This window comes from Pseudophryne corroboree, chromosome 8 (genome assembly GCF_028390025.1).
Source record: "Pseudophryne corroboree isolate aPseCor3 chromosome 8, aPseCor3.hap2, whole genome shotgun sequence".
NCBI classification, from domain to species: Eukaryota; Metazoa; Chordata; class Amphibia; order Anura; family Myobatrachidae; genus Pseudophryne; species Pseudophryne corroboree.
The window spans coordinates 414,991,156-415,063,244 of NC_086451.1; the positions used below are offsets into that span (position 1 = coordinate 414,991,156).

The window sequence follows — 72,089 nt, forward strand, 5'->3', positions numbered from 1 at the left end:
AAAACTACACACCCCATGGGCTTCAACGAGGGATATGAGATCGCCCCATTTCTATGAGAGAAGCACTCCCTTCTATAATCCTCCGATCACAGATAAGCTACTTCTTTTTCCAAGCACAATTCACTTCTCTATGTAAATATCACTATATATAAAACTCTGTATATAATATATGTATTATCCTAATAAAAACCTTTAATAGTATGTGCCTGACTAATTTTATTATATGGTACAGTCATACCGCACTGGCATCACGCCCAATCCCGCCCGATCTTGGAAGCTAAGCAGTGTTGGGCCCAACCAGTACCAAGTGGGTAACCACTTGCGAAGATTGGGTACTGTAAGAGAACGAGCCTTGTCAGGCTCTTAATAATAATACCACATGTATATGTGCATAAATCACCACAGCACTGGGATCTATCATTTTTCCGAGTATCAGTCATACAGGGATACACTTTCTCTATACTTAATCACTAATAACTTATATATGACTGATTATCACTACTATGACTTCACTGGCTATCCCTTATTTATACTATCCCACATAATTTAATAAATAAGCACTCATAATTTTTAATTCATATTTTTCCTTAAAATGTACATCTTTATTCACCATCACCTCCTTTTAAATAATCATTCTTACTCTCCATGCTCTAAGGTTGGATACCAAAATGGGTCCAACTTATCCTGATATAAGCCATAATATGAGATAAAAATATTATTGTATGGATTATTTCCAGGAATATATCCATATCATTATATAGATAGAAATACCCCGTTTTTGTAACAAATTCCGTATAGATTATTACCAGTTCTCCCAGAAGTAAACAAGTATTAAATTTTAATCAAAGAGACACTAATATATGCATTTCTTTATTTTTATATGTGTGAGCTGTTTCCGCAATTGAACTCAGCACTATCATATGTCCTGATACCAAAGACTCCAAAAAGATGGCCGCCGCAATGACTGACAGTCTGCCTCAACCCATACTTTATCCAGACGAAAATCTCGGACGAGATATAATGGAACTCAGCACTGCAATCAGTCATAGATACCTAAAGACTTCTATAAAATGGCCGCTACGATGATTGACAACCCACCGCCGCCTATACAAGCCACAGACGTCAGCAACACCCGAGACAGGAAGTGACGCGACGACTAAAGCATCAACACACGGATCCGCTGACCGGAAGCGTGGCGCAATCGCGCATGCGCAATAAGAAGATTCGGCTAAAGGAAGTGGGGCGGAAGTGACGTCGGACCCGTCCCCGGACTTTCTTTAACTATAACTTATATTCTACAGCTCGTTTTTTCAATCCGTTTAGTGCACTGAGGTTATTACTCTGCTCTCTATCAAAGGCTTATGCTAATGTTAAAAAACTTACACCGCACAGTATTATTAGTTCCCCACAGGAAGTGATGTCACAATCATCCATTTCTAATTACATGTGCTATAAATAGGAGTGTCTGTTCAGTGGTCCCATACCCCTTGATGAAGTCTGAGTGACGAAACGCGTTGGGTGTACCTCAATTGACTCTCCACTTAAAAGATAAGCAGCACTCTTTTATCCGATATTTAATTAATTATTTATTGTCTTTTATTACATGCAATTTATGTAGTTTTTTAGCTGTCCTTTTATTTTATTTTTTATATTTGTATTAGATTCCCGGCTTTTAAACCCACCTTGATACAAATTATTATCATTATTTTTTTTATATTGTATAAATAAATGTTCTACTATTTTTCACGTATCCACTAAGTCTCCTCATATTTATATCTTATTGTACTAGACACTGTTGGTCGCTGAAACCCTTATCCCCCCCTTTTACATATATATATATATATATATACATACACACACACACACACACACACATGTATATATATATATATATATATGGGGTCTGCCAGCCCCTAGGAGTGCACCATGGCAAGATAAGGTTGGTGCTAACAATGGAGTGCCGGATAACAGGAGTACATATATATATATATATATATATATATATATGTGTGTTACACACACACGGAAACCCCCCCTCCCAAATCCTGCATTTGCCCCTGACAGTTACCATCATTGTATATAGTCTACCCAGTATGTATTCAAACCATACTTGCCTACTCTCCCAGAATGGGCGGGAGGCTCCCTAAAATCGGGTAGGCGCTCCTGGCCACCCAGAAAACTTTGCAAGTCTCCCAACCAGCAGCCAAGCATTCCCCCTCTCCCTCCCGAGCAGCACACATATCCCCCGCAGCATCATGGTAGCCCCGCCTCCAGCTCCACTATGCTGGTAATCTCAGCATAGTGTAGCAGGGCGGGGCCACGATGACGTGACGCAGTCACGCCCTGCTCTCCATCCCCAATAGAGCATCATATTGTCCCACCACGCCCCCCTATGCCGTGCCACGCCTCGTGCTGCACCGACCTGGCTGGAGGCAGCCAGAATGTCGGCAAGTATGATTCATACTCTGCCACATAGTCCTGTGTTACCAACTAATAAGTACCTATATGAGGGGCTGAATTGCCTTTGTATAACGTTAACATCTACCAATTCCCCTAATAATTAGTATTAACAATCAGTCATAATTTTTGTCTAATGCATTTTTTTTTATCCCTTTCAAAACAGTATTCATACGTACTGTACATAGATAATGGTTTTACACTATATTCACCACTAGATGGCGCCATGTAGGCTTTAATATGCCTTATTGATGCTGTTGATGTTGTTTCATTCCTTGTCATTGGGAAGCGCTTATTAGGAGTCATCAGGGGTTAAACTGGGGGGGGGGGGGAAAGAACGAGGTTCCATCACCTGTAATGGTAGGGGGAACTAGTTCTACCATCTCTATTGTCCTCCACAGTAATTCCAACAGAAAAACCTGCCCCATAATCTACATCAATACATGATACAGGCGGCGTTTGTGTTACTGATGAGCTGCAGCCACCTCCTCCTTACTCAGATCCTGGTGGCTCCATGGTCCCTCCCCATCTACAGCCAACCCCTCCTGGTACTCACACACGCTGTGTTTGTTGGTAAGCATTCATCCCCTCATCAGGTCCAAGTGGCTTCATTTTCTAGCACGGCATATGTTATGTCATGTTGTCACTGCTGCTTGAGTAAAGAGGAGCAGGCTCTGTGCATCTTGAAGACAGATGAAAGGGGGCTGGAGGGACAAGAGAGTGGGGAAGCTGTGTATAAGGGGCACTACTGTGGGCAATATGTATATAAACTGCACTACTGTGGTCATTTGTAAGGGGCTCTACTATTATGGGAATTGTGTATAAGGGGCACTACTGTGGGCATTGTATATAAGGAGCACTACTGTGTGGCATAACATGTATAGAGGGTACCATGGTGTACTGCAAAGTGAAAAAAAGGGCACTACTAAGTGACATATCCTGAATAAGGGGCATTACTATGTGGTGTAATGTTAATAAGATTGTGCCCCTGTGTGCTGTAATCTGAATTGGAGGTACTATTATGTGACCCCCAGCTGTGCAAGTATGCGGGTACGGAGTACCCTTAAGAATTTGGCAGCGGGTACGCAGTACCACCTGCCACACACTTTGCCATTACCACAATTATAATGTGCCACAAAGCAACAAGACCATGGTGCTTGGCAGCATAATGGCTCCTCCCACTTTGTCAGGGTTACTGGGAGTGCAACAGTGGCTGTATTTTCCTGTTATAATGGAGGCATTACTATATATTTTTTTAGCCTTGCCTCCAGATTCCCCCAAAAAAGAGGCTGTCGTGTGGCCACGCCGCTAGTGTCATGTAGCCACTCTCACTAGTATGTGGCCACGCCCCCTCACAACACATGGCCACGCCCATTTTCGTAACACTAAGAAAATATTTCTACTTGCAGCACTGGTGACCACGCTACCTCTTTGTGAGATCAATGTCCCTTTATAAAGTATGGTATTTAGGGTACTAATTTACAGTTTGCAGGGGGGTGCACAAAACACTAGCACTGGCCCTGGCTCTGTTTAATGTGTGTGTGGGGGAGGCGTGGGGGATCGGTGTCCGGGTAAATGAGTTCCATCACCTCTCCAGGACCACTTTAAGCCCTGGGAGTCATCATTCTGCTGCGGTTCAATATTTTTACAGCAGACTGCACTGAGCTATTTGTTTCTTATGATTACATTTGCTATGGTGATGAGAGAACTCTGGGTGTATGCACATGACGACACTTGGTTAAGTATGGTTAAGTATGGTAACATTGTATAGAGGTACATAAGGTGAGTTTGTTTTACGTTTATAAGCCCTGATGAAAGAGCTGTAATAAATTCTGAAATATATATATATGATATATATACACTGCTCAAAAAAATAAAGGGAACACTAAAATAACACATCCTAGAGCTGAATGAATGAAATATTCTTATTAAATACTTTGTTCTTTACATAGTTGAATGTGCCGACAACAAAACCACACAAAAATTATCAATGGAAATCAAATTTATTAACCCATGGAGGTCTGGATTTGGAGTCACCCTCAAAATGAAAGTGGAAAAACACACTACAGGCTGATCCAACTTTGATGTAATGTCCTTAAAACAAGTCAAAATGAGGCTCAGTAGTGTGTGTGGCCTCCACTAGGATGTGTTATTTTAGTGTTCCCTTTATTTTTTTGAGCAGTGTGTGTGTATATAATATATATATATATATATATGGAAAAAAAAAAAAAAAAAAAAAAAAAATATATATATATATATATATATATATATATATATATACATACATACATACATACATACATACATACACACACACACACACTAGTGTTTGCCCATGGCTTCGCTCACGTGGATTATTGCTCAACGGATTTGGGTGGGGTGTGTTCAAACTGAAATCTAAATTGCAGTGTAAAAATAAAGCAGCCAGTATTTACCCTGCACAGAAACATAACCCATCCAAAATCTAACTCTCTCTGCTCGTTACATATACCCCACCTGCAGTGCACATGGTTTAGCCCATTAGTGTACTTTTTTTGGTTTGCTAACAAACTTGAATAGCCCCCTATTTGACTAAGCCAGGCATGTCAAACTCGTGGCCCTCCAGCTGTTGTGGCATGCCTGGACTAAGCTATACAATAGCGAAAACGCAATCCAAATTCATCCCGTAGTTTTTACGTAATGCCGGAACGAACAGACAGACAAACAAAAATTCAGACAAAAACAATTTTGGTCTACATAGTTCATACACAGTCCCAAGGAGTACATTAAAAAAAAAAAAATTCTATGTACAGACGCAACCATTACAGTATAGATATACAGTACACACACAGTATAAGTATATGTGTAAAAAATACAAATAAAAAGTATAACTTGCTAACCATATTCTCTTGGCAGGGCCATTTCTATTGAGGGACTGTGACTGAGTGCAGGGGGAGCAGCAGGGCCCTGAAGTCAGTCCCGTAGTAGCTGCATCCACTGCACCAATGGTAGTTCATACTTGCCTAATCTCCTTCCCGGCCTCCCAGAAGATTTTTGTTGTCCCCTCTGCCCGGCCGCCCACTTAGTGAGTAAAGTGGGCAGTCCAGACAGTCGATGACGCGATTCTTGTTGAATCCCGTCATCATAGCACGCCCCCTGCAGTATAACATCGGCATTACAGAATGTGGGCGTGGCTTAAATGACGTGACCCAGCAACCACGCCCCTTTCCCACCTCCGCCCCATTCCGCCTCTGTCCCACCCCCTCAGCTCATCATTGCCCTGCTCCGCCCCCCTGCTGAGCTGACCCGGCTGCTCTCTCCGGGAGAGAGCAGCCAGAAAGTCGGTAAGTACAGTATGTGGTAGTTACGCCACTGCATAGGGGCCTATTTACTATGGTCCCCAATGATTAAGTATTCAACTCACTGAGCTGCAGCTGTGTTTCTTAATTACAGTAGCAATTCAGCATTACTTCGGCATTAGGACAGTTGCTCTAAAAAAGCATCCGGCTTACTGCGCATGGGTGACCTGAGGTCCTCTCTCGGGTACCCTATAGTGTTACTGTGCGAATGGTCTGCAGACTGCATATGTGCGGCACACATTGCTGGGGAGGCTTCCAAAATGGAGGGACAGCGGCAGATATCATCCTCTTGGTTTGGGGAGGGGGGATAGTCCATAGATATTATTTGATAAACAGGCCCTTTATATTAGGGGTGGATCTAGACTTTTCTTTTAGAGGGGCAGTTTAAGAATTAATACTGACTCCTCCCCCTCTACTCATTACTCCACCCACATTTCTGCCATCACTAAATTCGCAGTTTTTACAAATTTCCCGTGCACTTTTCTCATTTCCAAGTAAGAGCCCTATTTATCAAAGCTGTAACGATCGAGATATCACTCATATCTCCTTGATACAAAACTTCCACAATAATTTCCACAGTCCCAATACTTAAGAATGGGGCTGTAGAAATTGTGTAATTCATCAAGATCCAAGAGGGACATAGGGCTAGATGATTTGTATGAGTGAGGTACAGGCAAGCGACATACAGGTAGGGGCAGTATGGTGCACAAGCTACAGGGATACATGGATGATGGATGGTTCGCCTGCTGATAAAGAAATATAAGAAAGTTGAGGACAGAGAGAAGAGGCGAGACAGGGAGGGGGGGGGGGGCAGTGGCATCACAAGCCGGGGGTGACACCAATCTTTTGGCTCCTCCGCAATGACAGGAGCCAGGTGCTGAATGTGAAATTCTGCTGCAGCACCCGGTTCCTGTCATAGAAGAGGAGTTGACAGCGCTGCAGACAGTCTCCGGGGGCAGCCCAGTACAGCCCTGCATCTCCGGAGATGCTGGGCACACCCCCGGAGTGAAGACCCGCGAGGCCACGCCCCCTCTCTTTTGCAGCCACGTCCCCTTTTTGCAGCGACTGTGCCTCCGGCGCACTGGCATATTGAAGGTGCGCACCGGGTGTCACTACACCCGGTGAGGCCACTGGGGGGAGCAGACGTGACAACACAAGAGAGAGAAAACTGCAGTAAAAACTCAGAAAATCCCATTTCTTTTTAACCTTGTGTACTTGTGTGTCAACTTATTGGGTAAAGGAGGGTTTACCACACATATACTAGAGTCTTCAAGAGTATTCCCGAGCTGATCGTGGCTTGATGACGCAATAGCATCTTTGTGGCTCCCATTCCTCTGTATAATGCTGCAAATCGTGAAACTCCCAAATTTCAGGTGGCTCTTCCAGACTCCCAGAAGAGTAGCCAAGTCTCCCACAAGCCTCTCAATACTAACCACTGCTGGGTGGCTTTATTATGCTATTTGCATTGAATCCTGTTGTGACAGGACGGTTCCGTACGAAAGCACTCGCCGCTTTCGCGTCCCGTCGGCTGCGCACAGAATGGAAGGTCAGGTCACACGAGGCCTGACCACATAGGGGATTCCCGCTTACCGTCAGTAACCGCCTGTTACTGACTCCACCCACTGCGCTGTGGGCGGGTTTATGCTGCCACCACCAAACTCCTAACCTGCCGTGGTGTTTGGAACCACGGTTCTGCTCTGTATGTGCCGACGCACTGCCTTGCCACACCTGTGTGGTGTTGACGAATCCCCACTAGCCACTTGCTAGGCCTCTACCGGTAGCTGGCGGAAGGCGGAACTTGGAGACGTTAGGTGCTTCCCTGGACAGCCGGAGGACGGGGCTATGTTTGGCATAACCCTGTAGGTCACAAGATGAAGCAATCTTCTTGAGGCAGATGATGTTTATTTGCTCAATAATAGCCTTTAAAAAGACTCATCCCTATTGCTAGGGGCAACAGCATACAACAAGATGTTCCAGCAGAATAAAGATGGTACAATCCAATTTTCATGGGGCAACTGCCCTCCTTTTATCTTACTCCAATACACATTACCACAGGGGGTAAGCCCGCCCTGTGGTGTACAACCAATCAATGTTTACCCATGAGCTGTGCATGCCTTGGTCACATGCACAGCTAACATTGTTCCCTATGGACAGTGGGGAGTGGTCGTTCTCCTTTGCCTGTCCCATCCTGGAGGATCAGGATACGCCCCGATGCCGTTCAGTCTAGGCTGGGGGAAGTTTTCCCGCCTAAACTGACTTCCAGAAACCTGCCCGGGACCTAGCCCACTGCCTGCAGCCTGGATTTGGGCTCCAGAGCTGGGCAGCCTAGCTCCCCGGTCCAGGTTTCCTGGCCACTACGGGTGATCTCCATGGAGCTCCAGAAAACCACTCAGCTTGTTTCAAAGCTGAGCTTCTTCTCTCTCTCCCAATGCCCCTTTCATGAGTGAGGCTGGAAGAGAAAGTATTCCGTTTTTGGGGAAAAGGTCTGGGAGAATCCATCAGCCTGCACAGCAATGGATTCCCCCCTCCTGGGACACACAACCAAGTAAGTGCAATTTACCTTTAAATACATTTCAGTTAAATACATGTGTTTCCCTTTAAATATACTCTGAGCCTGTGCCCTGCACAGGCTCCACATTCCCAGGCACTGCAGTGCCTCGTAACCAGTCCAATATCTCTTACATTTAAATACATTGTGTTGTTGTTTTTAAATACTGTGCCCAGCGCTCAGCGCTGGGCTCCCCTAGCCCTGCAGCCTGGCTGCTAGGGCTCTCTCTCTCTCAGCGCTGGAGGTATGGGGCTGGCTTCCCCCATCCTCCAGCCTGCCTGCCTGCCTCTGGGGTCCAGGGAGCTGGCTCTCCCTGTCCCCCCAGAGCGGCATTCACTTTGTAGCCTCGCCGCACGGAGCGGCGCACCCCCCTGATCTAAAGCCCGGCGGCCCGGGACACTTGTCCCGGCCGCTGTGGCTCTGTGCCTGTTGCAGCGATGAGGTGCCGGGAGCGTAGCTCCCGGACCCCAGCACTCACCAACCTAATCATCCCCCTGCCGCCAGGGAGCCGGCTAGCCCGGTCCCCTGTATGCGGCGCTGAATCTGTGGCCTCGCCACAGCATCCGGCGGAGAGCCGGGCTGCGACGCACCCCCCCTGCCGCCTGGCAGCCCGGGACATTCCTCCCGGCTGCCGCGGCTGGCCGCCTCCAGTGTGCTGAGGCGCCGGGAGCAGAGCTCCCGTCCCCCAGCACAGGCAACCCCAGAGCGCGCTGCAGCAGGAGCTGAGCTCCCAGCCGCAGCGGCTCACCCTTCTCCCCCGGCGCACACACAGCTCAGTGCACCGGGGGGCTGTGCTCACCGCTGCCGTTGCCGGGAGCAGAGCTCCCGGACCCTGGCGGTCAGCGGCGCACTCCGATCGCTGCAGCGGGAGCTGATCTCCCGGCTGCAGCGGTTCACCTCTCCCCCGGCACGCACACACTGTTCAGCGCGCCGGGGGCTGCCCTCACTGCCGTGGTCGCCGGAGAGGTCCGGGACCGCGGCACACCATTAAAATACATTTTTAAACATTAATAAAAACACGGCGCCTAGCGCCCACAGTATTTTGAATATGGCGCCAAGCGCCCATTGTCCTGATAATGCCGCCGGGCACTAGAGGTTAACCTCTTCAGTGCCGCGGCGGCCATTGTCCACGTGGGCTGGGGGTCTCTCCGGCCACACCTGTCATCATGGCCCTGGGCCCTGCTTTACAATGACTGGAATCACGGCTTTGTAAAGCAGTGTGCAGGGCTACATACCTCCCAACATCACCTTCTTCAGGAGCAGAGCATTCTGTCCCTCCTGGAGAGGGTCCTGTTGGGAGGTATGGGCTATGATGATGTCATTGCTGTAACCACCTGGCACCCGCAGCTCCCACCTACCGGAGGGCCAGCCCGCATGTTGCCAAATATGTATAAGTTTAGTTAGGACTATAGGCCCCCATACATCAGCAATCAACTGGGGCAATTTGGCGTTTTGGAGATGATTGTGTAAAAAAAAAAAAATCTGCAGTGTATGGCGTTCACAGATCGTAGATTCCAAACAAAAATCGTTTGGGATTGTTAAATCAGGTTTTTCAACATGTTTAATGTCACGGATCAATTGGGGCTGTAGATTCCTAGTGTATGATAACAATCAGCAGATTTGCAGACTGTTTCTAGTAAACTGACGAGCCTTTATAGGTTTGCAGATCATTTTCAGCAAATACAGATCTGCCAATAACGGAAATATATCCGTTTATCTGTAATGTATGTATGTATGGGCGCAGGTTGGTGGATTGGGGAATCTTAAAATTGGGAGAAACAAATCACAGACTGCAAAAAATTTTTGGGGTGATTGCTCATGATGATGGGTCTTAAACTGTGCTAATTCCACATATACAGTATTTTCAGATGAATCTCGGAGTTCAGTTTGTAAAGATGCCTGTTAATGTATAAAATGATTCATCACTGCATACAGCAGTACCTCCCAAACAGGCCAACATTCTGATGGTAAAGTAAATGGCGTTTTTTTTTTTACAAAATTTGGAGTGACCTAATTTGAAATAGGGGTGGCATTTGTGCCCCAGGGTGTGATCTGTGTGGATCAGCGGGTGTGGTCTAATTTGTTCAGAGTTTCCAAATAGGAATGATGTGAGGTTTTCTCCTTGTGTACGGAACAGACGAAGTGAAATAGAATATACCCTTCTGTATTCCTGTCATGCTGGACAACTAATTCCCTCTCTTATCTCATCTCATCATTTTGTCAATCACCGTCCATGTACTCTCACTGTGCGTGTCATAGACAGTTTAGTGGGAGATTATATATAAATATATGGTGTGTTTGGCAGCCAGGCATTATAATGACCAACTGTAAGCCCAGATCCCTACTGTCAGTGACAGTCAGAAGGTAATCTAATGGGATGTGGAATAACAAATACTACATTTTAAGCACTGAGGGACTATGCAGAGTAATATACATAGTTTTAACCCTTGCAACCGAAGAGACGGAAATGGGATGGGAAAGGGTTTATTGAGGGTGTGTGGTCAGAGCCGGCCCTAACCAATTTGATGCCCTAGGCAAGATTTTGGCTGGTGCCCCCTAGCACCGCCGCTAGTTCTGCAGGAGATGCCTGGCATGAGTCAGCTGGCAGCTCTGCTAACGTCGGGTGCCTTTTGTTTATTTATTTGCATTACTATGTGGCTAGGGTGCACAAGCAGCTTCTGCTGATTAAAATTATATGCAGCATGCCTATATTCTCTGTGCGACTGCAGCTCTATCTGCATACGAAATGCTACATTACAGTGATTTCCAGGAATACACTGCAACGTACCATTTTGTATGCAGATACAGCCGCAGTCACACACAGAATATAGGCATGCTGCATATCATTTTAATCAGCAGAAGCTGCTGGTGCCCCCAAGCATACCAAATGCCCTAGGCATTTGCCTAGTTTGCCTATGCCTAAGGCTGGCTCTGTGTGTGTGGTCATGCCTATACAGGCCCTGCAGTCCAGCAAATACTTTCCAACTTGGCCGTTCAGTAGTATATTATCTGCACCTGCTGTAGCACAAGCCAGGGGGACGGAAATTAGCCACATACATTATGCAGCCTATGTAAAACACTAGTGTGCAGAAATGGGTTTATATATTTAATTTGCCTCAGGAGAATGTTTCATTTACTTCCATTTTACTTTCCTCAGCAACAGTCCCTGTGTGTAATGGAGAGATGCTACTGTACTGTAAATACTGCCGCCTAGGTAACAGGACATCAGGCAACACAAAAAAAACAAAAACAAAAAAAAGCAATTATGAAGAAAATGAGTGAATAATAGCAAAGATGGCTGGTATCCTCATATTGGAGAGAACTTCGTAATATAGTGCTGTTTATGCCGGGTGCAGGAAAGTATCAATGACAATAAAAAAAAAAATTTTTTAGAAGTATTACCAAAAGCCATAAAATAAAGTGTATTAAATTTATTACAGTACCAAATAAAATATTTTTTTTTCCCTAATAACAATAAAACAAATAACTAGAAACCTATTCCTGAAGAACTGCACAAAAATGTAACAAGGAAGGTTTATCGGTGAAGGGGCTAATTATCTCCGGTCACCAAGGGGTTAAGCTAAATCTCCAGGATAAGATAGCAGTCAGCAGCAGCTAGGCTGTGGGTTATTATGTGGTGACACACACTGGGAGGAGGCCCAGTCACATGCAGCTGCCAGCCCACCCTTCAGGGCAGCAGGACCCTCACTGGTCCAGAGAAAGATCACCCATTGCACAGAGCTGATGGGGAACTGGTTTTGCTGGTTCCAAAACGCAGACACTTATTGCACAACCTACAAGATCCTGCACACACATATATAATCTATAATAATCACACAGCTGATCCTTGCACACTGGATAAATAACACCCACAGCTCCTGTCCTGCTGCTCTCCCATGAATTACACACACAGCCGGCTTCCTGTTATTTTCTGTGACAGCACAGCTGCCCCTCACTGCAAGTCACACTACACCATGCAACATTACACTGCATCCTCCCACTGCTAAACACAGAGTGTAGCTAAATAAACAGCCTGGCTCCACCTCCCTCTAAGCAATACAGCACACCCTTATTCATGCTATCTCTGCCACACTCACGCTATAGTATTTACTACTGTACAATCTACCTGTGCACAAGCAGGCTGCACACAAGGATGTTGGACAGAGGCACTCACCTGTGCTGAACGCAGGCTCTGCACTCCCCTTTGCTGAACTGATGCTCTGCAATCACCTGTGCTGACCTTAGCCTCCACGCTCATCTCACCTGTGCTTCAAGGCTTCACTTATCTGTTGTCATGGCTTCCGAAGAGGTTCGCTACTGCTCCAGATTTCCATATCTGTGCTTGAAATTTACACTCATCGCATACAGCACCATATTCTGGGTAAGATGCCCCTCAGGGGACCTGGGTGGGGTTGTTTGGTGCGGGTGGGTCTGTATGGGGGTGGTGTTTACATTTTGGAAGCAATTTCCATTGATGTTAGTGGATTCAGATGATCACAGGATCCTTTAAAGTAGGGATGGACATCGGAAGCCTGCTGTTGAATGATGGCTGGGCTTCCGCCATCGAACCTTTGGATCTGATTGATTGGTAACTAACCATTGCATCAAAAGAATGAGTTGGAGAAAAAATTGTGACGGTTCGCATATTTGCAACACAATGTTTGTGCATGCACAGTAACTTCCCACTGCTCTTAAACCGCAGAAATCAGCTGTATTTGAGGTAAGTCACTTACACACCATTTGATGGTGGCTACCATTGAATGGTGAAACACTGCCATCACAAGAAAAACATCAGTGGTGTTAAACCATTGAACATCGATGCCCGTCCCTAGTTTAAAGATCTGCTGGTTCCTGCACTTATCTTACAGGCTCCTGAGTGCCACATTATTTTGTCCATTCCTGTGCTTGTAAGTGTAATTCAGGTAGGTCTCATTATGGGGTAAGTGTCTGGCTACTGTTTATTCTAGAGTTTGCTGTGTCATGGGGAAGGCCACTAATTTCTATGATTATACATGTCATACATACTACAGGATAAAGTCAAACAAGAAAATTTGGTGAAACCAGATAGACCAGTTCAGGGGGATCCCATAGGCGGCTGTTTAACCCCTAGAGGAAAGGTGTGTTTCACCTTGTTAGAAATTGTGAACTTGAAATCTGATATTTGTGTAAATTGCACTGTTAAATTTGTGAGAATATTTATGACAGTCCTTCCTATTTCCGCCAACTGACTACTCTTTAATGAATGAGAAACCTTTCCTGACACTCCCCGTTTCTACCGTGAACCAGAATATTGCTTTTTGACCTTCCCTTATCACTGTCAGCCCCAGCAAGGTGTGCCTTTTTATCAGCAACCACTTAATTACACATAACGCACAGACACACCTGCAGGAAAATGGTCTAGAACTTGTGCCATGTTTTCCAGCACACAATGGTAGATTTTGTATACTGCTATTGTTACCAGGGCGGTTATTACTATAAAGCACTAGACCACAGTTTTCCAAACTCTGCCATTACAGTCCAGGTTTTAAGGATATCCATGCTTAAATCAAAATGACTAAGGTACTAATTGTCACCTTTGCTCAAGTATGAATATTCTTAAAACCTGGACTGTAATGGTGGAGTTTGGGTACGTCTGCACCAGACCTTGTCTCCCAATTCTAGTCCTCAGGGCACCCTAACTGTACATGTTTTCCAGGTCTCCTCCCAGAATTGCAAATTAATAAATATAAAAACCTGCAGATCTCCTAAATCTGCAGATCTCCTGGAGCATGAAGATCTGGAAAATATGCACTGTTCGGTAGGCTGACCGGGTGTAGTACGGTATGCCGGCGCTCGGGCTCCCGGCGACCAGCATATCGGTGCCGGGAGCCCGACCACCGGCATACCGACAGCGTGGCGAGCGCAAAGGAGCCCCTTGCGGGCTCGCTGCGCTCGCCATGCTGCGGGCACGGTGGCGCGCTACGCGCGCCACACTATTTTATTCTCCCTCCAGGGGGTCGTGGACCCCCACGAGGGAGAATAGATGTCGGGATTCCGGCGCCGGTATACTGTGCGCCGGGATCCCAACATTCGGCATACTGAAGACCACCCGGCTGACCATACTATCCCTTTAAACTGGGACACTCATGAATTACACAGGTTCTGTGGCTGGCTGTATGTCACCTGGTTTTAATCAGCCCCAGAACCTGTGTAATTTATGAGTGTCCCAGTTTAAAGGGATATTATGGTCAGCCTAATAGGGTCCCTGAGGACTATTATTATTGTTATCCTTTATTTATATGGTGCCACAAGGGTTCCGCAGCGCCCAATTACAGAGTACATAAATAATCAAACAGGAAAACAGCAACTTACAGTTGATGACAGTATAGGACAAGTACAGGGTAAATAAACATAGTTACATCAGCAGATGACACTGGAATAAGTATCAGGTGGCAGAAGACTGCTGGAGTTGATGCAGTTGAAGATTGTTAAAGTAAGACTAGAGTTAGAAACACTAAAAGTCAGACTTTACATGACCTCTGGCTGTTCTGTGGAACAACAAGTCCCCGTATAACCTTATAGTCTGAGATGCCAGGGCGTGCTTAGGCATAGTTGCCTACCCTCCCTCATTCTCTTTGGGGCTCATTTACTTTTGGATGTAAGTCATTTTCATGACGCCTCTCAGATGTAGTGGTACACGTCCGCGCTGATGGGTGTTACTTTCAGAATCTCCCTGAAATGCTTTTTAAAAAGTAGGCAAGTATGTGCTTTGGTGTACGGTTCCACAACAGCTCTACAGCCGTAGGTTGCCTTAGTGCAGGCATGTCCAAACTGCGGCCCTCCAGCTGTCAGTGTATCTCCTATAGTACATCTCAATAATGGCACTCGCCAAGCAGATATGTGATCATATACAGGCACTAGGGGTGCGTTACTCCTTATATAATACAAGTATACCTAAGAACAAATGTCTTAATGACACCACCACTTGCCAATTATAAGCAAGACATCACAACTAATTTTTTCAAACCCTTATGTATTATGCAAATTATATTGCATGTGTGTAAGATCAGTATATCCTCAAGATGTAACACGTCCGGTTACGTGTTTGGGCAAGACCAGATAAATATCTCATGTTTTTGCTTCAAAGGGGCTGGGTGGGGGGCAGGGGTTTAGTCGGGTGTAGGCTTGTACAGGCCTAGGTGACATTCTTTCACATAATGTTACAGACAACAGATATAGCTGCATTACAGTCACACAGTATTTCTTTCTGTCTTATAGGTTCTGTATGACTGTATAGTTGATTCACATTTATTTACATATTATTTGTATGCATGCATATTCTGCAGCCCTTTACAGTGAATATTTGGCCATTCACAACAGTCCCTGACCCAGTGGAGCTTATAATCTATATTCCACGCTAGGGTTGATTTTGTTGTGAGCCTATTAATCCACCAGTATATTTTTGGATTGTGGGAAGAAACCATGACACTCCAAGGGAACCAACGCAAGCACAGGAAGAACATACAAACTCCACACAGGGCACATACCTACTCTCCCAGAAGTTGCAGGAGACTCCTGATTTTTCGGGTAATCCCCCCACACCACCGGAAGGGTGGCCAGATATCTCGCATCACACCTGCTTCCTAGTGAAGCGGGCTGGTTGTGAGAGAAAACACTGAGAATCGAGGCTCCGTTTTCTGGCGGTGGGGCTCAATGACATGAATTTGCATAATTTAGCCCCACCTTTTCCTCTGGGGCCCGAGAATCGCGGCCATTTGCTGCTACAGGGGTGTGGCCTAACAATGTGACAGCCAGGCCCCAACACTCAAAGCTGTCTGAGAGTCTCCATCTACGTTACCCAGGGACCCAGCAAAAAGCCTTTATGGCTGCAATGAAGCCTCCCAGGCTTGTTGAGTGCCCGCCGGGTGAAAGTGTAATGCAGGTGTGCGCATGCACGTTTCTCAGTACTCGCCGGAAAGGTACCAAAATATGCCTCAGGTAACAAGGACTGTTCTAAAATGAAGACATAAATGGTCATAATATTACCTAACACGCACTGGAAAAAGGGTGGTCAGTATTGGAAAATTGGGACATTTCCAAGGGGAGTTTATTTAAACCTGGGATCGGCCGTAGAATATTTACAGTAAATAAAACATTTATGGCAATGCCGTCCGTAATTATTTTATTGTTTGCCAAATAGAACTGACTGCCCATATGCTGTTGGTTCCTCTGCACAGTGTGAGCCATCAAGCAGCACTGTAGCTGGGCTCTGTACCTCCCTGTGTTGACTCATTCTTGAACATGTGACTTCATGACAACACACTGAGGGGTTGCGGCTGCTGGCACCAAGAAGTAGAGCACTGGCCAGAGTGTCCTTAGGTTGGCTCTACATTCTACAGGACCCCGTTGCTGCTGCACGGTACCTGCATTTTGGTTTGCGGGATGCATCCTTTGGATGCTCCGAGCATCTCTGCAGCAAAACTACTGACTGCAGGGTGCCGTTTCCTGCAACCTGGGCGATGGGAACACTCTTACACCCATAGTTATAGCCGTATCTGCGAGATAAATTATGCCAACACTTATACCCTCAGAGTGGCGGGCAAAGCTGTAATCTGACCCGTACAGGTCCAGTCCAGCCTTACTGCCAGATATGAAACGAGCCTTTGTTTAAACAGGAAATTTAAAATGACTGTGTTATTCAGAGCAAAACAATTCCAAATACATTCCTCTCTATTCCTCAGTGATGTCATTTTCTGTTTATGAATTTAAATAATTTTCAGGAACACTTTGGTCAGACGTATGTCTTTGCAGACGTAAGTGCACTGCAGCTTCCTTCATGACGTGGTCACTGTGATCAAAGGCATAAGCTGCTTTTTCCACTTTTAGGTGCTGATGCGGAGTTGCACAATAGCAAGTAACAGTCCAGGTTTAAGTGATTTCCAGGCTTCAGCACAGATGGTTAAATAAAAATAACCTAGGTACTAATTAAGTCACCTGTGCCCAAGTATGGCTAGCCTTAAATCCTGTAGTGTGTCTGAAGGACAGTGTTAGGAACCCCTGCCCTACAGGAATAGTAACATGCAGTATGTAGATGTCTGCAGGGCTGGTGGAAAGATACTCTGTATCAGCAGACCTGAAACATGGCGTGTGCGACTGGTGGAAGGAGCAAAGTCCCATGGAGGCAGGCACGGTCTTTGCCACGATGTTGCCCTTTTTTCGGCTTGCCGCTACCTAGAATGGGGAAAGTTTAACACAGATCTTCCTTCTCCCCCCAGAACTGTAATGATATAACATGACGTGTGTGGGAGGTGCTGGCCCAAGGTGCCCCTTGTATCTGGCTCTAAGTGTCATGGAGGTGAGGGGAATGTGCAGGAGCAAGCTACTGCTGATGCTGCTCTGTAGTTCAGTGGCAAAATGGAAGTGTGCTGCTGTATTGTGACACTGACACGGAAGAGCAGCAGCATCGTACACAGGCTTGGAGTGTACATGGCTATGGCCGTAGTTCTAGAACATGGCGGTATACTTGTAGCTGTGGTAAATTACTGCAGCTAATGGGGGCTATCCAGTGAACCCCATAAACTGGCAAATATCAGAGATTATGCTTCACGTACCTCAGGCACGCAAAGCAGACCCCCCCCCCCCCCCTCCCCTTCCCTCACCGATAAGTAGAACCATTTTGAAAAAATGTTTGACAGATAACAGATGGGATCAAGAACTTATACCGGATCCTATGTGTTATCATCCAATAACGGGTCGTTTGGTACTATCAGGCTAAAAAGCCTGTTTTCACTGTGCGGTATATTACCACATGTAATAGGATACCGGTCTTAGGGCAAGATGTACTAAAGGGGAAATGTGGTTTTTGGGCTTTGGCCGCTTTTTTCATATGTACTAAGCCGGGCAATGCTGGTCTTCGTGTTGCTCTGAGAGGGATCCAATCTGATTCTTCCCAGCACCCCCTGCGGCTGCTGCGTTGGACTCCCGGAGCTGAAACCCAGAAGTGGAGTGACCGGCAGCTCTCATCAGATGAGCTGTCCTTTGCGATAGTAATTTCACGTTAGTATATATGTGATTAGTATGAATGTGATGTGTGGCGGTATATACCACCATTGGTTAGTGCATCCCACCTTAAATGGTAAAAGTGGACATGGCTCTGCAGTGGCGCCGAGAGAGGTGGGGAGAGGGTACTAATTACCCGGGCCCAGGTCAGATGTGGGGTGAGGGTACTAATTACCCGTGCCCAGGTCTGATATCTCCCTCCCTTACCTGGCATCAGTCACTGCAGCTTTTCTCCTCAGTCCAGCTCTCGCTGCTGTGTGCTGGGCTGCAGTGTGCCAAGGGAGGCGCTTCAAATTATTATTATATATATATATTTTTTTTTTATTGAAGTCACTCATTAGAATATCAAAAATATACAATTGATCAAACATGTCAACAGTCCATAACCAAAACAGGTTGAGGAGTCGGCAGGAGGGATTAATGCATCAAATAAGTGTATAAGCTAGTCTCATGGTAACACAGCACAATGAATAAGACAAATAAAACCATGTACACAAGTCAATAAATACAAGATTCAAAAGGGAAAATTAGAGAACAAGACAAAGTGAATAACTGCAACATATCTATAGTGACTGTAGTAACAAATTTACAGACTATAGAGGGTACAACCAACATTTGTATTCCTAAAGATTTCGGATAATCTTCCAAATAAATTTCGTGTTTCATACCACATTGTGGATCGAAAACATTTCCAAATTTGTACTCTAACATGGGTCGGATGAGCTGATTTCCCAAGTATGAAAGAAACGCTAGATGACCGCTTTTATTTATTTTAAATGCATAAAGTAAAATTTGCGCTCTTGCTTTTGCGTAACTGGAGCGTCATCGGTTGATTACGAATCACTGAATATGTACATGGGATAAATTCTCTGGGAACTTTTACACCAAGATGTGGACAGGATTAAATGTACTTCTAGTTCTGTAAAGCATAGAGTCACGTTTTGGTCATATAACAAAATATATGCAACGCCTTAAAATTCTCGGTCTACACTTCACTTGTTCTTCCTACGGAGAGCGAGTGAATGGAATACTGTTGACAACTTATTAGTGTATGATATCGGATATGATGGAGGGTACTTGAATCGATGCCCAGAGTACGACCAGTCACGGGAATCCCCTTTCCAAATGTATTTAGCGTAAATAGCACACGGACACCACCAAATAGATCAGTAGGGATAAAGGGGGTCATTCCGAGTTGATCGCTCGCTAGCAGTTTTTAGCAGCCGTGCAAACGCATTGTCGCCGTCCACCGGGGAGTGTATTTTCGCTTTGCAGAAGTGCGAACACCTGTGCAGCAGAGCACCTGCAAAAACATTTTGTGCAAAACAAGACCAGCCCTGGACTTACTCTTCGTGTGCGTTGATTCTAACGTTGGTGGGATGGCTTTTGACATTACACACCCGCCCAGCGTTCTCCCAGCCACACCTGCATTTTCCCCGGCACGCCTGCGTTTTTCCAAACGCTCCCTGAAAACGGTCAGTTGACACCCAGAAACGCCCCCTTCCTGTTAATCTTCTTGCTTAGTGCCATGCGACTTAAAGCTTCGCTAGGACCTGTGCAAAACCGTCTTTGTACCCGTACGTCGCGCATGCGCATTGCAGTGCATATGCATGCGCAGAAATGCCGATTTTTAGCCTGACCGCTGCGAACAACGGCAGCTAGCGAATAAACTCGGAATGACCCCCAAAGTCCGCAAAGTGCACATTACCTAAGATTGTTGCAGAAGTTTCTTGATGCAATGTGCAGCCAGTAACAGATCAGTCGGAAAAATTCAAATTAAAGCAGTTTCGGGAGAGTAGACAAGTATACTTTAAAAAGCGAAAAAGGATGGTCAATCTGACCTCTCTTCTTTATCCTAGGATATAATATGTTGGATAAATTATTTCCATAAACTGGTTCACGTCCAGGGAAACCCATAGTTAGGCCCCAGCATTGGTATTTGCTGCCATTACAGATTAACCTGTTTTCTACGTAAAGTAAAAAAAACTAAAACCTGCATACTATCTCAGATATTTGTGGCTTTAAATCCTACACTGTAAGTGTGCTCTTGTTTTTGAATGATTTGTTTCTTCAAGTTGCTATTAATTTTTTATAATTTAGTCAATTTTTCATAGTGTTATGTGGCAGTCAGTCATGTGTCAAATGCTGTTAGTGAGCAGAGAGGCTTGGAACTCCACTTTGATCTGTTTTCATTCTCCTTCTACCCCCTTTGCTACCAAGTGTCAATCAGCTGTGAGCATGCGTCTGGCAGCCATACTTGTTTTCCTTCCAGAGAGATTTTTAAAAAGGAGATACTGATTTATAGGAAAATAGTCCTTTTTTTGTTTTTCACAGTCCAATGCGTACTTAAAATAGTAAGTTATTGCTACTGAAAACAAACTTAAACTTTTCTATGTAGGATTGCTTCATGATTAGCTACTGGCCACCAAGAAGAGTGAGCAAGTCTTCCAGAGCTGGCCACCACTTGCCCATAGCCACCCAATTACCGAGTGAAAGTGGGCAGTACGGGTGGCCGATGACTGATTCAGCTCTAGGAGTGGATGAGTGCTAGTTGGCTATGACTGAATCCTGATAAAACAAAAGTCTTTTGATAGAAGATCAGCATCATAGGACAAGACTGCAGCATAGCCAACCAATTGAACTTACACTTGAGAGATCAGAATTGCATTACACAACATATGGGGGATCTTGCTATTGTCCTGAATTGTTGCTTGGCTCTTAAACATCAGGTATCAGCCACAATCACATCCTTAGTCTTTCACCTGATTTTTATTTTTTCTGTGTTATGCGGGCCATACATCAGTGCCGCGATTTCCTGAAAGGCAAATCAAAACAGTCGGCCGTCAAAGATTGGGGAAAAGCAGCATGCTAAAATTCCCAGACTTCCTGATCATTTTTGGTCGGAATCGGAGAGTCATTTAAATCCAACATGTTTGATTTCTCTGATTCCCCCCCCCCCCCCCCCCCAAGCCAGCCATCAACGGAATGGGGAATTGCGGTAATCAGGCGCTGATGTATGGGCCCTATTGGGGTTCAGTATGGTATGCCGACGGACGGGCTCCCGGCGACCAGCATACCGGCGCCGGGAGCCCGACCGCCGGCTTAACGACAGTGTGGCGAGCGCAAATGAGCCCCTTGCGGCCTCGCTGCGCTCGCCACGCTATTTCATTCTCCCTCCAGGGGGGTCGTGGACCCCCACGAGGGAGAATAAGTGTTAGTATGCCGGCTTTCGGTATGCCGGCTGTCGGGATTCCGGCGCCGGTATACTGTGCGCCAGGATCCCGTCAGTCTGCATACTGAAGACCACCCGCCCTATTGCTATGAGAGCTTCAGCCTTAGGAGACCCAACATGTGAATGTCGGTCCTTAACCATTTCTTTCATCTTCCTAATGGGCATATTTATCACAATCTGCATTTTAATAAGAATGTGATAAATATTTTTTGCCTAAATTTGCAAAGTGAAAAAATATTCACGCAAATTTACTAATTTCTCTAGCCAGGAGACTGGGTCCGATAAGAGACATTCTGGTGAAGAGCTGGAAGTAGTGTGATAGCATAAAAAGCTGTGACACTGCTCCTGGTTTGGGTCCTGGTGCACATTGTGCCTTCGTCACCGGGGAACGGAGGCTACCTCTTCTTATACATCGGCTAATTGGTAGCCTTTCTGATGTTGTCCCTCCGTAGTACATTTGGAGTTACTTAATATTAGTGGGTTTCCCCCCCAAAATGGCCATTTTTTGGGGAATATCCCACAAATATTTTTTGATCATTTGGCCCCTAAGTATTTTATAAGGGTCAGTATTGAGGTTCTACTTAAGGGACGAAGGAGTAAATTTACATTGCAGACCTTGCTGGGTGCAGTTGTTGAGGCAAATGGAAACTTAAAGGAAGTTCCTTTGCAGGACACCCAAGGATAACCGACAATTAAAGATTAATGCCTTTAAAATAGTAGGCATCACTACCTTATTTCAAATTCAATGTTATATTAGTAACCTTAATGACAAATCAGCAAAAAACAAGCTAAAGTGAAGAGAATTAATACAAAATGTGAAAACAAATTAAATAAAAGAAAAAAACTAAATAAATCATAGGTTACTGTAAAAGGTCAGATTGGCACTTAAAACTTGTTAATCAAACACTATAGTACATAATTACAGATACAAATATTCTTGCTGGAGGCTGATCACTTCCTATACCACAAGTAATATTTCTGTGACTACGGAACAGCATGTGGAGCTATAATGGTATGGAGCATTTAGTGTACAGAACAAGGGGATGGCAGTCATTAGGTCGACATGAGTGAGGCCGGCCATGTTTGGTCAACATCCGTGTACTGGGTCGACATGGAAAAAGGTCGACATGTGTTTTTCACAAATTATAATTTTTTTTTTTCTTTTAATTTTTTGACCTTGTTCATACTTAACGATCCACGTGGACTACAACCGGGAACGGTAACCTTTGCTCACCTTGCCTGAAGCATGGTGAGCAAAGCGAGCCGTGCAAGGGGACACGGGTCACTAATTGGGGTTCCCCCATCACTTTTATAAGAAAACGACACTAAAAAAAAAGGTAAAAAAAACTCATGTCGACCTTTTTCCATATCGACCTAATGACCAGGTCAACCCAATGTATGTCGGCCTAATGAACCACACCCAGAATAAGGTGTCTGCAGTGTCAATACTCGTGTTCTTTCCAGCACCTTGCACCTAATCAGTGATGAGTGCATATTTAAATTTTGAAGGGCAAAATTTTAGACGTACTGTATCACTACGGGATACGTTCAATTTGCCGGCTGTCGGGATCCATTAAATATATATATGTCATTAAATATATAAAGAAATCACACAAGGAGTTTGCAATGGTGTGTATATAACAGGTACAAACTCGTCAATAGAATGCATGCAACTGGCTAAAACATGGGCACCTTCTCTAGATCCTGGAAGGAACACTGGGCCTCATTCTCACGTGTTTGTAAAGCAAAAAGTAGCAAGTAACTGTGCACCTAGCCAAACCATGCTGCACTGCAGGTGGGGCAGATGTAACATGTGCAGAGAGAGTTAGACATGGGAGGGGGCATGTCTAAATAGCAGTGTAAGAATAAAGCTGCCACAGCATCTGTGGGCTACATGCAGAAGCAGCCAGTATTTACCCTGCATGCAAAGAAGGCAAATGTATTTGCACTCCTGCAACATGGTTTGCATACCTCCCAACTGTCCCGATTTTGGCTGGACAGTCCTGTTTTTCGGGGACTGTCCCTCTGTCCCACCTGTGTGTGGGTAGGGGGAGTTGGGAGACCCTCTCTCACTCGCTGCTCTGCTTAGCAGCAGTGAATAGACGCTGTGCGCATGCATGCACACAGCGTCTGTTCACTGGGAGAGGGACAGGGGGCATGCCAGCTGCTCAGAGCGCTGGGCATGCCCCCACAGTGGAGATTGTGGGGGTGTGGCCCGCAATCCCAGCACCCTCCACTAGGCCACGTACCCTAATTTCGGCTGCGCCCCTCCGGCACACGTATGTGTCCCTCCTCCCAACTTTCGTATCTTTTGAGTAGGGACATGCTGTGGTGGAGACGTGGCAGTGGCTGGAAATGGGGTGGAGCTTCAGGTGGAGGGGCTTAACCACCGTTTCTGTCATTGAGGGGCGTGTCCAGCGCTTCCTGAGTGGCTGAACAGCCCCCAGCTCCCTTCCTCGCACTGATAGATTTGCAGAGCAATGTTCACTGGCTCTCCCGACTGTCGCCTCCTCTCCCCCTCCAACCGCCCGCCCGCGGGTGGGGCAGTGTCCAATTAGCAGGACTGTCCTACTAAATTCTGGACAGTTGTGAGGTACGGGTTTGTCCTGGTGCACAGTCACTTTAGTCTCACCTCGGAATCAGGCCCACAGTTGACGCAGTTTAACTTTTTAATGGTTCATGCATTTTTAGAATGAGGTCTTTGTTATATTGCTGAATATTGATCAGATACAGAAATAAATGTTTAAATTAAATTGATGATCCCATTATTCTGCCAGTCATTTTGTCTTTCTTTTTTGTTTTGTTTTTCCTTATTACATTTATTTATTTTTGTGGTTAGAATTGATCTCCTGGCCATCTCTTATTGGGCTGTGTCTGTTTGTTTAGTGGGTTGAGCAGCATTTCCCAGGCTGACCAGCCCTGCTCCGGTTACTAGCCTGGATCTTGTTTGCAGGACTGAAATGCCATAGGGCCTAAGGGGTTTTATTTTTCTAGAATAGAACTTTCTTTGCCGGAAACCTTGTTTTAAGTGTGACTCCATAACTTCCTCACTACACAATTCTTTGGAACTGCAATTCAGTCATCAGTTAATCACATTAGCTACTTGAGTTGTAGAGGGTTTGCGGTCGCAGAGGCTTAGTGTGGCACAGTGAAGTGGGACACACAGAGCAGATTTCTCACAACCCCAGGACTTGGCACGTATGGATATGTGCACATTATATTGTAGGTCTAGTACTGATATTGTGTCCTTATCTCCACCCATTCTCCATTACTCCTTTCCCTCCACACCCCCAGCTTTTCCTAATTCTACTACCCCTCCTGGTAATCATGTATGTATACATATGTCTAGCGTGGGTATCCATGTATAGGAAAGCTCTCTGGCACCATACAAACCGATAGCTGATGCTTTCTAACTATATCGAGCTTAAGCCCAGATGGCGCAATTACAACCTGTAATGACAATCATTGAAATATGACTTATGTATTGTATTATTTAGCTTTGATGCCATATGCTTATATTTTGATGTAATGTATTTTTCACACTTATAGCTATGAATAAGATCGCAGAAACCATTGTGATTTAAAACAAGCACTTTATTATTATTAATTATTTATATGGTGCCTCAAGGGTTCTGCAGCGCCTAACAAAGTACATCAACAAATGAGCAAAACGAGAAAACAGTACAAGACAATGTAGGACATGTACATGGTATATAAACATTGCTGCATCAGGGACAGGACCCTGAAATATCAGGGCGGCAGAAACCGAGGGTTAGGTGACGTACGGCAGGGGTGGCCAAACAGTTGATCGCAATCAACTGGTCGACAGCGGACATGCAACCTGCCGCCCATCCACAGAGGTGAGCAGAGCGCAGCACGCACCTCTCCTGCTTGCCGCCCTGACCCTCAGTCTGGTCTCCGGCGGTGACAGCTGAGTGTATATCTCAAATCAGGCGCCAGTTCGTTAGCCAATCAGAGTTCGCGGACCGGCGCCTGATTTGAGATATACACGCTGCCGTCACCGCCGGGGGACCAGACTGAGGGGCAGGGCGGCAGGCAGGAGAAGCGCGCGCTGTGCTCTCCTCACCACAGCAGCAAAACGGTGAGCAGCACTGTGGGGGCATATGTGGCACTGTGGGGGGCATATGTGTTTGAAGTTTTTACCTGTGGGGGCCAATGAGTGATTTCATGCGAGACAGACATTACACCCTGTGCAGCAAGGCTACGGCCCTTTTGTTATACCACACCCCTTTTTGGGCACACTCGATTATCCCACCTAGGTAGATCACAAAAGCTTTTCAGCTTTCAAACTAGATCACCGACTCAAAAAGTCTGGTCACCCGTTGTACGGAGTAGAAAATAGTCTAACGGTGCATACACATGCTGAGATATTGACTAGCTCAGATTTTGACTATGCGATTTCCCTTGAACTCCCCCAGAGCCCAGAAGCACCAATTTTGACTTTCGATTTTGATTAAGTGCTAATTTTGACTATACTTTGTACTAGATCAGAGGTGGGCAATTATTTCAGCTGGGGGGCCGCTTAACACTTCCAGCGAATATTCGAGGGCCACACACACAATACTCAAAAAGAGATCCCTTTTTACACATTACGGCAGACAGCGTCCCCTTTTTACACATTACGGCAGACAGCGCCCCCGTTTTTACACATTATGGCAGACAGCGCCCCCGTTTTTACACATTACGGCAGACAGCGCCCCCGTTTTTACACATTACGGCAGACAGCGCCCCCGTTTTTATACATTACGGCAGACAGCGCCCCCGTTTTTATACATTACGGCAGACAGCGCCCCCGTTTTTATACATTACGGCAGACAGCGTCCCGTTTTTACACATTACGGCAGACAGCGTCCCGTTTTTACACATTACGGCAGACAGCGTCCCCGTTTTTATACATTACGGCAGACAGCGCCCCCGTTTTTATACATTACGGCAGACAGCGCCCCCGTTTTTATACATTACGGCAGACAGCGTCCCGTTTTTACACATTACGGCAGACAGCGTCCCGTTTTTACACATTACGGCAGACAGCGTCCCGTTTTTACACATTACGGCAGACAGCGTCCCGTTTTTACACATTACGGCAGACAGTGTCCCCTTTTTACACATTACGGCAGACCGCTCCCCCTTTTTACACATTACGGCAGACAGTCCCTACCCCCTGTCCCCCCCTCCCCTAAACCCATATTGCAGTTTTTAACTCCCCTCCCTCCCCACCCCTAAACCTACATGGCAGCTTAAGCAGTGATCCAGGGGCTGGCTGGACAGGGGGTTTACCTGTTTGTCACAGTGGCAGACGATCCCCGCTGTCCGATGATCTGCGCTGCTGCCGGCCGGAGTCACTGCTGATGTGGCCTCTCCTGCTCCCGCTCGCTGCCCGCCGCTTCCTCTCCTCACTGGCTGCCGCTTCTCGGCCGCCGCTCCTGCTCACTGCAGTGCCCGCCCCCGTGCCTCCCAGCGCATGATAACAGAGGAAATCCCGGTCAGCTGACCCTGTGACGTGACCGGGATTTCCTCAGCGGCGCCGCGTCTGAGAGCAGTGCAATGACAAGCGGCATGTCGGGCCGCTTGTCATTGCACTCTGGTGGGGCACAGCGGGCCAGGCAGGATCGGGCCGCATCCGGCCCGCGGGCCACCTGTTGCCCACCCCTATACTAGATAGTCAAGATTAACTTGCCTACACAGTCTATCTTTCCTTGCAATACCGACCCCACGGGAGTGCGCATCTGTATCGCAAGCTGCCTAACACAGTGCGATTTGCAGTAACTTTCCTTACAATTTTGACTATATAGTCAAAATCGCAAGGATAAGTCTTAGTGTGTACAGTACACACCTTCAGAGAGGGAAAAGCACGAGGGGAGAGTGCCCTGCTTGTTAGACCTAGATGGGGTAGAAGTTAGCGATGAAGCAGAGGGTTAGGATGAGAGATGGGGTAGAAGTGAGCCATGTAGCAGAGGGTTAGGATGAGAGATGTCTGGGTTTGATGAAGAAGTGGGTCTTGAGGTTGAAGTACCATGGCCAAAATCTTGGAGGCAGGAATGGGAGGAAGTAATCAGTTCGCAGGAGATGCAGCATGAATTTGTTGAGTGACGAGGGCAGGTGGGAGTGTAAAGGGAGATGAGGTCAGATATGTGAATGGGAGAGGAGTGGGTGAGGGCTTTCTAAGTGAGAGAAGCTTGATTTGGGTTCGTAAGGACAGCCAGTGAAGGGCTTGTAAGAGAGGGGAGGTGGACATAGTACGTTTGGAGAGGTAGATCAGCCAGGTATCAGCATTGATGATAGATTGAAGTGGAGTGAGTCTTTTGTCAGGAAGGCCAGATAGGAGATTACAGTAGTCCAATCTGGAGATGACCAGTGAGTGGATGAGGGTCTGATCCTGGAAATATGTTTGAGAATGAAACTGCAGGACTGTGAGAGGTACTGAATGTATGGTTTGAAGGAGAGGGAGGAATCCAGGATAACTCCAAGGCCGCATAATTGAGGGCTAGAGGAGATAATGAAATTGTGGGAAGTGAGGGTATTGGGAGGGTTGGAAGAAGATCAGCTCTTAAGGTGGGTACACACTTAGCGATAAATTAAACAACCTCGCTCATTTTGACCCTTCCTGAGTGATGTCGTTTACCTTATTCTAGTGTGTATGCCGCTGACGACAAGCGGTGTGCGGCCCTGCGGGTCATTTCCCCGTTTAAAGCATGTTTAGGCTCATTTGCGTCATTATGATTCACTGGTGCCATTGCTGGCAAATTGACAATACATAAGGCACATAAAACACATACACCATGTGTACCCGGGAGGTGTCTGTCTTCTCCAACGTCTTCTTTCTCTCCTTCCCAGTTGATTGGTGCCCTTGTCTTGACTATCGGTATATATGCTGAAGTGGAGAGGCAGAAATATAAGACTCTGCATGGCGCCTTCCTCGCCCCTGCCATCATCCTCATCCTCCTGGGAGTGGTCATGTTCGTTGTGTCCTTCATTGGGGTCCTGGCCTCGCTCCGAGATAATCTGTGCCTACTGCAGGTGGTAAGTGCCTCTACATTCTGACCGTGCTTCCCGCACTTACCTGCTCGACAGTTCAGACTGTTGTACTTCATCTTACCTACTTGTTATATCCTTACAGTTCATGTACACACTGGGGGTCTGCCTTTTACTGGAGCTCACAGGTGGGATAATCGCTCTGATTTTTAGAAACCAGGTGAGTCCTTTGTAAATCCTTCTAATGCTATGTAACATGGAGTTTGTGCTTGGCTAGCCAATGGTCTAGTCCAGTGATGGCTAACCTGGACACTCCAGCTGTTGTTGAACTACACATCCCAGCATGCCCTGCATCCGTTTTAGCATGGCCAAATACCAAAACTGTAGCAGGGCATGCTGGGATGTGTAGTTCAACAGCTGGAGTGTCAAGGTTAGCCATCACTGGTCTAGTCCATCATGCGTGCTAGCCAGCTGACCTCTGCCAATGTGTGTGGTGTGTTATTGTATTGGCTTAAGTTTTGCTCTGGCAACTCCTGATCCCCTGATATGTACAGTTTATGTAAAATGAAGTGTAAGCTTTTCTACCCCCGTCCATGCTACCAGTCAGTGACATCTGCTCTCTTTTCCATTACTAGACCATGGATTTCCTGAATAACAACATTCGCCGTGGAATAAAGAATTATTATGATGATCTCGACTTTAAAAATATCATGGATTTTGTGCAGAAACAGGTGACGGCTGACAAATAATGCTTGGTGGTGTGTTGAGGATAGAATGCTACTTCTGTAATCTAGAACTATAATATAACAAAACCCTGACTATCTGAAATACAGATGGGCCTCTGTAATTCATTTTTCTTTGTCTTGGTATAAAACCTAAAGCTGGAGAGCATTTAATGCGGAGATCCCAAACGATTTCTGATGCTAAGGAGAAATCATCAGAACAACTTGCTTTGTATTGTTACTGAAATGAAATGTGTTTTCTTCCAGTTCAAGTGCTGTGGGGGAGCGGAGTACATGGACTGGGAAGGGAACGAGTATCACTCTTGCACGGCCCCCGGGCCTCTGGCGTGCGGCGTTCCCTACACCTGCTGTATCACCAACAAGGTAATAACACCAACATCTATGTAACGTGGTGTAAACTCTGGGGCAGATCTGTGTTTTCCTGGCCTCTTTGTAGGAGCTGCTGCGGTGGCTTGTAAGTTATTAAGGGGTAGATGTGGTAAACAGTGAAAAGAGTGGAGAAATGAGCAAATGGAGAAGTTGCCCATGGCAACCAATCGGCTGCTCTGTATAATTTCATAAAATGCAAATGTTAAATGTTACTTCAATGCTGATTGGTTGCCATGGGCAACTTCTCCACTGGCTCACTTCTCCACTCTTATCACTGCTTAGTACATCTGCCCCCTGATTCTGCATCCTAGGATGCAGCACTGGATCACTAATGCATGCAAAGGGGTCTACTTATACCAGACTCCTCCTGACTCATTTCCATATCAGCGATGCACCCTCCAACCACATTCGAATCTCCCCTTTGGTCCATGCATGCGGAGTGCACATTACAATTATAAGTCACAAACATTTTTGCACTATGTATGTCACTGTTTGTAACAAACTGGGTTAAGGGGGTCATTCCGAGTTGATAGCTCGCTAGCAGTTTTTAGCAGCCGTGCAAACGCTATGCCGCCGCCCACTGGGAGTGTATTTTAGCTTAGCAGAAGTGCAAACGGTTGTATCGCACAGCGGCTACAAAAAAAATTTGTGTACCGTATTTTTCGGACCATAAGACGCGCCGGACCATAAGACACACCTAGTTTTTAGAGTAAGTAAACTGGAAAAAAAAAAGAACTCTCTCTCTCTCTCTCTCTCTCTCTCTCTCTCTCTCTCTCTCTCTCTCTCTCTCTCTCTCTCTCTCTCTCTCTCTCTCTCTCTCTCTCTCTCTCTCTCTCTCTCTCTCTCTCTCTCTCTCTCTCTCTCTCTCTCTCTCTCTCTCTCTCTCTCTCTGTGTAGACAGTACCAGTGGTTCCCCGCGTCCAGGCTCTCAGCTAACGCTTGCCCCGGGTGCACTCCTGAGGACCAAGGAGGTGTGGGGTAGATGCCGGGCTCTGAGATGCGCCGCGCTCTGCTGATGACGGCGCAGCATCCAGGACCCGCCGGTTCCCCCATGTCCAGGCACTCAGCTAACGCTGCCTGCAGGGAAACTCCTGAGGAGGGAGGAGGTGTGGGGGAGCGGGGGGGGGGGGGGGGGGGAAGTCACATGATGCCGGGCTCTGCTGCTGGGCTCTGAGATGCGCCGCGCTCTGCTGATGACGGCTCAGCAGCAGCATCCAGGACCCGCCGCTACACGCGAACTCCATCTGCATCTGCTCTTATTCGCTCCATAAGACGCACATACTTTTTCCCCCACATTTTTGGGGAGAAAAAGTGCGTCTTATGGTCCGAAAAATACGGTAGTTTCAGAGTAGCTCAAAACCTACTCAGCGCTTGCGATCATTTCAGCCTGTTCAGTTAGTGATTTGACGTCACAAACCCGCCCAGCGTTTTCCCTGGCACGCCTGCGTTTTTCTGCACATTTTCTGAAAACAGTCAGTTGCCACACAGAAACGCCCATTTCATGTCGGTCACTCTGCGGCAAGCAATGCGACTGAAATGCATCGCTAGACCCTGTGCAAAACTACATCGTTCGTTGTGCCCGTACGTCGCACGTGCGCATTGCGCCGCATGTGCAGAACTGCCATTTTTTAGCCTGATCGCTGCGCTGCAAACAAATGCAGCTAGCGATCAACTCGGAATGACCACCTAAATAATTCCATCTTATTTATTTAATATTTTCCTGCAAAATGACATATAAATCTTGCCACTTGGGTGTTTTGGGATTTGTATGCATTATCTGTACATTGCCGGTAATGCCTGACCCGTCTACCCCCTCCCACCAGCAAGTACTATCATTAGCAACCCCCGCAAATGCTGCCACATTTGGTCTGCATATCCATCCCTATGGTATCCGGACTCCAGGTCGACAGCACAAAGGTCGACACACCTTAGGTCGACGCCAATTGGTTGACACACCTTAGGTCGACATGGACAAAAGGTCGACAGGAACAAGGTCGACATGGAAAAAGGTCGACATGAGTTTTTCACGATTTTTTTCTGTTTTTGAACATTTTCATACTTAACGATCCACGTGGACTACGATTGGAACGGTAATCTGTGCCGAGCGAAGCGGAGTGGAGCGAAGGCACCATGCGAGGGGACGCGGTGCACTAATTGGGGTTCCCGGTCACTCTACGAAGAAAACGACACCAAAAAAACATAAAAAACTCATGTCGACCTTTTTCCATGTCTACCTTTTGTCTGTGTCGACCAATTGGTGTCGACACTCAGTCCCAGACCCCATCCCTATTACCCTAACATCAGGCAGAGCAGTTTGACCATAGGCTGTAAGTCTGTAGGACTCTGACCCCAAGTCCTTTGTACTGCTGTGATCTGGTCAGGATTACAGCATATAGAATACCGATGCCGGAGGAATCCCAACACTGCTCGGAATCCTGACACCGGGATCCTGACATGGATTGAAGTGCCGGCGTCAGGATCCCGAATGCCGGAATCCCGAATGAAGGATTGTTGGGACTCCACACTGGTAAGCCACGGGAGGGTCAGGGATAGGCTGTGTGTGTGTGGGGGCGGGGGGAGGTTTAGGCTGCAGGGAGGGAGATTAGGGTTAGGCAGCATCGGGGGTGGGTTAGGATTAGGCTGCGAGTAAAGTGGGTTAGGGATTTGTGGTAGTATACTTACCAAGTAGGTGTCTGGATCCTGAGCGTCAGGATGCCGCTGTCTGTATTCTGCCTGCATCCCAAGCTCCGGCATCCTGTACTGCTTATTGGCTGTTTGTGCAGGTGTTTGACACTTTGGGGTATATTCAATAAGAGTCGGGTCCATTCCGACATGCAGTTGTCGGATTGGACCAGACAACCCCTATTCAAAAGAGCGGCCAAATCCGACTGTCGGATTTGGCTGCTCACGGTGTCCTGTCCTGCTGCTGCTGTCAGCGGCGCCAGGGGAAGGGAGCTGTCAGCGGCGCCGGCCGCCAGGAGTGGGTGATGTCTGCGGTACTGGGGGGGATGTAGAGCAGCGGAGGAGACGGAGCAGACGGGGGGGGGGGGAGCAGCGGCTGCAGCAGCGGAGGCTCACGGCAGAGTCCACCTGGTTCCAGCAAGCGGGACGTCGCTTGCTGGAGCTGGGTGGACGCTGCCGCTGGGTCCCTGTTCTTCCCGCTGCTCCCCCGTCTCCTGCTCTCAGCTCACTCATCTCAATCCGACTTTTTTTAAAGTCGGATTGAGATTGTCGGAAACAGGGCTAAAACCTGTCTGGTTTGGCCCCGCTTCCGACAATGCACGCTGATCGGCGGCTGAAGCCGCCGATCAACGTGCATTCCGACAAGTCTGGTTTCCCGACTTGTCGGAATAAACGGGGCCGTAATGAATAGGTCGGAACCCCTTCCGACCTAAAACTGTCGGAAACTGCCTTTTTATCTTCATGGGTCAAAAAAAAAATTAAAAAAAATCTGTATTCTAAAACCCAGACTCTGTGTTTTTTGTAGACTGCTGTAATGAACACGTTGTGCGGGTACCAAGCCATGAAGTATGATGTAAGTACAGTACTTGATGTCTGCTTTGTAAGGCCAATTAGCTGTGAAATCCCATAGTAGCATCACGTGTTATATTTCCATGCAAACTTTAGGTGATGATTTCATAGGGTGTGAGCAAATACGAGCAAGGGTTTCATTACTGTAATTGCAGCTAGAAACAGAACGACTATGGAATCTTGCAGCTAATTGAATCAGCCCCTTATATGTACTGTGTTCCTTCTCTTCCCTGTCATGTTTATAAAATGTTTTGATTTCCTGATATTTCCTATATCGTTCTATATGGCACGCTGCTTCTATCTATTCCTTTCTCTGATGCTTAGTGGTTTCTCTAGTTAGGACAGATGACCTTAAGGTTCCCCTAGGAAAGACACAGCCATCATTTACAGTGTCTGCAGCAGAAAGCTCTATGAATTTCCAAGCTCAAGTAAAGGTGGGTACACACTAGAAAGATATATCTGCAGATCAATTGATCTGCAGATATATCTATGGACGGATCGGGCAGTGTGTTGAGCACACTGCCCGATCCGTCGGGGACTGACGACACGCCCGCTCAGTTCAGCTGTCAATCACCGCTGCCCGCCGCAGCATGTGTACGGGCGGTCGGCCGACCGTCGTACACACACAGCGACGCGCCAATATATCGTTACATATACTGGCCGTCGGCTGTGCTGCGGGGCCGACTCGATAAGTCTGTGAATGACGGAGTTCACAGACGTATCGGCCGTACACACTGGCCGACGGACCCGCGATATATCGGCCGTTCAAGAGAACGGCCGATATATCGGCTAGTGTGTACGGGCCGGCACTGTCCTGTTCTGTGTCCTGGATGCCCAGCTTGAGCTACAATCAGCGGTAGTAGCATACAGTATCTGTTATGGGTGCGGAGTTTACAGTCGCCTGAGCCTAGGGCGACCCTTACCTCCTGCACTGCACACAGAAGGAAGTGTGGCGGGGCAGCTGCTGGCACCATAACGCCAAAGAAATTGGCGGAAATGCGGCACATACACAGAAGATGGCAAAAGACTCTAAGACTGTGCAAGAGCCTCTGCTATCTTCTGTTCAGCTGCCGGTGCCATATTTGAGGGGGCGCATACAATACAATACGACTCGGGTCCCCTGATATCTTAAAACACCTCTAGATTGAATTGAGCTGATATACAGTAGTATAATGTATTGTGAATAAAGATATACCAGCGCTTTTAAATCTAAAAAGTTGGACGGAGTAGTTGCAGAGGGTAATAGCACATTTGTGATATAAAAAATAAGATTTTACTCACCGGTAAATCTATTTCTCGTAGTCCGTAGTGGATGCTGGGGACTCCGTAAGGACCATGGGGAATAGCGGCTCCGCAGGAGACTGGGCACAGCTAAGAAAGATTTAGGACTACCTGGTGTGCACTGGCTCCTCCCACTATGACCCTCCTCCAGACTTCAGTAAGGATACTGTGCCCGGAAGAGCTGACACAATAAGGAAGGATTTTGAATCCCGGGTAAGACTCATACCAGCCACACCAATCACACCGTATAACTCGTGATAATATACCCAGTTAACAGTATGAACACAACAGAGCCTCTCAAAAGATGGCTCAACAATAACCCTTGTAGTTAACAATAACTATATACAAGTATTGCAGACAGTCCGCACTTGGGACGGGCGCCCAGCATCCACTACGGACTACGAGAAATAGATTTACCGGTGAGTAAAATCTTATTTTCTCTGACGTCCTAGTGGATGCTGGGGACTCCGTAAGGACCATGGGGATTATACCAAAGCTCCTAAACGGGCGGGAGAGTGCGGATGACTCTGCAGCACCGAATGAGAGAACTCAAGGTCCTCCTCAGCCAGGGTATCAAATTTGTAGAATTTTGCAAACGTGTTTGCCCCTGACCAAGTAGCAGCTCGGCAAAGTTGTAAAGCCGAGACCCCTCGGGCAGCCGCCCAAGAAGAGCCCACTTTCCTCGTGGAATGGGCTTTTACAGATTTAGGCTGCGGCAGGCCAGCCACAGAATGCGCAAGCTGAATTGTGCTACAAATCCAGCGAGCAATAGTCTGCTTTGAAGCAGGAGCACCCATCTTGTTTGGTGCATACAGGATAAATAGCGAGTCAGTCTTCCTGACTCCAGCCGTCCTGGAAACATAAATTTTCAAGGCCCTGACTACGTCCAGTAACTTGGAGTCCTCCAAGTCCCTAGTAGCCGCAGGCACCACGATAGGTTGGTTCAAGTGAAAAGCTGATACCACCTTAGGAAGAAACTGGGGACGAGTCCTCAATTCTGCCCTATCCATATGGAAAATCAAATAGGGGCTTTTGCATGACAAAGCCGCCAATTCTGACACCCGCCTTGCCGAAGCCAAGGCCAAAAGCATGACCACTTTCCACGTGAGATATTTTAAATCCACGGTTTTGAGTGGCTCAAACCAATGTGACTTTAGGAAACCCAACACCACGTTGAGGTCCCACGGTGCCACTGGAGGCACAAAAGGAGGCTGAATATGCAGCACTCCCTTGACAAATGTCTGAACTTCAGGCAGTGAAGCCAGTTCCATTTTGGAAGAAAATCGATAGAGCCGAAATCTGGACCTTAATGGAACCCATAGAACCCATATGGCCCATAGTCACCTCTGACTGTAGGAAGTGCAGAAATCGACCTAGCTGAAATTTCTCCTTTGGGGCCTTCCTGGCCTCACAGTACGCAACATATTTCCGCCATATGCGGTGATAATGGTTAGCGTTCACTTCTTTCCTAGCTTTAAATAGCGTAGGGATAACTTCCTCCGGAATTCCCTTTTCCTTCAGGATCCGGCGTTCAACCGCCATGCCGTCAACGCAGCCGCGGTACGTCTTGAAACAGACAGGCCCCCTGCTGCAGCAGGTCCTGTCTGAGCGGCAGAGGCCATAGGTCCTCTGAGATCATTTCTTGGAGTTCTGGTTACCAAGCTCTTCTTGGCCAACCCGGAACAATGAGTATAGTTCTTACTCCTCTCCTTCTTATTATTCTCATTACCCTGAGTAAGAGAGGCAGAGAAGGGAACACATACACCGTCTGGTACACCCACGGTGTTACCAGAGCGTCCACAGCTATCGCCTGAGGGTCCTTGACCTGGCGCAATATCTTTGTAACTTTTAGTTGAGGCGGGACGCCATCATGTCCACCTGTGGCCTTTCCCAACGGTGTACAATCATTTGGAAGACTTCTGGGTGAAGTCCCCACTCTCCCGGGTGGAGGTCGTGTCTTCTGAGAAAGTCTGCTTCTCAGTTGTCCACTCCGGGAATGAACACTGCTGACAGTGCTAACACATGATTTTCCGCCCATCGGAGAATCCTTGTGGCTTCTGCCATCGCCATCCTGCTTCTTGTGCCGCCCTGTCGTGTACATGAGCGACCGCCGTGATGTTGTCTGACTGGATCAGCACCGGCCGGTGTTGAAGCAGGGGTCTAGCCTGACTTAGGGCATTGTAAATGGCCCTTAGTTCCAGAATATTTATGTGTAGGGAAGTCTCCTGACTTTTCCATAGCCTTGGAAGTTTCTTCCCTGTGTGACTACCCCCCAGCCTCGAAGGCTGGCATCCGTGGTCACCAGGACCCAGTCCTGTATGCCGAATCTGCGGCCCCCTAGAAGATGAGCGCACTGCAGCCACCACAACAACGACACCCTGGCCCTTGGAGACAGGGTTATCCGCCGATGCATCTGAAGATGCGACCCGGACCACATGTCCAACAGATCCCACTGGAAAATCCTTGAATGGGACCTGGCGAATGGAATTTCTTCATAAGAAGCTACCATCCTTCCCAGGGCTCGCGTGCATTGATGCACCGACACCTGTATACGTATTAGGAGGTCTCTGTCTAGAGACGACAACTCCTTGGACTTCTCCGGGAGAAACCCTTTTTATCCTGTTCTGTGTCCAGAACCATACTCTGGAACAGTAGACGCGTCGTAGGAACCAGCTGCGACTTTGGAATATTCAGAATTCAGCCGTGCTGTTGTAGCACTTCCCGAGATAGTGCTACTCCGCCGAACAACTGCTCCCTGGACCTCGCCTTTATAAGGAGATCGTCCAAGTACGGGATAATTATTTCGGCCATTACCTTGGTAAATACCTCGGTGCCGGGGACAGACCAACGGCAACGTCTGGAATTGGTAATGACAATCCTGTACCACAATTTTGAGGTACGCCTGGTGAAGAGGGTAAATAGGGACATGCAGGTAAGCATCCTTGATGTCCAGTGATACCATCCAGGCTTGCAATAATCGCCCTGAGCGATTCCATTTCGAACTTGAACCTTCGTATATAAGTGTTCAAGGCTTTCAATTTTAGAATGGGTCTCACCGAACAGTCTGGTTTCGGTACCACAACATTTTGGAATAGTAACCCCGGCCTTGTTGAAGGAGGGGTACCTAGATTTCACCTGCTGGAAGTGCAGCTTGTGAATTGCCGCCAGTACTACCTTTCTCCGAGGGCAGCAGGCAAGGCTGAGGTGAGGTAACGGCGAGGGGGAGTCGCCTCGAACTCCAGCCTGTATCCCTGTGATACTATTTGCAGAACCTAGGGATCCACCTGTGGGCAAACCCACTGGTCCCTGAAGTTCCCGAGACGCGCCCCTACCGCACCTGTCTCCACCTGTGGAGCCCCAACGTCAAGCGGTGGACTCAGAGGAAGCGGGGGAAGATTTTTGATCCTGGGAACTGGCTGCTGGTGCAGCTTTTTCCTTCTTCCCTTGTCTCTGTGCAGAAAGGAAGCGCCTTTGACCCGCTTGCTTTTCTGAAGCCGAAAGGACTGTACCTGAAAATACGGTGCTTTCTTAGGCTGTGAGGAAACCTAAGGGGAAAAAAAATTTCTTCCCAGCTGTTGCTGTGGATATGAGGTCCCAGAGACCATCCCCAACAATTCCTCACCATTATAAGGCAGAATCTCCATGTGCCTTTTATAGGCAGCATCACCTGTCCACTGCCGGGTTTCTAATACCCTCCTGGCAGAATGGACATTGCATTAATTCTGGATGCCAGCCGGCAAATATCCCTCTGTGCATCCTTTATATATAAGACGACGTCTTTAATATGCTCTATGTTAGCAAACTATTTTCCCTGTCTTAGAGTATTAATATTATCTGACAGGGTATCAGACCACGCTGCAGCAGCACATTTTATGCTGAGGCGATTGCAGGTCTCAGTATATAACCTGAGTGTGTATATACAGACTTCAGGATAGTCTCCTGCTTTTTATCAGCAGGCTCCTTCAAGGTGGCCGTATCCTAAGACGGCAGTGCCACCTTTTTTGACAAACGTGTGAGCGCCTTATCCACCCTAAGGGATATCTCCCAACGTGACCTATCCTCTGGCGGGAAAGGGTACGCCATCAGTAACGTTTTAGAAATTACCAGTTTCTTATTGGGGGAACCCACGCTACTTTACACACTTCATTCATTCATCTGATGGGGGAACAAAACACTGGCTGCTTTTTCTCCCCAAAAATAAAACCCCTTTTATGTGGTACTTGGGTTCATGTCAGAAATGCGTAACACATTTTTTATTGCCGAGATCATGTAACGGATGTTCCTAGTGGATTGTGTATATGTCTCAACCTCGTCGACCCTGGAGTCAGACTCCGTGGAAGCCGGCTGTCCCACAGCTGTTTTACGTCATCCAGCCTTGTAAGGAGTTGACATTGTCGTTTAATACCTTCCACCTATCCATCCACTCTGGTGTCGGCCCCACAGGGGACGACATCCCATTTATCGGCCTCTGCTCCACCTCCACGTAACCTTCCTCATCCCACATGTCGACACAGCCGTACCGACACACAGCACACACACAGGGAATGCTCTGAGGACAGGACCCCACAAAGTCCTTTGGGGAGACAGAGAGAGAGTATGCCAGCACACACCAGAGCGCTATATAATGCAGGGATTAACACTATAACTGAGTGATTTTTCCCCCAATAGCTGCTTGTATAAACAATATTGCACCTAAATTTAGTGCCCCCCCTCTCTTTTTTTGAGCCTGAAAACTACAGGGGAGAGCCTGGGGAGCTGTCTTCCAGCTGCACTGTGAAGAGAAAATGGCGCCAGTGTGCTGAGGGAGATAGCTCCGCCCCTTTTTCGCGGACTTTTCTCCCGCTTTTTTATGGATTCTGGCAGGGGTATTTATCACATATATAGCCTCTGGGGCTATATATTGTGATATTTTTGCCAGCCAAGGTGTATTTATTGCTTCTCAGGGCGCCCCCCCCAGCGCCCTGCACCCTCAGTGACCGGAGTGTGAAGTGTGTATGAGGAGCAATGGCGCACAGCTGCAGTGCTGTGCGCTACCTTGGTGAAGACTGATGTCTTCTGCCGCCGATCTTCCGGATTCTTCTTGCTCTGTAAGGGGGCCGGCGGCGCGGCTCCGGGACCGAACACCAATGGCCGGTTCCATGCGGTCGATCCCTCTGGAGCTAATGGTGTCCAGTAGCCTAAGAAGCCCAAGCTACCACCAGTTAGGTAGGTTCGCTTCTTCTCCCCTTAGTCCCTCGCTGCAGTGAGTCTGTTGCCAGCAGATCTCACTGTAAAATAAAAAACCTAAAATATACTTTCTCTCTAGGAGCTCAGGAGAGCCCCTAGTGTGCATCCAGCTCAGCCGGGCACAGGATTCTAACTGAAGTCTGGAGGAGGGTCATAGTGGGAGGAGCCAGTGCACACCAGGTAGTCCTAAATCTTTCTTAGCTGTGCCCAGTCTCCTGCGGAGCCGCTATTCCCCATGGTCCTTACGGAGTCCCCAGCATCCACTAGGACGTCGGAGAAACATGTATTAAAACATTAATAAAAGATTACAAATAGGGGATTATGATATCAATTAATTACAAACAAATTATTAAAAAGTCACATATATATATGGATACTGGACTAGAGAAATTTATATTTTAGGACTAGATCTCCCACTGTCGGTCACTGAGACCAGTAAAGCAGCAGGTATTACCCATGTAGGATGGATGTCCTGAAACAGTCCTATTAGCAGTGTTTTGCAGAATAGCAGGCTGTAGAGACGATCCACTGGATGTCCATATGCTGCAGGCGTGGTGGTTTAGGTGGAGAGTAGCAAAGTCCAATAATGTAGAGAATAGCTCAGTCCATGTAAAGATCCAGATGGCAATTGATGTGATGAAATCCAAGTGAGTGTCAAAGCTTGGGTAGATATCTTAATGTGTTTCACTCTCTTCCCCTCCGACACATCTCTCTTCTGCCCCTTCCTCTCTGACACATGGCTTTCTTCTCTCCCTTCCTCTCTGACACATCCCTGTCTTCTTCCCTGACACGTCGCTCTCTTCTGTCCATCCCTCCCTGATGCATGGCTCTCTTCACTCCCTTCCTCCCTGATGCATGGCTCTCTTCACTCCCTTCCTCCCTGACGCATGGCTCTCTTCACTCCCTTCCTCCCTGACGCATGGCTCTCTTCACACCCTTCCTCCCTGACGCATGGCTCTCTTCACTCCCTTCCTCCCTGACGCATGGCTCTCTTCACTCCCTTCTTTGCTGACAAATTGTTTCTTTCCTTTCGCCAGAGGGTTGCTGCTCAGGAGTTTATCCATGTCAGAGGCTGTACAAATGCAGTGATTATATGGTTCTTGGATAATTACACCATCATGGCAGGAGCATTACTGGGAATCCTTCTCCCACAGGTGAGACTGGAGCTAGATATAACAAATCTTATACCACTATATGTCTTTATGTGGCTTTTCATTGGTTTGTTTTAATTTTTCTGCTAGTTCCTTGGAGTTCTCCTTTCTCTTCTCTACATCTCCCGAGTAGAAGATATCATCAGTGAGTGGAAGAGTTCTGCTGATGTCCTCTTGGAGGGTGAGGCCACCAGGCCCGAGATAGAATTCTCTTCTGTGGGCTGCTGTAGGTGTTACCCTGGGGAAGAATCGGCAGCCTGAGGGCCATTACATCAGTGACCCACTAACAACCACTAAACATTAACTGTGGAGCTTGTCTGGAACATTTCATCCGGTTTGGGGTCATACAGGTCTAGGTTGGCTTTAAGAACAGGTCATGGAGTTGCAGGCTTATTGCATTTCCCAGGATATGTCTGTGAAAGACTGGTAACAATCTGAGAACGGTTTTGTGCCTGGTGACCGTTCCCAGTGGAACGTCACTGTATTGGTTCTCGTAGACGCTGTCAAATAATTTATCCTTAAGTCATTGGAACACAGGATTTATTTTTTAAACTGAACTTGAAAGCAAATTCATCTCAGTTGTGGAGGTATAGGGTAAAGAAACACTTTGTGAATAGGCTGAATCCTCTAATATGGTTACAGGGAGACTCTCCCATGATTCTGTGGCATTGTCAGGTTGTACTCTGCATGAACCACTATCTGCAATAGTCTTCTGGCTTTGGAAAAGGAGATCATTGATACTTGAATACAGGCAAAGCCAGATCTACTGACTGCAAGCAGAGTGAACTGGCAAAATGGAGACTTAATGCATTGTTATAACCACTCTCCAAGCCATGGCTGCAGGACCTGCATCACCAGTCAAACCTCCTGAGACTGAGCATGTGTGTATTTTATTCACACAACACTTATTTTATACCCTGAATTTCCAACACTCGATAATAAGACATGACTTGTATGTATGTATGTATGTATGTATGTATGTTAGTCAGTCACCAAGTAGAATATAAACCTAATATGTAAGAAGCTTTTCCGTTGATCCTGGAACCACAGACCTAATCATGGATCTTGTTGGAGAAGGAACCTTGTTGCCTCACGTGCATGGAACAGGTTTACATAAAGTTGCCATGGAGACCTCATCTATAGCTTTGTGACTAGATTAACTGGTCTGTACTCAGGTGTAAAGTGCCAATAACCGTTTTTTATGAGAACCCTGCCTACACAGGATTAAGGCGGCCATTTTGTGGGCTGATCCAATATATTTATGCTGTTTATCACTTCACTATGAATTAGTGACATAACTAGCATTGTTCCCGGTGTATTGGTAGGACAGATTGGTACAGCCCACAGAAAGTCTTTCTTAGCTATGGCAGGAGTCCTTATTACACAGATGAGCTCCTCACTTATGGCCCACAAAATGGCTGCCACCACTGTCCAATGTGTACGTGTTCTTTAAGTAGAGAGGCTGTTCTCTCCATTTGTGTACAAACTGTGTTGTTTCTCTCTTCTTGTGCCTTTTAGTGTTTACCCACGTTAACCACTTTTGTCTAAGAATAAACCAAAAACAACAAACTACGGCTTCGCACTGCACCATGTGACAGGAGTGCTACAGCCCTTCTCCTTCTTGAATGAATGGGGTTTTTTCTGTGACCTTGTTTTAAGCTTCAGTGCCACACACAGCCTAGTTGAGATGGTGTGAGATACTGCTTAACAAACCCAGCTCTAGTAATGGAACCGGTGTCTCAATATGTAACACAATACAATAGGGGTTGGCAACAACCTGAGATCTGGTGACACTTATGTAGTTAAATTCCTGACCGAATAATACTGTGTTTTTGGATACATTTACTACTGACCATCTTCTGTTGTAAATTTAAAACTGCACCAGTCACCTGCAAATGAAGGGAGCCATTTTGTTTATCAATTCACTAGGAACCAGAAGTACTGTATGTCGTAGCCATGAAACTAGATGCCTAGTGATTTGATAAGGGTGCACCAGGGCAGAAACAAAGCGTTTTTGCCCCCTTTACCAGGCCCCGCCCTCAAAACATGCCATCAGTAGCACTCGGGGGAGGGGGAAATCTGGGAGCAGCACCTACTGCAAGGTGCATGCCCAGGGAATCATTCAAAGGCTGCTGCAAGCTAAATGCAGGTGTCATGGGGCAGTGACAGTGCCACCCCATGGGTGTGCGCACTGGGCAACGGCACCGCTAGCACACCCCTAGGTACAGCCCTGGGGTGGACTCTAGGGATTACAAGTTGAGGCCACAAAATGTCCGCATTAACTGTGAGCAGGTGACAGGTGTGCGTTACTATTGCATGTTTGACTTTAGAAGGTTAACGATTTGTAGAAAGGTTTTGTTACTGGAGCTCAGCAAGGGTCATGTATTTAAAGCAATAGATACCAGATTTTTTATGTGCTAATAAAAATTTAAGAAAACACTATATACTTGTTTGAAGTCGCCCTGGTGTGTGGAGACAGCACCCCTCTGTAATGAAACAAGAGAACCTCTGCGTGATTGCACTACAACCTGAGATACTGGACTATTACCAAGAACCTCTGCTTCCTATTGCACCACATGCTTACCAAATAGGGAAAAGCAATAAAGAATTCCACAGCGGAAGTCTGATGTTACCTCCAGCAGGATATACAGTAATAGGGCGGTATTCAAATGTTATATCATGCCGAATCTCCTTTCTAAAGTGATCCCCGTTATTGCGCATATCGCGCCCATAGTAATCTGGTTTAGCTGTATAAAGAGTTGGGGTGCCCTCACTACCCCAGGGGTAGCGAACTGAAATTATTATACCACACCCATCAGCAGAAACAAAACTGGTGTGGAAGGGGGTGAAAAGAATTGAATACCGCCTATAGGGTGATACTGCACATTCCTGGGGATGGCTTACTGGTCTGTAGTATATGGACGGGTGATGCTGTGGATGTCCTTTGACAGGGTATTGCTTCATTTCACAGCTCACTGTTTTGTGTATTTGCACTAAACTAGACCAGTGGCTGCAACTGGAAAAATATATTTTGTTTTTGTAATCTTCGTTGGTTTAATGAGCTTTAACATTGATGAATATATTTTGACTGTTTGGATTGTGATTCCTATTAATAAATCTTAAATATGGTCTAATACTGACTGGTTTAATGTGCGTCTAAGCGATAGATGGACAAAATGCGAATGTTTTTTAACAATGTACTGTAGATACAGTATATAACACTCTGGGCCTAATTCAGAGATAAACGCAAGCCCAGCTGTATTAGTTATGGAACAAATAATAAGAATTTACTTACCGATAATTCTATTTCTCATAGTCCGTAGTGGATGCTGGGAACTCCGTAAGGACCATGGGGATTAGCGGCTCCGCAGGAGACTGGGCACAAAAGTAAAAGCTTTAGGACTACCTGGTGTGCACTGGCTCCTCCCCCTATGACCCTCCTCCAAGCCTCAGTTAGGATACTGTGCCCGGACGAGCGTACACAATAAGGAAGGATTTTGAATCCCGGGTAAGACTCATACCAGCCACACCAATCACACCGTACAACCTGTGATCTGAACCCAGTTAACAGCATGATAACAGAGGAGCGTCTGAAAAGATGGCTCACAACAATAATAACCCGATTTTTGTAACAATAACTATGTATAAGTATTGCAGACAATCCGCACTTGGGATGGGCGCCCAGCATCCACTATGGACTATGAGAAATAGAATTATCGGTAAGTAAATTCTTATTTTCTCTGACGTCCTAGTGGATGCTGGGAACTCCGTAAGGACCATGGGGATTATACCAAAGCTCCCAAACGGGCGGGAGAGTGCGGATGACTCTGCAGCACCGAATGAGAGAACTCCAGGTCCTCCTCAGCCAGGGTATCAAATTTGTAGAATTTAGCAAACGTGTTTGCCCCTGACCAAGTAGCTGCTCGGCAAAGTTGTAAAGCCGAGACCCCTCGGGCAGCCGCCCAAGATGAGCCCACCTTCCTTGTGGAATGGGCTTTTACAGATTTAGGCTGTGGCAGGCCTGCCACAGAATGTGCAAGCTGAATTGTACTACAAATCCAACGAGCAATAGTCTGCTTAGAAGCAGGAGCACCCAGCTTATTGGGTGCAGACAGGATAAACAGCGAGTCAGATTTCCTGACCAGCCGTCCTGGAAACATATATTTTCAGGGCCCTGACTACGTCCAGCAACTTGGAGTCCTCCAAGTCCCTAGTAGCCGCAGGCACCACAATAGGCTGTGTTAAAGCAGAATATTTATCTTACTTAAAACCCTTTAAGAGGTCTAAGAACACTGTACGCTATTGACAAATGGAATACCGTAAGGGTACGCACGTTGCGTAGCAATCACTTAGCCATAGTCGAGACGCTCAAGCGTCACGTTCGCTCACGGCCAAGAGATCACAGGCAGGCACGCTATTGGCTGCCGACTAACGTAATGGTTCGCTATTAGCGTAGCGGACGCTCGGGACCACGAGGAGATCACCAGCGGCGCAGACGCTCACAATGTTAAACCTTTATAACTATACCATAAACAATGTACTTATACTGTAAATCCTTGTGTAGTGATAAGATGAGAATGCAACACTGTGTAAGCGGGTTTACACTAAAGCTGTTTGAGCGATAGAGACGCTCCTATTACCCACTGCAATATAATGAACACACAATACCGGTCTAAGGGTCTAACGCCTTTTAAGGAAATGAATGAACGTTCAAAAAGAATAATACAATACAAGTCATACACTACCAATATAACATAGACTACCTAACCAGATAACTACACATGAAACACAATAGCAGTACATTAACTATATAAGAGAAACGAGAGAGAAAGAGAAGAGAGAGAGAGAGAGATATGGCTCACAATAACAAAGACAATATGATTGCGGAGAAAACTTACGCTCAAGGGAAACAATCGCATGCGCCTCTGGATATCCAGCTCCCGATTATCAGCAATGAGAACCGTTGAAGAGAATAGAGAGCTGGATCAGGTCGGCTTGTCCTTTTATACCCTACACATAATACAGTACAATGGTCCTATACTCTTATTGTTCATTGGACACAGGAATTCCTCTTCGTATTATAACAAAAGGTCATAGGTTGATTCATACAGGTGGGCTGTGACTATTTCCAACTGCTCAGGTGGGTGGGAAACTAGGTTTCCCGCCGCATGGATAATAAAGTGCAAATATAGTAAAAGTCCAGAAACTTCTTATGTCCATAACTATTCGCACGAGCGATTAATCCGCTTCAAACCAACACCGGAATATTGCTAATTAAATACTCTTCCGATGGATACTAAACACCACTGTATAACCCTTGTCTGACCCTTCGTATCAAACAAAGAGGGATCTCTTTGTCCATGAACATGCTACATTAACTAAACTTTCAGATTCTATCAAAGGGACCATAATCTACAAAATACATTATATGGTGAAAATATGTAACGATTGAGTCGCACACTAGGCGCACATAAACTCTACCGTAAATGCGCATACCGTGCGCCTGCGGGTGCACATAACAGCGGGTATGCGCACGCACGGGAGAGCGCACGCATGCGCAGTCAGGACACATATGAGGTGCAAATATGGCAGTGTGCATCATGATATTTTTCTGACTTTGACAGTCCACCCTTTGGCAGTCACCAATAACTGCCACTTTCTAAAACATTTCAAAACGAGAAAAATATATGTCATGTAAATATTTCTATGGTTGGGTAGGGGAGGAGAGGAGAAGGTAGGAAAAGGGTATGACCTAGTGAGATAGCAGAAGCATGTGTGTATGAATCCATGTTTGGGGGGTCATGTATCATCGTGCCGTACGTGTTTTAAATCAAGCTTCGAGGTATTGCGAAGTATACATTTGAATTCCTTCTTATCCCGTATTAAGGGTCTGTGGATGGGCTGTCAAACTTTACCGAGCTCTTTTCGGATTTTGGTTGCAACAAAATGGGGGAGCACATTTTAGTTGACGATACATGAATGGGGGAATATGTGAATGCTGATATCTGTGCCGGTATTCCCTATCGCCTATGTGTGTGCTTTACCTGAAGGTTGTAGAGATGAAGATAAGAAACAATTATGGTAAATGCAGTGGTATTCTATGTCAGGTTAATGAACATTTGTCGGTTGAAGTCTTGTCTGGTGTCTGTTGAATGCAGTCTTCTTTGGGCTTTTGCCAGAAAGTGCGGGCAAAAAGCTTTGTCAATGTCCATAGACTTACAAAAGTGTTGGGCTAGCGTGAATTTAAAATTTCTAGGGAAACTGGGGGTCTATGGCATAGTTCATCAAATATCTGTGTATAAGGTTGTCAAAACTTCTTCTTTAATCCATCTGTTGTCTGTATACAGGATCATCAAATTCCTCGTCCAAGTGGGTCTTTTTACCTTGGAGAAAACGGAAAAACAGGTGAAAGAAACGGACCGTATAATCGCATTTTCATCACATCATTGTCTCTACCGTTGGGTCATAGATCAAATCCATTGGAATTACAATTTCCTCACTCCTTAAACTCATCACCCTAGTACTTCGTTTACACTTCGTTAAAGCCTGACCGCATCTAAATATCAAGCCAATCGATATGACAACACCTAAGATACATAGGAGAAACTTCCCAACATCCATTATGACTCCTTGAGCCCATTCTCTTAAACCAGAGAACCAATTTCACGGGTTCAACCATGACACCCAACCAGTCAGCTCATTACCCACAGCAGCAAGGGTGAGATTGTGTCTCCTGCGAAATTCCCACTTTAATTGGAGAATGTCATCCATCTTTTGGTCTATGACCTCGACCGGATCCTCGGTACTATTCGTAATATATGTGCAGCATTTCACGCCGTACTGCGTTGCCAGTGTGACACAATATCCACCTGTCACTGCCGTGAGATAATTGAGAACCATTCTATGCTGAACCAGTTCTGTTTTATAAGCTTGAAGCTCTCTTCCAGTATACCTAAAAGTGTCATCATACATTTCTGTGATATTGTCTAATAAATTTGCAAGCGCTGATATGTATTTATAATTCAACACTCCTCTGGCGGTGCGAGTGATGTCTAACGCGAGTAGAACCTGAATCCCGGTGGATTCATGGATCATGTCAGAGGCCGGATGCTCTGTTCTTTCTATCAGGTGCCGTTTAACTACGTGCTCGTAATGAGTGTGAGTATAAGGAGCTTGGGCACTGCGGTGAATGTCTTTCATTTTAGTATGTGATACAGTCATTACCTCAGGCAGTACTTTTCCAATATAACACAATCCTTCAGAGTTTGGGGCAAGCCACTTATACGCCTTCCTCCCGCATATGAAATATGCATCATCGGGGAGAACATATGGGACGGAGTAGGACATAACCATATTACACATCTTCCATGTGAAATCTCCTAACCCTAATTCTCCCATCTGTCTAGTACACGTATCAGTTTGTACGATATGTGCACAGTATCCTGGTGATACCTCTCCAACTCTCGTAATCCTACTTCCTAGGGTATACCTATATCGGAAAGCTTTTTCTCTACTGGCTATGTGGCGTATAAGCTCTGTATCTGTTGGCATTCTGTCGGCTCTGTATGAAAAGGTCATGGTTTGGTTACTCCATGACACTTCCCAATTTCCCGGCTTTCGGGGATTGGAAATGTTAAAACATATTAGGGACTTATCCACATGATATTGGTGGAGCTTCAAACTAGGAGGACTGGAGATATTAAACCTCCAGTCCACCGGTCTCCCACCCTTTAGCTCAAGTACCTCCCCTACCGTTAAAGGAAATGGTACTAGTCCTGATTTGCTATGACCTTGAGGTACTTGAGAGCATACCCAACAATCTGTTTGATTTAACACACTACCCACTAAGGAGTGATAGTCACTCAATGGATGCCGGTCCATGTGGATATTAAAACTGGATTGGCATTTCTTGATGCACCCATCCTCAACTACATTGTCACAGAGCCTACAGATACAGTTTTCTTCAGCTAACAATCCTTCACAATTCCTTCTATGGTCTGTTATCGGATCGTTTTCTGATACTCGCCTTTGCTTGTTGATTATGTTGTTCTTGGAAAACTACGCCTCCATCTCTGTCATCAGAACCCATTCCAGAACCTCTCTCGACCTCCATGGTACTCTCGCCGGAACAGACTGCTCTGGTCAACATCATGGTCAACAGAAAAATCCGGATCACAGTCTCTTGGGGCAAGTCCATCTTATAGGAGGAAATGGAGAAGAATGAGAAGGGGGAAAGAAATACTTGAGGGAGATGGGATGGGAAGTGGAGAAAAACAATAAAAGGGAACAGGGGATCGACAACTGCTTTCGATCTTGTGATTTTCAATGCTCGGGTGCCGCCTCAGTCCTCCTGGAACAGACACTCCAGTGATACAACTTCCTCTACCGTCTGTTCCTTATCACGGGACCTCTCTGGATCAGCAACCTTCTTACAATGGGACGAATGAACCCAAGTCTCTCTCTCGGCAACCTTCAATGCTGTAGTGCTAGTCAATAAGACTTGGTATGGTCCTTCCCATCTGTCAATAAGGCAACCTGAGCGTAGAAAATTCCGTATCATTACATAATCCCCAGGTTCAATGTCATGACAATTACTATCTGGTAAATCAGGAATCACCAACTTCAAATTATCATTTTGATTCCTTAGCTGTTTATTCATGTTAATCAAGTATTTTACAGTCACTTCATTGTTACACTTCAAATCATCCTGAGGGTTAATCATAACATGCGGTTGTCGACCAAACAAGATTTCAAAGGGAGACAGATTAAGAGGGGACCTGGGAGTGGTTCTGATGCTGTATAGTACAATGGGTAAAGCTTCTGGCCATGTCAATCCTGTTTCTGCCATAACTTTGCTCAGTTTATTTTTAATAGTGCTGTTCACTCTTTCCACCTTCGCACTCGCCTGTGGGCGATATGGAGTGTGCAGCTTACTATCAATTCCCATCAACTTACACATTCCCTGAAAGACATCACCTGTAAAATGGGTACCCCTATCACTTTCGATTATTCTAGGGATACCATATCTACATACAAATTCCTGCACAATTTTCTTAGCAAACACATAAATGTTTTTTCTCCTTGTGTAATGCAGAAATCCATGCTTTTTTGAAAACACCTAATTGATGATATATATGGCATATTTTCTGTCTTATTATTTCCCCACTGCCTAAAAATAATTCATGATGGGGCATTAGAGCTGGAGATGTCACTGTTTATGATATATCTTACTGCATAATCCACAGTGTATGTTTCATACATCTATTTGATATTTTGGAGACCAAATTTGGAGATCTCCCTCTCTGCATAGTTTTAAGATTAATATAATTTAGAATTAGTGTCACTTAATATTCTTAAATATCTGTGCAGAATAGATGTTTCTTCTACTTGTACTGCGACTACTTTAACCGTGAATATTTAGATGGGTATCTGAATTTTGTGTTATATCTTTGAGAAAAAAACTCCTGATTTTTTTCATCAGCTGCCTAGACACCTGTGGTCTACATAATATCGCAAATTGGCTCCTATCTGTGCCCAATTAGGACACAGTGTGACAAGGGTAAGCATAAGGTCTGCGGTCATACCCCACTGGAGATGCCCAATCTCATCTGATCTTGGAAGCCAAGCAGTGGAGGGCCGGTTTAAGTACTTGGATGGGAGACCACCAAGGAACACCCTGGTACTGCAAATATTTGCTACCCTTCCTGTCACTAAAATAGAGCACTGACTTACTTATCGGTCATGACCTATGATTCAACTACCTGCTAGGATTCAATTCCCAGTTGGGATGTACAGCAGTTTTCAAATGATGGTCATATATATATACATTGAATGAGCATTTTTTTGACCACAGGCTGTCCTATAGTTGGTGTGTCTGTTCACAAATTCACAGATTTACCCATCTCGGCCTATATTAGGTATTTGTACCTTGTAAGCTACAAACAATTTCTTTATATTTTCGCAATGTCACCATTTAAACAAATATCGGCGCTCATTGAACTCCTCAGTAATTAATTTTTTAACGAGAATTATTAAAGTATTGTATTTTAGTTAGTTATTGTGACAGTCAGTCATACAATATTATCTGTATATGAGTGCTTCCCAAAAAGAGTCTTCTTTCTTCTCCTTTTTTTCCATGTTTACACTGTATAATTGACTCGCGGGAGCACCGCTGATGGGCAGTTTTTTGATACATAAAAATAAGGAGTGTGTTACCTCATGTATCTGCTTCCCAAAATGAGGATTTGAACCTTGAATTTAATTATCAGCTAATTACAGATAGTTTATCATTACACATATACACCTACTACACCAGTGCGGTTTCCAATTTTCTGTTTTCCAAATACCTACATTTGTGACTGGTCTCCAGTCTTCTCGGAAATACCTGCACGGTAATATAAAGGTACCGGATATTCCTTCTTTAGGAATCTCTGTTCCTTAATTTCACTTTTTTCCGGAGTTCTCTCATATAATCTGAGTTTTAATCTTAAACAAGAGCTGAGTTCAAGACGTAAAAATAAGGATAATTTAGATGACATTTTCCCGAGTGAAATAACTGATAATGAACCCCATATCAGTTGGGAATCTGACTTTCATAAACTAAACGTATTGCTACGAAAACAAATTCGGACCACTTGGGACCTCACAACTCTAGAAAACTACATTAAAAACAAAATATCTCCTAGAGGCCCCCGTCCAAGAATTTTTCCGGCCTTCGATTTAGCGAGCGAGAACTTAAAGAAGGAATGGGAAAATACTCTCCTCAAATGTTCTAGCGATCTAATGAACATTTTAACTAAACACAACAATCTGATATTGGAGGAATGCGAGCGTGATCTGGAAGATCTAGGTAAAAAATTAGAAACTTGGGAAAAGGACTTACAATTCCAGAAGTGTTTTGAACATAATAAACAAGAATTACAGGCATATGAACAGTCTATTATTGACCGGAAACGAACCAAGTACGCCAGAGATAAAAAGGATTTTGCTTCTGGAAAAGTCTTCAAATGGCAAAGGTCAACCTGGAAAAGAAATACAACCAAATATACAGGTGACTATTCATCCTCAGAGGCAGAAACGTCAGGAACAGAAGACATTGCTGACTACATACCCGAAAAACACCAGAGTTCCAGAGGACAAGCAAGCATCAATCAATACAATCCTTCCCCATCTACTTCATCGTCTTTTTTAGGGGACCCCCGATCCGGGAGGACACGGGGGAACACAAAGAGGAGGAAGACGAGGAGGGGGCGGAAGAGGAAGAAGAGGACAACAACAATGGGATTTCTCACCCCCTCTGACCAGAAACACCCAGAGGAGATGACAACCACCAGTCTGCTGACCATCGGGGAAAATAAACAACATGACAATAAACTCAAAATTATTAATCTTTCCGAGCACTCACTCACAGATGCACAGAAATCCATACTGAGTAAAGGCCTGACATTCTCTCCCACAGGGCATTTTGAAAGGTTCAGATGGGAAAAGGACTTGAAACTATTCGGGAGGAAATTATTACTGACAAAACTTTATAGCAATAAAACAACTCCCATCACAACAAGGGGAGAAACCTCTGAGACAGAGAAATCTGTAACCTCGGAGATGGAGGAGTCCGCAACCTCAGATCTTCAAGCAATGGAGGAAGAGGCACTAGCTGCACTACATGAATTAGAACAAGACCAATATGTGCCAAATCATATGGACCACAGACCTCCTATCAGACCTGCTATCAAGAAGAAATCTACATATTTCCCACCTGAACACATATGCCCAGAAGTTCAGGTATTTCAGAAATTGGTGGCAAAGGAATTTGATTTAATCCACACCAATAAGAAATATTCCCGTCAATCGAACATGACGTATCAAGAAAGACAGGCCATGAGGGAGATACAAACATGGCAGGATGTCGTAATAAAGCCCTCTGATAAAGGGGGTAACATTGTGATTTGGCCTAAAAAGGATTACACTAGAGAAGCACTACGACAACTGGAATCCACTGATTGTTACAAAAGGATACTTTTGAACCCCTTGGGCAACTACATATTGGTCTATTCTAAGATCATTACTCAGGCTCAAGAACAAGGGACGATTACAAGACAGGAATATGAATACTTACAAGTACAGAATCCAAAAATTCCTACTTATTACATGTTGCCAAAAGTACACAAAAATATTCTTAACCCACCTGGAAGACCGATAGTATCGGGCATAGGAGGACTAACGGAAAAAGCTAGCATCTTTTTGGACTTGCACCTCAGACATCTCGTGCTGGGTCTCCCCTCATACATACAAGACACAGCAGATATACTTAGGAAACTGCATGATGTAAAACTGGAGGACAATCAATACCTAGTATCATTAGATGTAGAAGCACTTTATACCTCCATTGGCCACACGGAAGGTATAGCAGCAGTCGAATACTTTTTACACGCCGAAGGCTGGGAGGAATTTCATACCTTTTTGATCAAACTGCTGCATTTTGTACTGTACTACAATTTCTTCGTATTTAATGACAGATTTTACCTCCAAACGCGAGGCACAGCCATGGGGGCGGCCTGTGCACCTACCTATGCCAACATCTTTTTAGGATGGTGGGAGAGAGAATTCGTCTTCAAAGACACCAATGATGATTTTACATCTAATATCATTATGTGGACCAGATATATAGATGATATCTTCATGATATGGGAAGGGGACCTACAATTATTACATCAGTTCATAGAGCGTCTCAACAACAACAATCTCAATCTCCGTCTAACTCACAATATCAGTCAGACGGAATTACCATTTTTGGATCTAATGATCTATAAGGACCCAGAGGGAATGATAGCTACAAGCCTGTATCGTAAAACAACAGCGACAAATACCCTGCTGCATCAGACGAGTTCACATTTCCATCCCACCATAGAAAATATACCGAAAGGAGAATTTCTGCGTCTTCGCAGGAATTGCTCAGATGATCATAATTTCAAAAAACAAAGTACAGAACTGGCCCAACGACTACGCGAAAGAGGATACAGTAATACCTCAATAAAAAAAGCATCACGGAATGCACAAATTACCCCGAGGGATAACATCATCTTTAAGAAGAAAGAGACAGCACACAATACAAATATTATAAGATTTGTGGGCAACTACTGCCAAGAATGGAAGGAGGTAAGTGGAGCAATACAAAAACATTGGCATGTATTACATGCTGACTCAGACTTATCGGAAAAACTTGGCTCACGTGTCTCCATGAGCTGGCGGAGGTCTAGGAACCTGAAAGACCAATTGGTACAAAGCCATTTTCAAAGAACACTCACTAAGAAAAGCATTACAACAGGAACATACCCCTGTGGTAAATGCAAAGCCTGCAGACACATTGAAACGGTGAAGGAAGTAAAGGACAAATATGGGACAGAATTTAAAATCAATGATTATATGAATTGTCTAACTGAAGGTGTCATTTACTGCATTAAATGCAGCTGTGACAAAAAATATGTGGGTATTACCACTCGCCCACTGAAACAACGCGTCCTAGAACACATTGGGACTATACGCAATGCTACTTCTGACAAAACAAAGATGAAACCACTCACTACAGTAGCTCGCCACTTTTACCAACACCATGATAATAGATGGGAAGAACTTAGGGTCTTCGGACTTGAAAAAATCAAACTTGGAATCCGTGGGGGCAGTTTGATAGACACTCTACTGAGGAAAGAATGTGAGTGGATTTTTAAACTAGGTACTATCCACCCTTTTGGCATGAATGAAAACATCAATTATGGGGTCTTTTTAAATTGAAACATTAATCCCACTGTCCAGACACTTTTCATAAAATTGTTTTCCTTTATCTCCCTTCCCCCCCCCCACCCCTCCCACTCCACTCTCTTTTTCCTCCACCCCTTATATATATATATATGTAATTACATCAGTCTTCTTTTAATTAATTTAATTATTTAATTATTTTAAAATTAATAACTCTCGTCACACTTAATTGGTATCACTACACTAATCTGTGGTCCTTGTAGTGCACTAAATGATCATTAACGACTATAGATCTCTAATATCATTATATACTTTTAACCTTCCCCCTTTTTTCCGTCACATATAATTTCAACCCCCCCTTTTTTCCGTCACATATAATTTAGCACCATGGGCTCACATTGGTATTGCTTCACTCAATTCCATGTACATGCACATGCATAAAGAATAATGGATGTGCATGTACATGGTCCCCATGTTAGAATAATTTTAACATTTTATCACAATGCCCTCTTAACATCCTAGCACAATTTATTTAAACCAACTCTATCTATATTTTATTTCTTTTTATTTATATTTATATTTATATAACATTAGTTATTATACTATTATTAATTTATGTTTTGCACATCATCATATAATACACCTTAGTTTATTAATAACAGTCACTACCACATACTCACCAGTAATAAATGAGTTTTGTAAACATCTATATATGTATATGTATTATATATATACACATATAATAAATCAATTAATTTTTCCCTATAAATTTTCTTCCCCGATAAAAATAAGAAATAAAAATAAAAATAAAAACAAAAATATCATTTCTTCACAATTAATAAATTATACAGTAACGGTTAGAAATACACCTAGTTTTGTACACAGAATCTGCACCTTTTATCCAAATAATTATTTATTTATTTAATTGTTTATCTACATTCATACAATTGTATATTTACACCTACATCCTTACATCCTAATTTATTTGGTTTTAATTTATACTATTCCCTTATTTCCAATGTCAGCATTACTCTGAATTAGTCTTATCAGCTCTTTTTACAGTAATTCTTATGATCGTCCGTCAATAAACACTGATTGGTCCTCTTTACTGTCAATCATGACATATTATCCAATGGGAACTAACTGACCGATAATCAATATGATAGGTCAGAACACGTATCAATCCCCTGTTGAGAACCAATCAGGAAACAGGACTACTGCTATAAGAACAATCAAGGGTCAGAATCCACTGACGCCCTGTGACCAAGCTATCTTGCGAAACGTACGTCAGGAAGAAGGAAGAGAAGCAACAACCTCACGGTCACGTGGTGCGCACACGTGACCGCAACTAGCCGATCACGGTAAAGTTCGTCGCTACGGGAACCAGCCTAACAGGAAGAATAGTGCGGCCGGAGCACAGCAGCGGGCAATACGCGGGCAGACGCGGCCAGCACCTTCCATCAGGATCTCCCCTGACATTTCTCCTATACAAGTAGGACAAAACGCAATGAATGTACACCTGGATTAGGTAATATCTTGATACATGCACTTTTTCCTCTCTGTGCACGATAAATTCATATCCACGTGGCACAGAGATCACTTCATCATATGCATGGGTGACAGATAAAACATCATCAGTAAGTAAACAAGTGCTTATTTTTGCTACCAAAACAACGGATGCAGATACATCTACTATCTTTGGGAGCCTATCAAACACATAAATGTTTTTTCTCCTTGTGTAATGCAGAAATCCATGCTTTTTTGAAAACACCTAATTGATGATATATATGGCATATTTTCTGTCTTATTATTTCCCCACTGCCTAAAAATAATTCATGATGGGGCATTAGAGCTGGAGATGTCACTGTTTATGATATATCTTACTGCATAATCCACAGTGTATGTTTCATACATCTATTTGATATTTTGGAGACCAAATTTGGAGGTCTCCCTCTCTGCATAGTTTTAAGATTAATATAATTTAGAATTAGTGTCACTTAATATTCTTAAATATCTGTGCAGAATAGATGTTTCTTCTACTTGTACTGCGACTACTTTAACCGTGAATATTTAGATGGGTATCTGAATTTTGTGTTATATCTTTGAGAAAAAAACTCCTGATTTTTTTCATCAGCTGCCTAGACACCTGTGGTCTACATAATATCGCAAATTGGCTCCTATCTGTGCCCAATTAGGACACAGTGTGACAAGGGTAAGCATAAGGTCTGCGGTCATACCCCACTGGAGATGCCCAATCTCATCTGATCTTGGAAGCCAAGCAGTGGAGGGCCGGTTTAAGTACTTGGATGGGAGACCACCAAGGAACACCCTGGTACTGCAAATATTTGCTACCCTTCCTGTCACTAAAATAGAGCACTGACTTACTTATCGGTCATGACCTATGATTCAACTACCTGCTAGGATTCAATTCCCAGTTGGGATGTACAGCAGTTTTCAAATGATGGTCATATATATATACATTGAATGAGCATTTTTTTGACCACAGGCTGTCCTATAGTTGGTGTGTCTGTTCACAAATTCACAGATTTACCCATCTCGGCCTATATTAGGTATTTGTACCTTGCAAGCTACAAACAATTTCTTTATATTTTCGCAATGTCACCATTTAAACAAATATCGGCGCTCATTGAACTCCTCAGTAATTAATTTTTTAACGAGAATTATTAAAGTATTGTATTTTAGTTAGTTATTGTGACAGTCAGTCATACAATATTATCTGTATATGAGTGCTTCCCAAAAAGAGTCTTCTTTCTTCTCCTTTTTTTCCATGTTTACAATTTTCTTAGCAGTAAACATAGCGGTATTTGTGGCCGCAGGAAATGCTTCGACCCAATTTGAGAATACATCTATACAAACAAGTACATATTTCAAATTTCGACAAGGGGGTAATTGTATAAAGTCAATCTGTATTACCTGGAAAGGGCCGCCTGTAGGTGGGATATGAGATGGTTCTGTTGGTATTGCCTTTCCGATATTCTTTCTCAAACAGGTAAGGCATGACATTGCTCTTTTACCTGCATGAGATGAAAATCCTGGGGCGCACCAATATGCTCTTACCAACTTACACATTCCCTCCTTGCCCAGATGAGTCAGCCCGTGTGCTGCCTCAGCTAAACATGGAAGATATGCTCTGGGGGCCACTGGTTTACCCTGTCCATCTGTCCAGAGTCCTGAGGACTCCTGGCCATATCCTTTTGCCTTCCAGACTGCCTTTTCTTGTGTGGAACACAAATTTTGCATCTCACACAACTTCTGTGTGTTGATGGTATTGAATACCATCAATTGTGTGGTGTCTGTCTGGGGGTACCGGCTGCTAACTTAGCAGCTTCATCTGCTCGGCTGTTACCAAGTGATACTGGGTCCTGGCTATATGTGTGTGCTTTACACTTGATAACAGCCACTCTGTCGGGTTCCTGTATCGCTGTTAGAAGCCTTTTGATGTGGGCTGCATGCGCTATCGGTGTACCAGCTGCCGTCATGAAATTTCTGAGGCGCCATAGGGCTCCGAAATCATGAACTACCCCGAAGGCGTATCTAGAATCGGTGTAGATATTGGCTGACTTGTCCTTAGCCAATTCACATGTTCTGGTTAGGGCGACCAGTTCAGCAACCTGGGCTGAGTGAGGTGGGCCTAGCGGTTCTGCTTCTATGGTGCCTTGGTCATCTACGACTGCGTATCCAGTACACAAGTCTCCCGAGTCTGACTGTCTGTGACAACTACCGTCAGTGTAGAAAGTAAAGTCTACATCTTCTAGTGGGTTGTCACTGATGTCAGGCCTTGCCGTGAAATTTTGGGTCAAATATTCCATACAATCATGTGTGTCATCCTTTGTATTAAATCCTCCTTCCCCACCACTCTCATCCTCCACCCTTTGTGCCTGTCCAGGCACACCTGGGAGATATGTTGCAGGATTTAATGCACTGCATCTCCTTATGGTGATGTTTACGGGGGCCATTAGTGCCAATTCCCATCTTGTAAACCGCGCTGATGAGACGTGTCTGGTTTGGGCAGAATTTAGCAAGGCTGACACTGCATGTGGTGTATGAATTGTGAGGTTGTGACCTAGCACTACATCTTCGCTTTTCGTTACTAGCAATGCTATCGCAGCAACGCTTCGCAAGCATGTGGGGAGGGATCGCGCTACCGTATCTAGCTGAGCGCTGTAGTATGCTACCGGCCTGCTGGCATCACCGTGCTTTTGGGTTAGGACGCCTGCCGCGCAACCAGCACTTTCTGTTCCGTACAGCTCAAAGGGTTTCCCATAGTCTGGCATACCTAATGCTGGCGCCTGCGTTAGGCACTGTTTAAGTCTCTCAAATGCCATCTCGGATTCGTCTGTATGCGAAATCCGATCAGGTTTGTTTGAGGAGACCATCTCCTGCAAAGGTAAAGCTAGAATGGAAAACCCTGGGATCCAGTTACGGCAATACCCACACATTCCTAAAAACGTTCTGATCTGTTGCTGGGTTTGTGGCAGAGTCATGTCTCTAATTGCTTGAATTCTATCAGCGGTCAGGTGTCTCAGTCCTTGTGTTAGACAGTGTCCCAAATATTTTACTTTAGTTTGGCATAATTGCAACTTGTCTTTGGAAACCTTGTGTCCTGTGTCTGAAAGATGAAACAGGAGCTGTTTCGTATCCTTCAGGGACGCTTCCAATGAATCTGAACACAGCAGTAAATCATCCACGTACTGTATCAATATTGATCCACTCTCTGGTTGGAAAGACTGTAAACAATCATGCAAAGCCTGGGAAAATATACTTGGACTATCTATGAAACCTTGTGGTAATCGAGTCCATGTGTATTGGACTCCTCTGTATGTAAATGCAAACAAATATTGGCTGTCAGGATGCAGGGGTATCGAAAAGAAAGCGGAGCAGAGGTCAATAACAGTGAAAAATTTCGCAGTGGGAGGGATCTGCATGAGGATGACAGCTGGATTTGGCACTACGGGGAACTGACTCTCAACTATTTTGTTAATCCCCCTTAGATCCTGCACTAGCCTGTAACCCCTCCCCCCACTCTTTTTCACAGGGAAGATGGGACTATTGGCAGTGCTGGATGTTCTTACCAAAATGCCCTGTTGTAGCAAGCGCTCTATTACTGGGTAAACTCCTAACTCCACCTCTGGCTTCAGAGGGTATTGTGGGATTTTTGGAGCTATCCTACCATCTTTTACTTGCACAACTACTGGAGCTACGTTTGCCATTAATCCAGTGTCTTGTCCATCTTTAGTCCACAGTGACTCTGGTATTTGGGATGTCATTTCTTCTACCTGGAATGGATTCCTATTTAACATAACAGTGTGGGACATTAATTTTGATGGGGAGTCTAACATGTCTCGTACTTCCTGAGCGTGATTCTCAGGTATGTCTAAGAATACACCCTCAGTAGTACAATAAATGACGCACCCCATTTTACACAATAAATCTCTTCCCAGGAGATTAGTCGGTGCCGATGCCGCCAGCAAAAAGGAATGCTTGGTGAGCAAAGGCCCTACTGTAACCTCGGCTGGTTTGCTAACAGAGTAGTGCTGGACTACTCCCGTTACTCCCATGGCTGGAATTGTCTTACCAGTGGTTCTCATGCCCACTGTCGAATTTATCACTGATTTGGCCGCCCCCGTATCTACAAGAAAGTTTAATGATTTACCAGCTACATTAATTGCAATTTCGGGTTCACTTCCAAGACTTGCAATCATTTTTACTGGCTGCAGATTACAGGTGTGGTCACACCGCTATTGGGTATAGTGACCTCCCTGAATCCCGCTGGCAGTAACTACTTGAGAAGGAGTTAACTGGGAACTACCAGAGGCTTGCCAGTCTCTGTTCGGGGGGTATCTTTTTGTTTCCCCTGCATGTGGCTCATAACTCCGTTTCTGCGGACCCTGATCCCAATGTCGTGTGTCGTGTCGTTGTCTAGGGGGTTGATAAGACTTTTGTGTATTTCTCGATTTACAGTCTCGTGCAAAGTGTCCCTCTCTATGACAGGAATAACAGGTTACCACATTTGACTTACCCACAGGGTTTGGTGATCTATACAAAGGCTGCCTTGTGGTCAGGGCCTGTATACTTACGGCCATTAACTTATCACCTTGTAATTCCCTGTGTCTGGTGATATTCCGATCGTGATCAACAGCAGCCTCTCTCAAAGTAGCCACCGACAGACCTCGCCAACATGGTTGCGTGGTCTGTACCCTTGTCTTTAATGCTTCTTTTAAACCATCCATTAGCACAGATACTGCTACTTCTCTATGATTTATGTTGGTTTTAATGTCCTCTATGCCTGTGTATTTAGCCATATCTAGTAATGCCCTGTGAAAATATTCTGCAGCTGTTTCTGACTCTTTTTGTTTAATGGAGAAAATTTTGTTCCACTTAACTACAGCTGGAAAATACTCTTTTAACTGTAAATTTATTCTTTTTACATTGTCTTGATTGTACACATCTGAAAGGGGTACATCATGGTCTAATCCACAGTCAGCTAAAAATTGAGCTGAGTCGACATTGGAGGGTAAACACGCCCTCAGCAATATCTGCCAGTCTTTGTTATTGGGCTCTACAGTGTTCCCTAGGTCTCTGATGTATTTCTGGCTAGCAACTAGATCTTTCCTAGGATCAGGGAATTCAGACACTATGGTTCTTAATTCCATTCGGGAAAACGGGCTGTACATGGCAATGTTTCTGATAGGAGTGACTCCTGTGGTGTCCGTTTTCCCATTGGGAACTGCGATTACCCTAACGGGAGCAAGTTTAATAACCTCATTCTGATTAGATTCTACAGCCTGCGGTGAAATGGTTTCAGCATAGTGTAAGGTGCCGTACTTACCCGTTGATACGACCTCACCTGTCCCTCCGCTAGGGGCCTTTGTTACTAATCTTAAGGGTTGGGCCGTGCCTACTGTTGTCTCTGATATGGTGGCTGCTAGAGAGAGCGCCGATATTGTTGATGCTTCGTCCTCTTGATCACACTCCTGGGGAAAGTTTAGAACAGGGTACAACTTGCACGGGTTAATACTTGTATTAGTTAACTTATTAACATTATCCTTAACATTTATACAGTTGCTAAGTGCCTGTTTGTTACCCCCTGATGCGTCATTCTCCGCAACCAATTTCTCTCCTGATATATATGGTGGCGGCGGTGCCGTGGCTATCAGTTTCCTGATAGGGTTAGATCCCGCCGCCTGAGCCAATCCTCTCTGTATTTCACCCTCCTGTTGCCATAACTGCAAATAATCATAATGTTTGATCCGTCTCTTTGTTGATTTAATGAGACATATCCTTCTCCTTAGATTTAGTAACACATCTGGGCTAAAGCTGCCTACTCTTGGGAATTTCTCCCCGTCATGTACAGTCATTCTTTCCCATTCATCACATAAATCCTCTGTGTGTGAACCGTATTTTTCACACATTACATACCTTGCCGACCCAATTGGTCGGTTTACTGAATCAACCCGAACCGAGGTTGATCGCCCCCTACCTGAACAACTGGCCCCCATAACTTGCAGGTGTTGCTTTAGCTTCAGCGAACCCTTACAAAAACCAAGATGTTCAAGATAGGCCGACGGTGGCGGTTTACCGAGTACCCCACTCACTCGCCCACGCCGACCAATACGCCCACATACTGCCTTAGCGCTGGCGTACTCGACACAGGGCCCCTGCGACCTGAACCGCTATTTACTGGAACATGTGAGGGTGATCCGCAGAGCACTTACTCTTTCCAGTAACTATTGGTTGCTGGATAGTCCCTGAGTGACCAACGAACTTCCCTTAAAATAAAAAAAATTACACAAATCACGTTAGAATGTACAAATAGCGTTTATGATCCCTTTTCGTACGCAAATGGTACTGGGTCAAATTACTAACTAATGCACACAATTACGTGCGGTACAATCAGTCTGCACATAAGCAACTAATCTTATGTGCGGAGCGACCAGTGGAATCGAAAATTGCGGCTGCGAATTCCTTCAGCATGAGCTTTAATGGCCTATATGGGTTCTGCACCAACCCCCTGGGTTGTGCTCTTTTCTCTATTTATAGCAGACTTCCTTGTCTGCTGTACCTGGACCTCCTGGTCTGTTCTGGACCTCCTGGTCTGTGCTACAGTATGACCTCCTGGTCTGCTATACTCTAATGCTCAGATTTTATGTTTAACAAGGGATGCCTCCCTAGCCACCATGCACGTCACTTACATGTATGTACCCGGCGAGAACTCGACTTCTTGTGGTTCAACCTCAAAAAATTGTATAAACTTATATATGCAAACACTCACTCACCACATGTACACTTTTGTTTCTATTTCTATTTCTGCGCAGAAATTTCTTTCCTTTAGACCAGATGAGTCGTAAATTTAGAGAAGGATCTATTAAATTAAATTTCAGACACTAAAATTGACTTGCGCTATTTATCGCGTTGCCACCTTTTCGCCTGAAAAAAAAAAATAACACTATCGTGTGATTTGTTACGTGGGCGTACCCAGACGCTCCGTTGCGTAATATACGCTGCGTGCGTCGGCCTTTGGGTTGCGTGCGCGAGTCTCAGTCTTTTGTTAGAGACACGTGTACGCAAGGCAGGTATCCACCGTAACACAATTAACACGTTTATCAATGTAGGTGATCCTCGATCATCTACCGAGCACCACACAAGTCTCTCCTTGTATCTTAGGCAAAGCTGTGTGCGTGCTTTACAAATTACCCCTTAAATGTATTACCTTTACTTTTTAACTACTGATAGCAACAAATCTTTCTTAGCCCGTTAACAATTGTGAAATGGCAAACAGGAGAGTGATATGAAAATACACGAATGAAAAAGAAATGCAGATATATGCGTGCGTGCGTACGCAAGACAGAAATAAACAGTTTTAAAAGACACTAGCGTGTTGTTCTTACCTCCGGTTCCGGATTCCTTCAGCACCCTTTACTAAGCGAAGCAGACGCTTATCCAGACAGCACTACGAGGAATATGACCTCCCGCCCTTTGCTGATGGATAATGTCTGCTGAAATTACCTAGTGCAGATGTGTGAAGGACGGACGAGCCGCCAATTGTTAAAGCAGAATATTTATCTTACTTAAAACCCTTTAAGAGGTCTAAGAACACTGTACGCTATTGACAAATGGAATACCGTAAGGGTACGCACGTTGCGTAGCAATCGCTTAGCCGTAGTCGAGACGCTCAAGCGTCACGTTCGCTCACGGCCAAGAGATCACGGGCAGGCACGCTATTGGCTGCCGACTAACGTAATGGTTCGCTATTAGCGTAGCGGACGCTCGGGACCACGAGGAGATCACCAGCGGCGCAGACGCTCACAATGTTAAACCTTTATAACTATACCATAAACAATGTACTTATACTGCAAATCCTTGTGTAGTGATAAGATGAGAATGCAACACTGTGTAAGTGGGTTTACACTAAAGCTGTTTGAGCGATAGAGACGCTCCTATTACCCACTGCAATATAATGAACACACAATACCGGTCTAAGGGTCTAACGCCTTTTAAGGAAATGAATGAACGTTCAAAAAGAATAATACAATACAAGTCATACACTACCAATATAACATAGACTACCTAACCAGATAACTACACATGAAACACAATAGCAGTACATTAACTATATAAGAGAAACGAGAGAGAAAGAGAAGAGAGAGAGAGAGAGATATGGCTCACAATAACAAGAAAGACAATATGATTGCGGAGAAAACTTACGCTCAAGGGAAACAATCGCATGCGCCTCTGGATATCCAGCTCCCGATTATCAGCAATGAGAACCGTTGAAGAGAATAGAGAGCTGGATCAGGTCGGCTTGTCCTTTTATACCCTACACATAATACAGTACAATGGTCCTATACTCTTATTGTTCATTGGACACAGGAATTCCTCTTCGTATTATAACAAAAGGTCATAGGTTGATTCATACAGGTGGGCTGTGACTATTTCCAACTACTCAGGTGGGTGGGAAACTAGGTTTTCCGCCGCATGGATAATAAAGTGCAAATATAGTAAAAGTCCAGAAACTTCTTATGTCCATAACTATTCGCACGAGCGATTAATCCGCTTCAAACCAACACCGGAATATTGCTAATTAAATACTCTTCCGATGGATACTAAACACCACTGTATAACCCTTGTCTGACCCTTCGTATCAAACAAAGAGGGATCTCTTTGTCCATGAACATGCTACATTAACTAAACTTTCAGATTCTATCAAAGGGACCATAATCTACAAAATACATTATATGGTGAAAATATGTAACGATTGAGTCGCACGCTAGGCGCACATAAACTCTACCGTAAATGCGCATACCGTGCGCCTGCGGGTGCACATAACAGCGGGTATGCGCACGCACGGGAGAGCGCACGCATGCGCAGTCAGGACACATATGAGGTGCAAATATGGCAGTGTGCATCATGATATTTTTCTGACTTTGACAGCTGGTTCAAGTGAAATGCTGAAACCACCTTAGGGAGAAATTGAGGACGAGTCCTCAATTCTGCCCTGTCCGTATGAAAAATTAGGTAAGGGCTTTTATAGGATAAAGCCGCCAATTCTGAGACACGCCTGGCTGAAGCCAGGGCTAACAACATTACCACTTTCCAAGTGAGATATTTTAAGTCCACAGTGGAGAGTGGTTCAAACCAATGTGATTTTAGGAAACCCAAAACTACATTGAGATCCCAAGGTGCCACTGGAGGCACAAAAGGAGGCTGTATATGCAGTACCCCCTTGACAAACGTCTGAACTTCAGGAACTGAAGCCAGTTCTTTCTGGAAGAAAATCGACAGGGCCGAAATTTGAACCTTAATGGACCCTAATTTTAGGCCCATAGACAGTCCTGTTTGCAGGAAATGTAGGAAACGACCCAGTTGAAATTCCTCTGTAGGGGCCTTCCTGGCCTCGCACCACGCAACATATTTACGCCAAATCCGGTGATAATGTTGCACGGTTACATCCTTCCTGGCTTTGATCAGGGTAGGGATGACTTCATCCGGAATGCCTTTTTCCTTCAGGATCCGGCGTTCAACCGCCATGCCGTCAAACGCAGCCGCGGTAAGTCTTGGAATAGACAGGGTCCTTGCTGGAGCAGGTCCCTTCTTAGAGGTAGAGGCCACGGGTCCTCCGTGAGCATCTCTTGAAATTCCGGGTACCAAGTCCTTCTTGGTCAATCCGGAGCCACAAGTATAATTCTTACTCCCCTCCGTCTTATAATTCTCAGTACTTTTGGTATGAGAGGAAGAGGAGGGAACACATACACTGACTGGTACACCCACGGTGTTACCAGAGCGTCCACAGCTATTGCCTGAGGGTCCCTTGACCTGGCGCAATACCTGTCAATTTTTTGTTTAGGCGGTACGCCATCATGTCCACCTTTGGTTTTTCCCAATGGTTTACAATCATGTGGAAGACTTCTGGGTGAAGTCCCCACTCTCCCGGGTGGAGGTCGTGCCTGCTGAGGAAGTCTGCTTCCCAGTTGTCCACTCCCGGAATGAACACTGCTGACAGTGCTATCACATGATTTTCCGCCCAGCGAAAAATCCTTGCAGCTTCTGCCATTGCCCTCCTGCTTCTTGTGCCGCCCTGTCTGTTTACGTGGGCGACTGCCGTGATGTTGTCCGACTGGATCAGCACCGGCTGACCTTGAAGCAGAGGTCTTGCTTGGCTTAGGGCATTGTAAATGGCCCTTATCTCCAAATATTTATGTGAAGTGATGTCTCCAGGCTTGACCACAAGTCCTGGAAATTTCTTCCCTGTGTGACTGCTCCCCAGCCTCGCAGGCTGGCATCCGTGGTCACCAGGACCCAGTCCTGAATGCCGAATCTGCAGCCCTCTAGAAGATGAGCACTCTGCAACCACCACAGGAGAGACACCCTTGTCTTTGGTGACAGGGTTATCCGCTGATGCATCTGAAGATGCGATCCGGACCATTTGTCCAGCAGGTCCCACTGGAAAGTTCTTGTGTGGAATCTGCCGAATGGAATTGCTTCGTAGGAAGCCACCATTTTTCCCAGGACCCTTGTGCACTGATGCACTGACACTTGGCCTGGTTTTAGGAGGTTTCTGACTAGTTCGGATAACTCCCTGGCTTTCTCCTCCGGGAGAAAACACCTTTTTCTGGACTGTGTCCAGTATCATCCCTAGGAATAGAAGGCGTGTCGACGGGATCAGCTGCGATTTTGGAATATTGAGAATCCAACCGTGCTGCCGCAGCACTATCTGAGATAGTGCTACCCCGACTTCCAACTGTTCCCTGGATCTTGCCCTTATCAGGAGATCGTCCAAGTAAGGGATAACTAAAACTCCCTTCTTTCGAAGGAGTATCATCATTTCGGCCATTACCTTGGTAAAGACCCGGGGTGCCGTGGACAATCCAAACGGCAGCGTCTGAAACTGATAGTGACAGTTCTGTACCACAAACCTGAGGTACCCTTGGAGAAGGGTAAATTGGGACATGTAGGTAAGCATTTTTGATGTCCAGAGAGACCATATAGTCCCCTTCTTCCAGGTTTGCAATCACTGCTCTGAGTGACTCCATCTTGAATTTGAACCTTTGTATGTAAGTGTTCAAGGATTTTAGATTTAAAATTGGTCTCACCGAGCCGTCCGGCTTCGGTACCACAAATAGTGTGGAATAGTACCCCTTTCCCTGTTGCAGGAGGGGTACCTTGATTATCACCTGCTGGGAATACAGCCTGTGAATGGCTTGCAATACTGTCTCCCTGTCTGAGGGAGACGTCGGTAAAGCAGACTTTATGAGACGGCGAGGGGGAGACGTCTCGAATTTCTTGAGACGGGCCCCCACCTGCTGCAGCCTTTTTCCTCTCCCTCTGCCACGGGGCAGCAATGAGGCTCCTTTTGCCCGCTTGCCCTTATGGGGCCGAAAGGACTGCGCCTGATAATACGGCGTCTTCTTAGGTTGAGAAGCTACCTGGGGTAAAAATGTGGATTTTCCAGCCGTTGCCGTGGCCACCAGGTCTGTTAGACCTACCCCAAATAACTCCTCCCTTTTATAAGGCGATACTTCCATATGCCTTTTGGAATCAGCATCACCTGACCACTGTCCTGTCCATAACCCTCTTCTGGCAGAAATGGACAGCGCACTTACTCTTGATGCCAGTCGGCAAATATCCCTCTGTGCATCACGCATATATAGAAATGCATCTTTTAAATGCTCTATAGTTAGTAATATACTGTCCCTATCTAGGGTATCAATATTGTCAGTCAGGGAATCCGACCAAGCCACCCCAGCACTGCACATCCAGGCTGAGGCGATTGCTGGTCGCAGTATCACACCCGTGTGAGTGTATATACATTTTAGGATATTTTACTGCTTTCTGTCAGCAGGTTCCTTAAGGGCGGCCGTATCCGGGGATGGTAGTGCCACCTGTTTAGACAAGCGTGTGAGCGCTTTATCCACCCTAGGGGGTGTTTCCCAACGTGCCCTATCCTCTGGCGGGAAAGGGTATGATGCCAATATCTTTTTAGGAATTATCAGTTTTTTATCGGGGGAAACCCACGCCTCATCACACACTTCATTTAATTCCTCGGATACAGGAAAAACTACAGGCAGTTTTTTCTCACCAAACATAATACCCTTTTTAGTGGTACTTGTATTATCAGAGATATGCAATACATTTTTAATTGCTTCAATCATGTAACGTGTGGCCCTAGTGGAAGTCACGTTTGTCTCATCATCGTCGACACTGGAGTCAGTATCCGTGTCTGTGTCTGCCATTTGAGGTAACGGGCGTTTTAAAGCCCCTGATGGCGTTTGAGACCCTTGGACAGGCACAAGCTGAGTAGCCGGCTGTCTCATGTCGTCAACTGTCTGTCGTAACGAGCTGACACTGTCACGCAATTCCTTCCATAAGCTCATCCACTCAGGTGTCGACTCCCCAGGGGGTGACAACTGTATAATAGGCAATTGCTCCGCCTCCACCTCATTTTCCTCCTCAAACATGTCGACACAATCGTACCGACACACCGCACACACACATGGAATGCTCTGATAGAGGACAGGACCCCACTAGCCCTTTGGGGAGACAGAGGGAGAGTATGCCAGCACACACCAGAGCGCTATATATAAACAGGAATACCACTATAAAATGTGCTTTTCCTTTATAGCTGCTGTTAGTATCAAAACTGCGCCAAATTAGTGCCCCCCCTCTCTTTTTTTACCCTTTTCTGTAGTGCAGGACTGCAGGGGAGAGTCAGGGAGACGTCCTTCCAGCGGAGCTGTGATGGAAAATGGCGCCTGTGTGCTGAGGAGATAGGCTCCGCCCCCTTCTCGGCGGCCTTTTCTCCCGCTTTTTTGTAAGTTCTGGCAGGGGTTAAAATACATCCATATAGCCCTGGGGGTTATATGTGGTGTATTTATGCCAGCCAAGGTGTTTTACATTGCTGCTCAGGGCGCCCCCCCCTAGCGCCCTGCACCCTCAGTGACCGGAGTGTGAAGTGTGCCTGAGTAACAATGGCGCACAGCTGCAGTGCTGTGCGCTACCTTGTTGAAGACTGATGTCTTCTGCCGCCGATTTTTCCGGACCTCTTCTTGCTTCTGGCTCTGTAAGGGGGCCGGCGGCGCGGCTCTGGGACCGAGCTCCGAGGCTGGGCCTGTGTTCGGTCCCTCTGGAGCTAATGGTGTCCAGTAGCCTAAGAAGCCCAATCCACTCTGCACTTCAGGTGAGTTCGCTTCTTCTCCCCTTAGTCCCTCGATGCAGTGAGCCTGTTGCCAGCAGGTCTCACTGAAAATAAAAAAACCTAAAACTAAAACTTTCACTAAGAAGCTCAGGAGAGCCCCTAGTGTGCACCCTTCTCGGCCGGGCACAAAAATCTAACTAACTGAGGCTTGGAGGAGGGTCATAGGGGGAGGAGCCAGTGCACACCAGGTAGTCCTAAAGCTTTTACTTTTGTGCCCAGTCTCCTGCGGAGCCGCTAATCCCCATGGTCCTTACAGAGTTCCCAGCATCCACTAGGACGTCAGAGAAAAAGGGTCAGGAAGAGGACGAGGGACCAGGGGCTGTAGCTTACTTTGTGGCATACTTGACCTGAAAATTTAAAGCGGCACTAACATTGTTTACACTTAATATTAGTGCCGCTTTAGATGAGATACGTATGGGAGAAGTTTTGATTTGACGCCCTAATTCAGTAAGGTTTGTATAAGCAATCTTACTGCAGTGTCCCGATGGCTGGGAAACCGCACACGCGGGATGAGAGCGTTGAAGAGGGTAGCCGGCATTGCCGGAAAGGGGGGGGCGGTATCGGAAGTGGCAAGGCCAAAGACTGAGTTGTGAGACGCCGTTTCTTTGGTTTCGCCAGCCATACTGCGATGGCGAACCTGAGTAAGCTCAGGCTTACTCAGCCTGCCGTCGCAGATAACCATCACGACCAATGACCGTCACAGATGAACATGCGATCGCATTGCAAATGCAGGAAAGAGGCGCTACTTACCACCTCCGGAATTTGCATTGCAAAGGATTGCTGCAATTGCAATCCTTACTGAATTAGGCCCACTGTACGTAACACTGTGTGTAGTACATCTGTTTTGCAGATTAAAGCTTAATAAAGTGGAGGAAGAAAAGTGTGTGTGTGTGTGTGTGTGTGTGTGTGTGTGTGTGTGTGTGTGTGTGTGTGTGTGTGTGTGTGTGTGTGTGTGTGTGTGTGTGTGTGTGTGTGTGTGTGTGTGTGTGTGTGTGTGTGTGTGTGTGTGTGTGTGTGTGTGTGTGTGTGTGTGTGTGTGTGTGTGTTCCTCTTGAGTTCCCTATCAGGATGGGCTTAGGAACAGAGGACCGGCGGAATTCCATTGCCGGCGAGAGCAACACAATTGTAAATGGCTAAAGAAACTATTTAGTTGTATCTTCCATAATGTTAGGATCCGAGGAAGGATCAGAGAGATTACCATCATTTATGAACTGTCCCGCACACTTCTTAAGAGTGTTAACTCATTAAGGCAGGGATGGGGAACCTTTGGCCCTCCAGCTGTTGTTAAACTACATATACCAGCATGCCCTGCAACAGTTTTAGCATGGCCAAATAGCAAAACTGTTTCAGGGCATGCTGGTATGTGTAGTTCAACAACAGCTAGAGGGCCAAAGGTTCCCCACCCCTGCATTAGGGCATCTTCGCCTTCTGTTCCATATAATTTTAATATCATTTGGAACCTCATTGCTGCCATACAGAGGATCCTGATGACAAGGAGCTCCGCCAGGCTCCCAGTAGACTAGTAAATGGAACCCGTCGGAACCCACTCCCTTCCCTAGAAATGTGGGTGTGATCCTTGGGTTATTATGAAGGCTGATAATGACTGTTACAGACAAGTCACATAAAGTGCCTAGCCATAACACTATTATGCACAATATAAAGAATAGATACACCAAGTGGAGTATTCATGTGATGCTAGAATTCAAATCCGTGTTCTGTCCCAAATTTCCACATTCTTCTTGGAGCTCTTATCCTCGATGGGTATAAAACATAAATTGGAAAAAGAGAAACCAACAATGCGTAGTCATTTATTAAAAAAAAAAAAAAATGCTTCACCCAATGGTGGTCATTCCGAGTTGTTCGCACGTTGCCGATTTTCGCTATGCTGCGATTTGTTGCTAACTGCGCATGGTATGCAGAGCGCATGCACTAAGTTATTTAACACAAAACTTAGTAGATTTTCTGGTGTTCGAACGACGATTTTCAGTCGCACTGCTGATTGGTCAATGATTGACAGGAAAGGGGCGTTTCTGGGTGGTAACTGAGCGTTTTCCGGGAGTGTGCTAAAAACCACAGGCGCGTCAGGGAAAAACGCGGGAGTGTCTGGAGAAACGGGGGAGTGGCTGGCCGAATGCAGGGCGTGTTTGTGACGTCAAACCAGGAACTAAACGGACTGAGCTGATTGCAATCTAGGAGTAGGTCTGGAGCTACTCAGAAACTGCAAGGAATTATTTAGTGGCAATTCTGCTAATCTTTCGTTCGCTATTCTGCTAAACTAAGATACACTCCCAGAGGGCGGCGGGCTAGCGTGTGCAATGCTGCTAAAAGCAGCTAGCGAGCGAACAACTCGTGATGAGGGCCAATGTGCAATTCAGAAGGATGTTAATACAGAGGTAGAATAAATCCTGCCTCTAAATCAAAGCAGTGTGACTCCCTTTAAAACAAGGGAAATCATACACATAAAGGTTTATTTAAATACACGCTTTGATGTCTTATCGTAGAACACCAGCTAAAGTATCCACACCATGCAAATAATATGCACACCTGACCCTGCTCACAAAGAAGGTGCGCTGATATTTCCCATAAAGGTTTCTTTGTGAATCAGCAGATCTCCATTGACTCGTGACCTATAGGTCAAGAGTCCAGTTGGTTAAAAGACCGTTTATTCAAACAAAAAATTCTGTATATTCCGTAATTAAACCACCACCACGTTACTG

General features: G+C 45.6%; 1 protein-coding gene and 3 pseudogenes across 1 annotated transcript; all 4 read left to right on the top strand.

Moving 5' to 3' along the window:
* Window positions 1-224: 224 nt before the first annotated feature.
* On the top strand, window positions 225-344 carry LOC134953513 (5S ribosomal RNA; annotated as a pseudogene).
* Window positions 345-11,966: 11,622 nt separating this feature from the next.
* Window positions 11,967-44,041, top strand: TSPAN15 (tetraspanin 15). Its single transcript, XM_063937912.1, has 8 exons — window positions 11,967-12,724; window positions 28,469-28,654; window positions 28,752-28,826; window positions 29,242-29,337; window positions 29,596-29,712; window positions 33,206-33,253; window positions 40,794-40,910; window positions 40,998-44,041. Exons 1-8 carry the CDS (start codon window positions 12,638-12,640, stop codon window positions 41,166-41,168), a joined length of 897 nt encoding a protein of 298 aa, XP_063793982.1. The 5' UTR covers window positions 11,967-12,637; the 3' UTR covers window positions 41,169-44,041.
* A 6,436-nt stretch (window positions 44,042-50,477) lies between these two features.
* Window positions 50,478-50,598, top strand: LOC134951238 (5S ribosomal RNA; annotated as a pseudogene).
* A 6,284-nt stretch (window positions 50,599-56,882) lies between these two features.
* LOC134951250 (5S ribosomal RNA) lies at window positions 56,883-57,003 on the top strand (annotated as a pseudogene).
* The last annotated feature ends 15,086 nt before the right edge of the window (window positions 57,004-72,089 follow it).

Bases quoted from the DNA above. Each gene is read 5' to 3' on its own strand.
- TSPAN15 (XM_063937912.1), top strand. From the start codon at position 12,638: ATGGCTTCCGAAGAGGTTCGCTACTGCTCCAGATTTCCATATCTGTGC. The intron at 28,827-29,241 runs GTGAGTCCTTTG...TTCCATTACTAG, and splicing joins CTCTGATTTTTAGAAACCAG to ACCATGGATTTCCTGAATAA. The intron at 29,713-33,205 runs GTAATAACACCA...TGTTTTTTGTAG, and splicing joins CCTGCTGTATCACCAACAAG to ACTGCTGTAATGAACACGTT.